The sequence below is a fragment of the Pelodiscus sinensis genome, chromosome 4 (genome assembly GCF_049634645.1).
Source record: "Pelodiscus sinensis isolate JC-2024 chromosome 4, ASM4963464v1, whole genome shotgun sequence".
In the NCBI taxonomy this organism is placed as follows: Eukaryota; Metazoa; Chordata; order Testudines; family Trionychidae; genus Pelodiscus; species Pelodiscus sinensis.
The window spans coordinates 132,985,407-133,057,495 of NC_134714.1; the positions used below are offsets into that span (position 1 = coordinate 132,985,407).

The following is a 72,089-nucleotide window of genomic DNA, read 5'->3' on the forward strand; positions in this document are numbered from 1 at the left end:
GTGAGGAGTTTATCTCAAAGTGCCGGAAGAGGGCAAGGAGAGGGCAGCTTCTTGGAGGAGTTCCCCAGGGAGTGAGCAGCAATGGGCAGTGAGGACACTTAGCAGGCAACTGCTGCTTCTGGTGTCCATGGGCCGGGATCCAAAGCAGTGGGGGGGGGGGGGTATGGGGCCCCTCAACTCTTGGTAGCTACAAAAGGGGGTAGATATGAAACCTCGTTCCAGGTGACCAAGAAATGGCATCTGGGATCCTTCCACACCCAGAGCCAGGGGCTGGATGATTTATTCTTTGGTCAACTATTTTAATTCTCTATTATTTTTGCCTACTTGGAGTTTTGGTAAATGGAATTTTTGCACGGCAAACTGAAAATTAATTTTGGGTCCAATTCTATCCACGCCCCGTCACAGTGCCCTGAGGTATAAAGCTCCCTGAACACCTGCTCTTCAGAGTCTAGAACACTTTCCACTAGTCTAAAGAGCAAGAAATCATGGTGAACATGGTGATGTCGTGTGGAGTGTACATTTTTATTCTTATTATTTCTCTTCTAGAAAGAACACCTCACTCCTGAATGCCTCTTTCAATTTCAGCTCAGGGCAGACTCCTCAGGAGGATGCTCCTAAACAGTGCTGTCTCCTAAAAACTTTACATTTGTTCCTTCTTGTTTTGTAGTTGTCTCAATGTATAATACACACCATTGTGACAGGTGGCATCTTTCCACACTGGGTGCATGGACAACAGACCAGGTAGAAAGGCAGGGGAGATGGCTTAGGTGTCTCATTTCTCTCCCAACAGAGGACAGTGTGTGCTTGCAAAGCACATCACATGTGTTTGTGTATGTCATGTGAAGCCACACCTGACAGACCTGACACACACACAATATCTAGGCTATGTCTACACTCGCGGCTTCTTGCGCAAGTACAGCTGTTCTTGCGCAAGAATCTGCAGAGTGTCCACACTGCCCACCCGCTCTCACGCAAGTAAATTTACAGTACGATGTGGTAAGAGAGGGCTCCTTGTGCAAGAGCGATGCTCTTTTTTGACAGGTGTAAGCCCTCTTGCTCAAGAGCTCTTGTGCAAGAGGGCAGTGTGGACGCTCAGCACGGATTCCTTGCACAAGAAAGCCCAATGGCTAAAATGGCCACCAGGGCTTTCTTGCACAAGAAAGCATCCACACTGCCATGGGCGCTCTTGCACAAAAGCACAGCTCGCACGTGGCAGTGTGGATGTTTTCTTGTGCAAGAGTTCTCGCACAAGAACCCTTGCGCAAGATGTTCTTGTGCAAGAAGCCACGAGTGTAGACATAGCCCTAGTGTGTAGCTGAGATGATACTGATCTCCAAAGAGAGGAAGGTCTCATATAAAAATGTATCAGACTGGCCTTCAAAAGCCTGGTATAATATAACCATTACAGAGCTCAGGATATGTACTATCAACATGCTTCAATGCTGAAACCAAATTGTCCAAGTGAAACAATGTTAGTTTGCCTTTGGAGGCTAATAGAGCTCAAGCCAGCTCCATCAAAGCGAAACGCTGATAAATACGAAGTTTGGCTCTCCTATGTGTGGCCAAGGGGAGAGACTATCTTTACAACGGAACATCCAGTTAATGTCTTTGTTCAAACCCAGAGAAACTATCAGATTTTCAGAGAAATGCCAGTTCTGCATTCTCTCTCTGTGATCGGCTGCTGATATTGACATAAAAAAATTCCTATTTCCTGTTTTAAGTGACATTCTAAGCATTCAGGTCTTAATGTGCTACGTCTTAATATGCTTGATGCTGTGTACTCTGCTAAATGATTTGGCAGCAGAACTAGATTTAGATTTTTATGGTTATTATTTTGTTCGTAGTTCTGCAGTAGCTACTGTAACATAATAGAGTGAAAAAATGTCATGATTTGCTCTCGTTGAAATTCGGTTTGTTACCCTTGTTATGTGTGAGAGTAAAGCATGTGTGAGAGAAGTCTGAAGGCCATCACCAGTTGAGAAATGCTAATGGTAGGATTCAACCATGGACTAGGAGTTGCCAAAAAAGACTGCATGTCAATCTACCCTTTTGATAACCCCAGACCCTGTGGGAAAGGGCGAGTGTTTATCCATTGAGACAAGATATTTGTGATCAAAACCACCTTAGCAAGATAAACCACTGGAGATCATGGGAAGTTTAGGCAGGAGTACTGTAGAAAGGGATCTAGGGGTCAGAGTGCACCACAAGCTAAATGTGAGTCAACAGTGTGAGACTGTTGCAAAGAAGCCAAACATGATTCTGGGATGTATTAACAGTTTTGTGAGCAAGACACGAGAAGTCATTCGTCCGCTCTACTCTGTACTGTTTAGGCCTCAACTGGAGTATTATGTCCAGTTCTGGACATCACATTTCAAGAAAGATGTGGAGAAATTGGAGAGGAGCAACAAAAATAGTGAAAGGTCTAGAAAACATGACCTATAAGGAAAGACTGAAAGAACTGAGTTTAGTTTAAAAAAGAGACAACTGAGAGAAGATGTTACCTCAACTGTCAAATATCTAAAAGGGTGTCACAAGGCAGAGGGAGAAAAATTGTTCTCCTTGGCCTCTGAGTATAGGTCAAGAAACAATGGACATACATTTCAGCAAGGGAGGTTTAGTTCCTGCCTGTTAGGGTGATTAAACACTGGAATAAATTGCCTGGGGGGTTGTGGAATCTCCATCACTGGAGATATTTAAGAGCAGGTTGGACAGACACCTGTCAGGGATGATCTAGATGGTGCTTGGTCCTGCAGTGAGGTCAGGGGACTGGACTCGATGATCTCTCGAGATCCCTTCCAGTCCAAGAGTTCTATAATTCTGTGATTCTATAACATCCATCCATCAGAAAAACAACATGATAGAGCAAAACTTACTGATCCCAATGAAGGAAAACTACTATACAAAGGACCTGCTTGGCCATAATTTTGGAGGTATGTCCTGCCAAAGACTGGAGCATTGGTCCACACCGCTAGACCCCCTAGTTCTCGGTCTCTGATCAATCTAGTTGTCCCCAGACCACGGACTGGTAAATATAAAATTGATTGGTTGGACAGTGTGTGTGTGTATGTGTCTGTCTGTCTACGTGTGCATATGTTCCCTGCTTTGCCATGGTATTCTCAATAAACCCGATGCATTGCCTTTTCCCCTGTAAAATCCCATGTGCTTTCTATACACATAACAAAAATCTCTTTTGGAAGAATGACTACTTTTCAAATAAAGAACTTGGTTTCTCTTATTTCTATTTGAGCTCATCATTTGAGGTAGAGGGTTTTTCCCAGAAAAGCTCATGATTCTTTCTATATGTTAGTCCAGTGGTTCTCAAACTTTTTGGGCTCTGGAACCCTTTACATGCGTAAAAATGTATTCGGAGCCCCAGCGGTCCACTGATTGTATGTGTTGTACCTATCGATGTTTCCAGTTTGTCAACCTCACATAGCCCCTGAAGATATCTCTCAGAACTCTGGGGCTTCGCGGAGCACAGTTTGAAAAACACTGAGTTAGTCATAAGGAGCCATAGGACTCCTCATTTTTAAATACAATCAAGATTGCAATGTGTTCAGAAGCACTATGATGATGAGGCTCACAGACATTTCTGAACCCTTTAAGGAAGCAGGCATGTCTGGAGACTTGCAATCAGAGATGGACAAATGGAGGCAGAAAGAATTTAAGATCCACATTTTCATCCCTGGCTATAGGCACCCTGCATGAGTGACTGCTTTTGAAAAGGCCGCCTCCAGAGAGTTTGACTGACAACAACAGCTGCATATTGTCCAGACTTGCAGAGTTCCTTCCTTCAGACAATTCCTCCACGGTTCAAGGAATATCCACATTGACCATGGAAAGTAACAATAAAGTTGCAAACACAAAAGGTCATTTTTAAAACACTTTATATTGATGGTGCCGAGAAGGACAGGCGAGCCCAGGAGTGCAAAATCTATTTCCCTTTTCTGTGAGCATCAGCAAACACTGGAGCATCTTATCTGTTCTGTAATGTTCCCTACAGATGCGGAGATCCCCATGTCTGAGAATGGGGAGACTCCACTCCCATGGGTACCAAGCTATGGAAAGGGCTTTGAACTGCACAGGCTCAACACATCAGTGACATAACTCTCCCATTGCCCTAGCACAGTGTGATTGAAACCACCTCTCTCCTCCTTGTGCCTAGACACAAATGAGGTGACAATATGTAGAAGAAGCCTGCAGAGCACAGAAAGGGCTGCAGAGTAGCAGGACGGTGGGCAAACTGCCTTTGGTTGACCCACAGAAATCGCACACATCACCCTTGGAACTGCCCCCTGAAATCAACACGAGCAGAGAAAAGAGGGAGAGAGATTTGATGCCCCCCTTCTTTCCCAATAGAATCAGCTCCCTGTTTTGAGAGCATAGAATCATAGAATAATAGGACTGGAAGGGACCTCAAGAGGTCATCGAGTCCAGCCCCCCGCCCTCAAGGCAGGACCAAGCTCCGTCTACACCATCCCTGACAGATGTCTATCTAACCTGTTCTTAAATATCTCCAGAGAGGGAGATTCCACCACCTCCCTTGGCAATTTATTCCAATATTTGACCACCCTGACAGTTAGGAATTTTTTCCTAATGTCCAATCTAAACCTCCCCTGCTGCACGTTAAGCCCATTACTCCTTGTCCTGTCCTCAAAAACCAAGAGGAACAAACTTTCTCCTTCCTCCTTGTGACACCCTTTTAGATATTTGAAAACCGCTCTCATGTCCCCCCTTAATCTTCTTTTTTCCAAACTAAACAAGCCCAGTTCATGAAGCCTGGCTTCATAGGTCATGTTCTCTAAACCTTTAATCATTCTTGTCACTCTTCTCTGTACCCTTTCCAATTTCTCCACATCTTTCTTGAAATGTGGCGCCCAGAACTGGACACAGTACTCCAGCTGAGGCCTAACTAGTGCAGAGTAGAGCGGATCACAAAGACATTTACGCACGTCCCAAAGCAATAGCTAAATGCAGCCCTGATCTCACTGGGGACCTGCAGCCCAAGTTGGAATACAGACACATTTATAGTAACAACAGTATAATAAAGAACAATACGACCATGAGCTGTATCAAATGACATCACTATGGGCTGGGAACTGAATTCACCTGTTTCCACTGCCCATCGCTCAGTCAGCACTGAGATGAACAGTTTCAGGGACTGGTTAGGAGTTTGTTCACGGCTTTCCTTAGGGCGTCCTTCACCTCCCTGTTCCTCAGGCTGTAGATGAGGGGGTTCAACAGAGGAATCACCAGTGAGTAAAACACTGACGTGATATTGTCTGTGTCCATGGAGTAACTGGAGCTGGGTCGGAAATAGATGAAAAGGAGGGTGCCATATAATATGACCACTGTAGTCAAGTGGCAAGTGCAGGTGGAGAAGGTTTTGTACCGGCCCTCGGCAGAGCGGATCTGCAGGATGGTGGAGATGATACAGACATAGGAGAGGAGAATGATCACAAGGCTGATCACTACAGTGTAGCACATGGAAGCAATTAAGGCAATCTCGGTGGTGCGGGTGTCAGAGCAGGAGAGCACCAGCAGAGCCGAGATGTCACAATAGAAATAACTGATGCGGTTGGAGCGGCAAAATGACAGCTGGAATGTACAACTTGTGAGTATCAACGCATCCATTAACCCCACGGCACACACCCCAGCCACAAGCTGGTCACAGCGCTGCTGGGACATGGTGACCGAATAGAGCAGCGGGTTACAGATGGCCACATAACGGTCATACGCCATCACAGCCAGCAAGAGACACTCAATATCTGAAAGTAAGATAGAGAAAAACATTTGCACTGCACAGGCAGCATGAGAAATGCTTTTCCTTTCAGCAAAGAAATTCTGCAGCATCTTAGGGCCACTAACCGTGGAATAACAGAGATCACAGAAAGACAAAGTCCTGAGGAATAAGTACATGGGGGTGTGGAGTCGGGAATCAATGGTGATTAACAAGATCATCCCCCCATTCCCCATGACAGTGATAACATAAATCAGTAGGAACAACAGAAAGAGAGGGACCTGCAGGTCTGGACGATCTGTCAGTCCTGAGAGAATGAACTCAGTCACCACCGAGCGATTTCCTTCTTCCATCTCCTCTAAGGTAGATCAGGCAGCTACAGGAATGTAGCTCAGTCAACCTAACCCTTCGCTGTAATGTAATGAAGAAAAATGAAGATCAGTTTTTTTAGTGGACACTAGTAGCAGTGCAGGGAAGGGGATAGTCCACAGAGCCAAATGTTCACAGGTAGTCACTCTGGTTGTTCCCTACAATGCTAACACTGTACACGTAGAAGGACATGAAGGTTATTCGTGCCCCCCAAACAATTAACCCTGTTGAGGAATCCAAGCGGCAGACTGCTATTTGTGCCACTGTCGGGAAGAGAATCAGGGTGAACCCATTCGGGATTAAACTTAGTCACTGTGATAATTAAGCTCTTTGGTACCTAATAACTGGACGACCTTCCTCCTCCCACCCCCACCCCCCTGCATTAGCCTGTATGAAACCTCTGAGACATAAATAAAGGTGCCAGTTTCTGCGATTACCCAACAAATTTTTCATTTCTTTAGCTCAATGGGTAGAAGCTGGAACTTCAGTTCAGTGCCTGCCGATCACCATGGTGTCTGTGTGGGTGTCTGACTCGGATGCAGGACAACAGCACGTAACTGCGGAGAGCAAGGAGAGACAGGGTGGGTTTTCTCCATCGACAGAAACTGACACTTTGGTGTAATTGGGAAGTTTTATACTGAAATCTGTGATCTATGGGACGAGATCCCTGGATCCACTGGGAATACCTGAGCTCAGAGACACAACAACAAATTAACGAGCTCAGTGAATCTCAGCCATGGGACTGATACCCTGGGGATTAATTTGGCACCTTTTCCCCCCTTGTGTCAATAGGTGATGCAAGTTGCAGAGTCCAAGCTTGAGGGATCTTTCATTCTGCTCTTGTCACTGCAAGCTGGGTCCTGTGTAGAGCTGACCCAGAAGGGGTGTGTTTGTGGAGAAAAACATCTTTCAGCTGAAAACTTGATATTTCAGCTCAGAAACAAAACACACGGAGATGCCCCAGGTACCTCATCTCACCCTTCTCTGCCTTGGCTGGGCTCCCAGACTGGACTTCATCCCCTCTGATGAAGGATGGTCTGTCCTCCTGCAGAACTGCCCTGGGACACCACTAGAGTTCCTGTTCTCGCCAAACTGTAGCTGTGGGATTGGCTTTTTTGAAGGAAAGAATTCCATAAAAATCTGGTTGAACTGAAACTCCAATTTTCCACCTAAACATATTTCCAGCTAGATTGATCCTTGGATTTGGAAACAAAACACCTGTCTGCAGACATGTTTGGCCTGATTTCCACCCAGGCAGGGGCAAGGACTGGTGTAGGAGCCGTACACGATGGCATAGATTTGGGGGAGTGTGTCTCCTTGCATGCCCCCTGTAAGGGGGTGGACTTGGCCCAAAACCTGCCAGAGGCTTGTGGCTTTGCCACTCCCCACCCCAGCGGAAAAAGTAGGGGAGAGGTCCTCCAGGCAAGCTAGAGTGGCTGCTTCTGCTGCAGCCAATCAGAGCCCACCAAGCCTGTGTAAAGAAGCTGATGGGACAGGGTCTGGCAGTTCCTTTCTGAAGTTCAAGTCTGGCAGCACCAGGGAGGCACTGGGAAGGCAGCGGTACCTCGGACAGCTCCATGTGGGAGCTGGTTTGCAGACTCAGCTGAAGCCCAGGTCCGGTGGCTGAAGACCGGCCATGTTTGGCTACGGCAAATTGCAGAACCCTGGACAGGGTGCAGTGAGGACTTTATTTCAAACCCGATAAGTGGGAGCAGATTTTTCAGGAGGTGACCCAGGGAGTGAGCAGCAATGGACACTGAGGACACTAAGCAAGCAACTGCTACTTACAGCATCCCTGAGCTGGAATCCAGAGCAGTGGGTGGGGCTAGAGGCCCTCTCAACTCCTTGTGGTTGCAAAAGGGAGCAGGAAAAATGCCTGATCCCAGGCGACTGTAAAGAAAGGGCCTCTGGCATCTTTTCATTCCCCGTGCCGATGTGGGGAGAGGAGCTTGTGGGGACACCTGTCCTCAGCCAAAAGTGGTGAGACCTTTACACCCCCATTTGCACCTGCTCCTGCTGACCATCATCCCTTGATACAGTGACCAGACACAAAATCTAACCAGATGTGGGTGAAACTATCCACACAAAGGCTGTGTCTAAATTGGCATGATTGTCCGGAAATGCTTTTAACTGAAAAGTTTTCCGTTTTAAAGCATTTTCGGAACAGAGCGTCTAGATTGGCACGGACGCTTTTCCGCAAAAGCACTTTTTGCAGAAAAGCATCCGTGCTAATCTAGACACCCTTTTGTGCAAAAAAAGCTCCGATCGCCATTTTAGCCAGCGGGACTTTTTTGCTCAAAACAGTACTATGCTGTCTACAGTGGCCCTGTTGCGCAAATGATTTGCGAAAGAAGGCTTTTGTCCAAATGGGAGCAGCATAGTATTTCCGCAAGAACATTAACGATCTTACATGAGATCGTCAGTGTTCTTGCGGAAATTCAAGTGGCCAGTGTAGACAGCTGGCAAGTTTTTCCACAAAAGCAGATAAGTTTGCGGAAAAACTGGCCCGTCTAGACACAGCCATGGTGTCTGTAGTTTTTTGGCTGGCTGTGAAATGCGATATCCAGTTAATATCTTTGTTCAAGCCCAGGGAACCAGTTGGATTTGCAGAGGAATGCCAATCCTGCACTCTCTCTCCATGGTTGGCTGCTGAAATTGACATAAAAAAGCCCCTATTTCCTGGTTTGGGTGACAATCGAAGAATACAAGTCTTCGGCTACGTCTACACTATGACTTTTCTCAGAAAAAATATGCTAATGAGGGACACATTTGCATAAGTCGCGATCTCATTTCCATATTTTCTGCCGATCCATGTTTGCACTCGCAGTTTTTCCGCAAAAACAAGCAGTGTCGATGTTTTCTTTTTGCACAAAAGCCTCGTTTTCTGCAAGATATTTTAGCCCCCAAAAAGGGGGATTGTGAAAAAGAAAATGACCACGCTGCTTGTTTTTGCGGAAAAACCGCTAGTGCAAACATGGATCGGCAGAAAATATGGAAATGAGATCACAACTTATGCAAATGAGTCCCTCATTAGAATATTTACAGAGAAAACTCAAAGTATAAAGGTAGCCTTAATGTGCCAACTCTTATTATGTTTGATGGTGTATATTCTGGCAAACCATCTGGAAATAGAAATAGATTTAGATGTTTGTGGTTATTCTTTTGTTTATAGCTCTGGAGTAGCTACTGTAACATAATAGAGGGAGAGAATGTCATGATCTCCTCTTTAGAAATGTGGTTTGTAACCATTGTTATATGTATGAGGAAGGAACATGTAGGAGATAAGTGTGAAGACGTCCATCGGAGAAGAGATGCTAATGGGAGGATCCAACAGTGGACAGGGTAGCATTGCAGATGGCTGCATGTTTATCTGCCCTCCTTGGATAACCCAAGACCATGAGGGACAGGGCGAGCATTTATCAACTGGGACACAATATTTGTGATTGAACCAAGCATAGCTTGGCAGCAAAAAGAAGAGAAGGAGAAAAGGGAAAAACAGGAGATGGCAAATTTCCCTCAGAAAAACAGCATGGCAGTGCTAAATTCCCTGATCCCAATGAAGGAGCAACGTCTATGTAAAGAAGGTACAGATGTGGTCTCTTCACCTCAAAAAAGATATTTTGGCCTTGGAAAGGGTTCAGAAAAGGGCAACTAAAATGATTAGGGGTTTGGAACGGGTCCCATATGAGGAGAGGTTAAAGCGACTGGGACTCTTCAGTTTAGAAAAGAGGAGACTGAGGGGGGATATGATGGAGGTCTATAAAATCATGAGTGGTGTGGAGAGGGTGGATAAAGAAAAGTTATTTATTAGTTCCCATAATAGAAGAACTAGAGGACACCAAATGAAATTAATGGGTAGCAGGTTTAAAACTAATAAAATAAAGTTCTTCTTCACACAGTGTGTAGTCAGCCTGTGGAACTCCTTGCCAGAGGAGGCTGTGAAGGCTAGGACTAGAACAGAGTTTAAAGGGAAGCTAGATAATTTCATGAAGGTTAGGTCCATAAAAGGCTATTAGCCAGGGGATAGAATTGGTGTCCCTGGCCTCTGTTTGTCAGAGGCTGAAGAAGGATGGCAGGAGAAAAATTGCTTGATCATTGTCTTCGGTCCACCCCCTCTGGGGCACCTGGTGTTGGCCACTGTCGGCAGACAGGCTACTGGGATAGATGGACATTTGTTCTGACCCACTACGGCCGTTCTTATGTTCTTATGTCATAGTACATCCTGCCAAGGACTGGAGCATCGGTTTGCACAGATAGACGCTCCCTCTCCTCCATTGGTAAGCACATCTGGTTGGTCTTGGACCTGGAATGATGGGACAGTGTGTGTGTTTGTCTATCTATGTGTGCATATGATAACTGCTTTGCCATTGTATTCTCTATAACCCTGGCCGAGGGGTGTCGGGTAAGTTCTTTGCCTGGCCTTTTGGTAGCTCCCTGGTTCACTTCCTCTGGAGGCTGCAATGTCTGGTCCTCACAAAAATCTGAGGTTAGGAGCTCACTAGCCCAGTTCACAGTGCTATGAGTTCTTGTATTCAGCTTGTGGCCAGACTTCAGCCACTGGACCTGGGCCTCCCCCAGCTCTAGAGTTCACCTTACACACAGAGCTGTCTGTAGTGCTCCTGTTCTCCCTGTTAGTATATAGAACCGCCTGGGTCGAGCTCCTGTGAGGGACTGCCAGGCCCCAGCCCACCAGATTCTTTTATACTGGTCTGCTGGGCCCTGATTGGCTGACAGAGAGACAGGCAAGCTATCCAGCCTGGAGGACCTCTCTTCTGCTCCTCTCTTTAGGATGGGGTGTGGCAGTGCCTCCAGCATATTGTAAAGGGTATCAGGACCTAGTCCACCCCATAACAAACCTTCCCCCAAGATCCCATGTACTTCCCATAAGCAAAACATAATTGCTTTGTAGAAGAACAGCTACTTTTAATATACATAACTTGCTTACTGGTATTTCAACTCCAACTCATCATCTAAAGAAGTGGGTTTTGCCCATGTAAGCCCATGATAACTTAAAGAAATATGTGTTACTCTTGAAGGAGCCATAGGACTACGTCTTTTTAAATACACTCAAGTTTGTGAGGTGCTCACAGCTGCTATGTTGATGTGGGTCATAGAAAGATGCATCAACATTTTTAACCCTGTAATAAGAAAGGCAAGTCTAGTTACCCACGCTCAAAGATGGGTAAAGGGAGGCAGCAAGAATTTAAGAGCCACATTTTCATATCTCTCCACTGAAGACCTGAATTAGTGACTACTTCTGAATACACTGCATCTGGATAGTTTGACTGAGTAGAGGTAACGGCATGTTGTCGAGACTGGCAGATTTCCTTCTTTTAAAGCAATTTCTCCAATCTTCAAGGAATATCTTCCTGGAACATGGGAAGTGAAAATAAAATTGCAAACCCGCATTCTTCTGTTTAAAACAATTTGTACTGATGATGCCAAGAAGGACAGGGGAGGCCAGGAGTGCGGAATCTGTTTTCCTTTCCTGTGAGCATCATCAAACACTGGCACATCATGTAGGTTCTGTGATATTATCAAGAGATGCTAAGATCCCCATGTCTGCGAGTGGGGGAGAATCCACTCTCTTAGTCCATGTGTATCAAGCAATAGAAAGGGCTTTGAATTGCAAAGCTCTACTCATCCCTAACATAACTGTCCCATTGCCCTAACACAGTGTGATGGAAATCACTTCTCTCCTCCTCATGCCGGGACACAAAGCAGGGCACAATTGGTACAAGAACTCCTCAGAGCACAGAAACGGCTGCAGAGTAGCAGGATATTAGGTAAACTCCCTTCGGTTCACCCACAGAAAAAACACACGTCACCCTTGGAACTGCCCAATGCAATCAAAAGCACTGGAAAGAAGAGGAAGCTAGATTTGATGCTCCCCTTTCATCCCAATACAGAAAGTTCCCCTTTTTGAAAGCACATCACCTAGATTTTTTTTGTGCGCACACAATAGACAACTGCAGCCCTGATCTAAAGGGTGACCTGCAGCCTCTGTGGGAATACAGGCCCATGAATACTAACAAGACAATATTGAACAATACCACCATGGGCTCTGCAAAATGACACCATAGTAGGGAGGGAACTGAAGTCGTCTGTTTCCCCTGCCCATCACTCAAGCAGCACTGGGATAAGCACATTCAAGACTTTGTTAGCAGTTTATTCTTTGCTTTTCTCAGTGCGTCCTTCACCTCCCTGTTCCTCAGGCTGTAGATGAGGGGGTTCAACATGGGGATCACTGCCGTGTAAAACACGGAGGCAATTTTATCCATGTCCATGGAATAGATGGAGGTGGGTCGGAAATAGATATAGAGTTGGGTGCCATGAAACATGCCCACGGCACACAAGTGGGAAGCGCAGGTGGAGAAGGCTTTGTACCGGCCCTCGGCAGAGTGGATCCGCAGGATGGTGGAGAAAATACAGACGTAGGACAGGAGGATGGTCAGAGCGCTGCTCACTAAGATGTAGCATATGGATGCAAATATCAGAATCTCACTGGGGCGGGTGTCAGAGCAGGAGAGAACCAGCAGCGGGGGGGAGTCGCAGTAGAAAAGATTGAGGATGTTGGATCTGCAGAATGACAGCTGGAATATATAACATGTCAGTATCAGTGAATCCACCAATCCCACAGCAAACACCCCAGCCACCAGCTGGTTACAGCGCTCTCTGGATATTATGACCGGATAGAGCAGTGGGTTGCAGATGGCCACATAACGGTCATACGCCATCACAGCCAGCAAGAGACACTCAATGTCTACACAATGAAGAAAGAAATACATTTGCACAGCGCAGGCAGCGCGAGAAATGCTTTTCCTCTCCGCTAAGAAAATCTGCAGAATCTGAGGAACAATCACTGAGGAATAGCAGAGATCAGAGAAAGACAAAATCCGGAGGAAAAAGTACATGGGGGTGTGGAGTCGGGAGTCAATTGTGATTAACAAGATCATCCCCCCGTTCCCTACCAGGGTGACAACATAAATCAATAGAAACAACACAAACAGGGGGGCCTGCATCTCTGGATGGTCTGTCAGTCCTGAGAGAATGAACTCAGTCGCTTCCGAGCGATTTCCCTCTTCCATCTCCTCTGAGCCGAAAACAGGCAGGTCCAGGGATGTGGGCTGGTGGATGGATCTGGGAACGTGTCCTTTCACTGTTACAAAGTAAGTGATGGAACATGGAGGTCAGTTTCTCAACAGGTAGCAGTACGAGACCAGGAAAGGGCTTAGTTCATAGAGCCAGATGTTCACAACTGGACTTTGCTCTTGTTTGATCAATTTCACACACCGTACACATACAAGGACACACAGCTTAATCACCCCCCCCCCACACACACACACACACAAATATTCCTGTTCTCTATTCTGAGCAACAAACAGCAATTTGTAACTTTTTTGTGGGAGAATGAGGGTGAAACCATCTGTGTCTAACGAGATCATTGCTTAGCTCATGAAGAGCTGAGAGTAAACGAGTGTCAATCTCTCTGCCCTTTTTGGGCAAGCGGACCTCTGTGGATCGGCATGTCGGTTGGGGATGAAAGTTGCTCAGTGTGATAATTAACCTCTTTGGCATCTTATCATGGCATTTACATTAGTCTGTATGAAACCCTTGAGATGCAAAGGCAGGAAGGCACCAGCTTCTATGACTAACTAATCACCTATTTTTTTCCAAATTTCTTGTCCTTTAAACTCAATAGGCAGGACCGGGTACTTCTGTCAGAGACACTGTCCGTGTGCGTGTGTGACTGAAGCAGGACAACAGCACGTACCTGCTATCAGCAGAGAGAGACGTGGCGGCGTTTCTCCATTGATAGAAATGGACACTTTGGTGCAATTGGGAGGTTTTATTCTGAGGTCTGTGATCTACGGGAAAAGATCCCTAGAGCTACTTGGAATATCTGAGCTCAGAGACACAACAACAAATTAATGAGCTCAGTGAATCTCAGCCATGGGACTTATACCCCGGGGATTAATTTGGTGCGTTTTTTCCTCCTGTGTCAGTATATGATGCAATTTTTATCCAAGTAACAGAGTCCAAGCCTGAGGGTTATTTCTTTCTTCTCCTCTCACTATAACCTGGCTCCTGCATGGAGCTGTGCCAGAAAGTGTATATTTGTGGAGACCCACATCTTTTACCTGAAAACTTAATATTTCAGCTTGGAAACAAAAGACACAGAGATGGACCACGTACCACATTGCACCCTTCTCTGCCCTTGGCCCAGCTCTCAGGCTGGACTCCATCTCCTCTGTTGCATGATGCTCTGTCTTCCTGCAGATCTGACTCCGGACATCACTAGAGTTCCCATTTTTGCCAGTCTACGGCTGTGGGATGTGTTGTTGTGAAGGAAAAGAATTCTGTGAAAATCTAATTTCCCACTTAAAAAAATACTTTGGTCAGCCTGACTTCAATTTGCCAGGGGCAAGGACTAGTGACTGGACTTGATGACCCTTGAGGTCCCTTCCGGTTCTAGTGTTCTCTGATTCTATGACTCTATGATTCTTGGAGGAGTTGTCCAGGGAGTGAGCAGCAGTGGGCGTAAAGACACTTAGCAGGCAACTGCTGTGTCTGTTGTCCCTAGGCCGGGATCCAGATGTGTGGGTGGGGCTAGAGGCCCCCTCAGATTCTTGTAGTGACAGAAGGAAGCAGGAAAGAACCCTGGTGCTAGGCTACCAAGAAGAAATGGCTTCTGGAGCCCTTCCACACCTAGAGCCAGTGGGAGGAGACGAGCTTGTGGAGACCTGTCCTCAGCCAAAAGGGGGTGCTCTCCAGAGGAGGGGAGCCCTTTACACCCCCATTTGCTCCTGCTGATCATCCCTTGATACAGCGACCAAGCCACAAAACAAAGCTGGGGGGAGAATGGTAAAACTTTCCACAGACAGTGTTGGTCCTGTTGCCCAGGAATTTTGGCTATGAACTAAAGAGCTGGCCAGAAAACGAGTGCCAATCTCTCTATCCTCTTTGGGCAAGGGGAGTTCTGTGGTCCGCATGTCAGTTTGGGGTGAAACTTGCTCACTGTGATAATGAAGCTCTTTGACATCTGAGAATGGTATTTACATTAGTCTGTATGAAACCCCCGAGACGTAAAGACAGGAAGGCACCAGCTTCTGTGACTAATGAATGGCCTATTTTTCCCAAGCAAAATTCTCATCCTTTAACTCAATAGGCAGGAACTGGGACTTCTGTGAGAGACTCTCTGTGTCAGTGTGTGACTCTGATGAAGGACAACAGCACGTACCTGTGGAGAAGAGAAAGAGTGACATGCTGGTGTTTGTCCATTGATAGAAACTGACACTATGGTGCAATTGAGAGGTTTTATACTGAGATCTGTGATCTATGGGACAGGATCCCTGGAGTTAGTGGGAATTTGTGAGCTCAGAGAGAGACAACAACAAATTTTCGAGCTCAGTGAATCTCAGGCATGGGACTAATACCCTAGGTATTAATTTGGTGCCTTTTTATCTCCTGCAGCAATAAGTGATGCAATTTGTATCGGGGTTGCAAAGTCTAACATTCTGCTCTTGTTACTACAAATTGGCTCCTGTGTAGAGCTGACTCAGAAAGTGTGTGTGAGACCAACATTTTTCAGCTGAAAAATTAATATTTCAGCTCAGAAACAAAACACACAGAGATGGCCCACGTACCACATCCCCTCCCTTCTCTGCCATGGGCCCGGCTCCCAGGGTGAACTCCATCCCCTCTGATGCATGATGCTCTGTCCTTCTCCAGAACTGCCCCGGGACATCACTAGAGTTCCCATTCCCACCAAACTATGATAGTGGGATTTGCTTTTTTTTTTTATATAGGAAAACTAGATTTCCATGAAAATCTAGTTGAAATGAAAATCCAATTTCCCACTTTCAAAAAATATTCTAAGGCAGAAATTTTCATCCAGCCTGAGTGCCAGGTTCGGAAACCAAAGAACTAAAGGGTCCATCTCCACATGGGGTTGGCAGGAGTTGCACATAATGGTGGAGATTTGGGGGAGTGTGTTCCCTTGCTTGCTCCCTGTGATGGGATGGACTTGGCCCAAAACCTCTTCTTGAAGGCTTGTGGCCTGGACACACCTCCTCCTGGCCAAAGAGCAGATGTGTGGTCCTCCAGGGAAGCTAGAGAGGCTGTTTCTGCTTCAGCCAATCAGGGCCCAGTATAAAGAAACTGCTGGGCCAGGGCCTGGCAGTTCCTCTCTGGAGTTCAAGCGAGGCAGCCCCAGGGACGGACTGGGAATGCTGCGGTACCTTGGACTGCTCCAAATGGTCAGCTGAAGCCCAGGTCAGGTGGCAGAAGACCGGTTGTGTTGAGCTACGGTGAATTGCAGAACTCTGGACAGGGCGCAGTGAGGAATTTATCTCAAAGCTTGAAAAAAGGGCAAGGAAAGATCAGCTTCTTGGAGGAGATGCCCAAGTAGTGAGCAGCAGTGGGCAGTAAGGACACTTAGTGGGCAAGTGCTATGTCTATTGTCCCTGGGCCAGGATCCCATGGTGTGGGTCAGGCCGTAGGCTCCCTCAGCTCCTTGTAGCTACAGAAGTGGGTAGGAAAGAAGCCTGGTCCCATGCAACTGAGAAGAAAGGGCGTCTCGGATCCTTCCACACCCAGAGCCAGTGGGAAGAGAAGAGCTTGTGAGCAAGCCAAAAGGGGGAACTTCCGAGAGGTAAGCCCTTTACACTCCCATTTGCTCTTCCTGATCATCATCCCTTGATACAGTGACAAAGACACATGATGAAACTAGGGGTGAGTGAACCTTTCCACACACGGTGTTGGTCCATTTTTTTCCCCACAAACGTAGGCCATGAGGTAAAAAGCTGGCAGTGGCAAGGGAAAAGTGGCGGGATTGAAATGATCCATCCAACTCAGAATCACTCTTTTTTGTGGTTGACTTTTCAATTCACCAGAACTTTTGTCTGGTTTTGGTGTCCGTAAATGGATTTTTTCCCCCAGGGGAGCCTGACAAGTTAGTTCCACGTCCAGTTCTATCCATGTCCCCTTCACAGAGCTCTGAATCACAAAGTTCCCTGGACACCTGCTCTTCAGAGTCTTCCATGTGTTTTCCAGTAGACCAAAGAGGAGGGAATCATTGTGAACATGGTGATGTTGGGTAGGATGTGAGTTTTTTGTGTTTATTTCTCTTATAGAAGGAACACCCCAACCCTGAATACCATTTTGGTATTCAGTTCAATGCAGAATGCCAAAGAGGATTCCCTCAGGCAATGCACTCCCATAGAAACTTTACATTTTTTCCTTCTTGTTTTGTAGCTGTCTTAATCTATAATACAGGCCATTCTGATGTATGGCATTGTTCCTCACTGGCTGCATAGAGAGCACAGGCAGAGAGGACAGGGAGATGGCTGAGTTGCCCCATTTTTCTCCCAACACAGAGCCCTGCGCACTTGCAAAGCAAATCACATGGATTGCTGTATCTGTACATGAGCAAGAAACCTTTATAAACCTAACAGATCCTTAGTGCCTATTCCAAAGAGTACAATGTCATGTGATGCAATGCCTGCCAGACATGACAAACTCACTGCATCTAACTTATAGCTCGCCTTCAAAAAGCCTGGTGTGACGGAACCATCACACAGCTCTGGCCAGGTACTAATAACATTCTCAAACGTGAAAGCAAATCAACCAAACGAAAAAAGATGTTGGCTTGCCTTGGGAGGCTGGCAGGCCACAAGCCAGTTGGATCAAAGCTGAACGCTGCTAAATACAAAGCTGGAACCCGTCTGGCTCTCCCGTGTGTTGATAAGGTTCAAAGAGATATTAAATTCATATGTAGGTGTTTAAAGTTTAGACTCTATGAATTGTCTTTAAGTTGCTGCTGGCATTAATATCACTCCTAGCACCTGCTGTACCACTGGTGGGGAGGGTAAAGAGGGGACCTTCCTTGGCGCACGGCACTTCAAAAAGATCCTGAGCTCCCAGCTCCCAAATTATTTATAACAGGGAAAAAAAGGTAGCTGTGAATTGTAGCTGGACTGGTGCTAATGAGGCTAATTAAGTGGGCTGGAAGTGTCCCCGCCTTCGCTTTTTGATGTAATAATGCAGTTCTTAGGTATAGCGGACACTGGCTTAAAATGCAACATCCATCTGAGCCCAGGGAATCAGGCTCAGATTTGCAGAAGAATGCCAATTCTGCATTCTCTCTCTATGATTAGCTGCTGAAATTGAGGTAGAAAAATTCCTATTTCCTGGTTTTCCTGACATTCTAAGCATTAATGTGCTGCGTCTTAGTGTGTTTGGTGGTTTAGACTCTGCCAAACCACCTGGAAGTTGAAATCAATTGAGATGTTTATGGTTACTATTGTGTTTCTACTTCTGCAGTAGCTATTGTAACGGAACAGAGGGAAGGAATGTCATGATCAGCTCTTGTGAAATTCGGTTTGTAACCCTTGTTATGTGTGACAGGAGGGAACGTGTGGGACATAAGCGTGAAGGCCACCACGGGACCAGAGATGCTAATGGGAGGATCCAACCGTGGAGAAGGAGGCATCACAGATGACTGTGTGTCAATCTGCTCTCTTAGGATAACTCAGAACCCTGAGGGACAGGGCGAGCATTTATCAACTGGAAAACGATATCTGTGATGGAAACCAGCTTAGCCTGGCAGCACAAAAAAGAGAAGGGGAAAGGGAAACAACAGGAGATGCCAAATTGCCATCATAAAATCAGCATGCTAGTGCAAAACCCCCTGATACCAATGAAGGAACACTGCTATGTAAAGAATGTTTTTTGCCATAGTTTTGGGGGTACATCCTGCCAAAGACTGGAGCATCGGTCCACACCAATAGACTCCAGCTCCTTCAGACAGAAGCAATCTGGTTAGTCCTGGACAGGGAGTGGTGGGGCGCTGTGTGTGTGTCTGGCTATGTAGGTATATAACTGCTTTGCCATTGTATTCGCAATAAGCACAGCATATTACCTTTCCACCCTGTAACTGAGTCCACCTCTGTGTGGGCTCCCCTCTGTGCCTGAGGGGTGTTGCATAACTTCCTTGCCAGGATGTTCAGAACTTGGTTGCTCCCTGGCTCATTTCCCCCGGAGGCTGCCCTGTCTGGTTGTCACAAGGTTCTGCAGCTAGGATCTCATAAGCCCTGTCCATGGTGCAACGAGATCTTGTATTCAGCCACTCTTTCTAGTCTGGAGGTCCTCTTTTCTGCTCCTCTCACTAAGACGAGGTTTGGCAAGGCCTCCGGCCTCCTGTAAGGGACTTTGGCACCTAGTCCACCCCATAACCCGTCTCCTCCATATAAACAACCCATGTGCTTCCTATAAGCTTTGTAAAAAAATGGCTACTTCTCAAATACATAACTTGGTTTCTGGTATTTCTGTTCCAGATCATCATCTGAAGTAGTGGGGTTTGCCCATGAAAGTTCATGATAATTTAAAGAAATATGAATTACCCTTTAAGGAGCCATAAGACTACATCTTTTTTAAATATAGTCAAGTTTGTGAGGTGCTCAGAGTTGCTACATTGCTGAGGGTCATAGAAAGACGCATCCAGTAATAAGGCAGGCAGGTCTAGTTACTCACACTCGGAGATGAGCAAAGGGCGGCAGGAAGAATTTAAGATCCACATTTTCATAGCTGTCTACTGGCATCCTGAATGAGTGACTGCTTTTGAAAACACAACCTCTGGATAGTTTGCCTGAGTAGAGGTAATTGCATGTAGTCCAGACTGGCAGATTTCCTTCCTCCAAACAATTCCTTCATTCTTCAATGAATATCCTCATGGAACAAGAGAAGTGAAAATAAAGTGCAAAGCAACATTCTTGTATTTTAAATATTTTTAATTGATGGTGCAGAGAAGGACGGGGAGCCCGGGAGTGCAGAATCTATTTCCCTATCATATGAACAACAGCAAACATTGGACCATTTTATCAGTTCTGAAATGTTCCCGACAGATGCTTAGATCCCCGTGTCTGAGTGTGGAAAGACACCCCTCTCTTAGCCCATGGGTACCAAGAAATAGAAAGGGTTGTGAAATGCAAAGTCTCCACACATCAGTGACATAACTCTCCCATTACCATAGCACGGTATGATTGAAATCACCTCTCTCCTCCTCACATCAGGACACAAAGCAGGGTACAACTGGTACAATGACACCACAGAGCAGAGAAAGGGCTAGGGAGAAGCAGGAAGCTGCCAAAACTCCCTTTGGTTCACCCACAAAAATCACACACATCACTCTTGGAACTGCCCAATGCAATCAAAACCACTGGAAAGAAGAGGGAGCTAGATTTGATGCCCCCCACCTTCATTGTAATACAGCCAGCTCCCTGTTTTGAAAGCACATCACCTAGATTTTTATGCGCACACAGAGGCAGTAGCTGACCGCAGACGTGACCTCAGGGGGGTCCTGCAGCCCTTGATGGGATACAGAAACATAGGGGCTGTATCCAGACTGGCAAGTTTTTCCAGAAAATCAGCTGCTTTTCTGGAAAAACTTGCCAGCTGTCTACATTGGCCGCTTGAATTTCCGGAAAAGCACTGACGATCTCATGTAAGATTGTCAGTGCGTTTCCAAAAATACTATGCTGCTCCCGGTCAGGCAAAAGTCTTTTTCCGAAAGACTTTTGCACAAAAGGGCCAGTGTAGACAGCAGAGATTTGTTTTCCGCAAAAAAGCCCCGATCACGAAAATGGCAATCGGGACTTTTTTGTGGAAAAGCGCGTCTAGATTGGCCACAGACGCTTTTCTGCAAAAAGTGCTTTTGCGGAAAAGTGTCCTGCCAATCTAGACGCTCTTTTCCGAAAATGCTTTAAACGGAAACTTTTCCAATAAAAGCATTTCCGGAAAATCAGGCCAGTCTAGACGTAGCCATATAGTAAAAAGATAATAGTGAACAGTACCAACATGGGCTCCATAAAATGACATCATTGTAGGGTGGGAACTGAATTCATCTGTTTCCGCTGCCCATCACTCAAGCAGCACTGGGACAAACACAATCGAGACTTGTTTAGCAGTTTGTTCTTTGCTATCCTCAGGGCGTCCTTCACCTCCCTGTTCCTCAGGCTGTAGATGAGGGGGTTCAACATGGGGATCACTGTTGTGTAAAACAATGAGGGTATTTTATCCATACCAATGGAATATGTTGAGATGGGTTGGAAACAGATGTAGAGTTGGGTGCCATGAAACATGCCCACCGCGCACAAGTGGGAAGCGCAGGTGGAGAAGGCTTTGTACCGGCCCTCGGCAGAGCGGATGCGCAGGATGGTGGAGAAGATACAGACATAGGACACGAGAATGGTCACAATGCTGCTCACTATGATGTAGCATGTGGAAGCAAATATCAGAATTTCACAGGTGTGGGTGTCAGAGCAGGAGAGAAGCAGCAGTGGGGCGTAGTCACAGAAGAAATGTTGGATGATATTGGAGCTGCAGAACGACAGCCAGAATAGAGAACACGTCAGTATCAGTGAATCCACCAAACCCACAACACACACCCCAGCCACCAGCTGGTTACAGCGCTGTCTGGACATGATGACCGTATAGAGCAGTGGGTTACAGATGGCCACATAACGGTCATATGCCATCACAGCTAGCAAGAGACACTCAATATCTACACACTGAAGAAAGAAATACATTTGCACAGCGCAGGCAGTGCGAGCAATGCTTTTCCTCTCAGCTATGAAAATCTGCAGCATCTGAGGGACAATCACTGAGGAATAGCAGAGATCAGAGAAAGACAAAATTCGGAGGAAAAAGTACATGGGGGTGTGGAGTCGGGAGTCGATTGTGATTAAGAAAATCATCCCCCCATTACCCACTAGGGTGATAACGTAAATCAGTAGGAACAACACAAACAGGGGGCCCTGCAGCTCCGGATGGTCTGTCAATCCTGAGAGAATGAACTCAGTCGCTTCCGAGTGATTTCCCTCTTCCATCTCCTCTCAGCCAACAACAGGCAGGTCCAGGGATGTGGGCAGGTAGATGGAGCCGGGAACGTGCGCTTTCACTGTTATGAAGTAATGGATGAAAAATGAAGGTCAGTTTTTTTTATAGTTAGCAGTATGAGATCAGGGAAGGGCTTAGTTTGCAGAGCCAGATGTTCACAGCTGGACTTTACACTTGTTTGATCAATTTCACACACCGTACACATACAAAGACACCCAACTTAATCATCCCCCACACACAAACCCCTCCTGTTCCCTATTCTGAGGAGGAAACAGCAACTTGTAACTTTGTTGTGGGAGAATAGGGGTGAAACCATTTCTGTCTAATGACATCATGGCTTAGCTCCTGGGCTAACAGTAAGGGCTGATAGTAAATGTGTGTCAATCTCTCCACGCTCCTTGGGCAAGGGGAGCTCTGTGGCTTGGCATGTTGGTTTGGGGTGAAACTTGCTCTCTGTGATAATGAAGCTCTTTGGCATCTGATAACGTCATTTACATTATTGTGTATGAAACCCCTGAGACGCAAAGACAGGAAGGCACCAGCTCCTGTGACTAACTAATCCCCTATCTTTTCCAAGCTATTTTCTCATCCTTTAACTCAATAGGCAGGTGTTGGGACTTCTGTCAGAGACACTGTCCATGTGGGTGTGTGACTCTGACCCAGGACAACAGCACGTACCTGTGGACAACAGAGAGAGACGTGGCGGCGTTTCTCCATCGATAGAAACTGACACTTTGGTGCAATTGGGAGGTTTTATTCTGAGATCTGTGATCTATGGGACAAGATCCCTGGAGCTACTTGGAATATCTGAGCTCAGAGAGACACAACAACAAATTAATGAACTCAGTGAATCTCTGCCATGGGACTGATACCCCGGGGATTAATTTGGTGCCTTTTTTTCCTCCTGTGTCAATAAATGATGCAATTTCTATCAGAGTTACAGAGTCCAAGCCTGAGGGATATTTCTTTCTGCTCTTGTCACTATAAGCTGGGTGCTCTGTAGATCTGAGCCAGAAATGGTGTGTTTGTGGAGACCCATATATTTCACCTGAAAGCTTAATATTTCAGCTCAGAAACAAAACACACAGAGATGGCCCACATACCACATCCCACCCTTCTCTGCTATGGGCCCAGCTCTCAGGCTGGACTCCATCCCTTCTGGTGCATGATGATCTGTCTTCCTGCAGATCTGACCCCGGACATCACTAGAGTTCCCATTCTCACCAGACTATGGCTTTGGGATTTGTTGTTGTGAAGGAGCAGAATTCCATAGAAATCTAATTTCCCACTTAAAAAAATCTTTTAAAGAAAAAATTTCCAGCTGGTCTGAGCACCAGGTTGAAAAACAAAGAAACATAAAGGCCTGTCTCTACTTGTGGGTGGCCTGACTTCAATGTGCTTGGGGCAAGGACTGGTGCAGGAATGGCTCTTAATGGTGTAGATTTGAGGGAGCGTGTCCTCTTGGTTGCTCCCTGTGATGGGCTGCTCTTGGCCCAAATCTTCTGCTGGAGGTTTGTGTCCTGGACACACCTTCCCTGGGCCAAAGAGCAAATGTGGGGTTCTCCAAACAAGCTGGAGATGCTGCTTCTGCTTCAGCCAATCAGGGCCCAGAAAGCCTATGTAACAAAGCTGCTGGGTCATGGTCTGGCAGTTCCTCTCTGGAGCGCCAGCCAGAAAGCCCCAGGAGTCGAATGGGAAGGCTGCAGTACCGCGGACAGCTCCAAGTGGGCGCTGGTTTGCAAACTCAGCTGAAGCCCAGGTTCAGTGGCTGAAGACCAGCCATGTTGAGCTACTGTGAATTGCAGAATCCAGAACAGGGTGCAGTGATGACTTTATTTCAAATCCTGGAAAGAGGGCACGGGCAGGGAAGTTTCTTCTGATGATGAGGGGATGCCTCACATAGCGAATGCAGTGTGAATGGAATTGACTTAGAAGGTAAAATGTAAAAAGAACAAGTTAAAAATCACTAGAAAAGTTAGATGTCTTCACATCACCAGGGCCTGATGAAATGTGTCCTAGAATACTCAAGGAGGTGATAGAGAGGTATCTGAGCCTCTAGCTATCATCTTTGAAAAGTCATGTAAAACAGGAGAGATTCCAGAAGACCAGAAAAGGGCAAATCTAGAGCCCATCTATAAAAAGAGAAAAAAGAATAACCCACAAAACTACAGTCAATTTATCTTCTGTGCCAGGAAAAGATAATGGAGCAAGTAATTAAGGAATTGATCTGCAAACATCTGGAAGAAAATAAAGTGATAGGGAACAGCCAGCATGGATTTGTAAAGAATAAATCATGTCAACCCAATCTGAATGCTTTCCCTGATAGGAGAACAACTCTTGTGGCTAAGGGAGAGGCGGTGGATGTGGTATACCTAGACTTTGGTAAGGCATTTGATACTATCTTGCATGATCTTCTTATCAATGAACTAGGGAAATGCAACATGGATGTGGCTACTATACGGCGGGTGCATAACTGGCTAGATAACCATACTCAGAGGCTTTGTCTACACTGCCATTTTTGCCAGCAGAGCCTATGCAAATGAAGCACGGATTAGCATTTTCCATGCTTCATTTGCATAATGTTTTCAAGCTTGTTCTGCACTCACTCCGGGAGGAGCATAAGGATGTTGCGCAAAATGGTGGATTTGTGGAAAAAAAGCCCAGTCTACATGAAAAAAATGGCTTTAAAAATTATGCAAATGAAGCATGGCAAAATGCTAATCCACACTTCATTTGCATAGTCTCTGACGGCAAAGCCAGCAGTGTAGACTTAGCCAGAGAGTAGTTATTAATGGATCACAGTCCTAGTAGAAGGGCACAAGAAGTCGGGTTCCACAGGGGTCTGTTTTGGGGCCGGTTCTGTTCAATATCTTCATCAACAATTTAGATGATGGCATAGAGGGTTCTATTAAGTTCACAGATCATACCAAGCTGGGAGGGGTTGCAAGTGCTTTGGGGGATAGGGTCATAATTCAAACTGGGTCTGAGAAACGGGAGAAATGGTCTCGGGTAAATAGGATGAAGCTGAATAAGGACAAATGCAAAGTAATCGACTTAGGAAGGAACAATCTGAGTCTCACACACAGAATGGGAAGCGACTGTCTAGGAAGGAGTCCTGCAGAAAGAGATCTGGGGATCAGAGTGGACCACAAGTTAAATATAAGTCAACAGTGTGACACTATTGCAAATAAAGCCAACATAATTCTGGGTTTTATGAACAGGAGTGTTGTGAGCAGGAGACCAGAAATTATTCTTCCACTCTGCTCTCCTTCCTATAAGCAAACCAGAATTGCTTTGTAGAAGAATGGCTTCTTTTCAAATACATAACCTGGTTACTGATATTTCTACTCCAGCTCATCAACTGAAGAAGTGGGGTTTGCCCGTGAAAGCTCATGATAATTTAAAGAAATACGTGTTACTCTTTACGGAGCCAGAGGACAACATCTTTTTAAATATATTCAAGTTTGTGAGGTGCTCAGAATTGCTATGTTGATGAGGGTCATAGAAAGAGCCATCAACATTTTTTACTCTGTACTAAGACAGGCAAGTCTAGTTATTCATACTCAGGGATGGGCAAAGGGAGGCAGCAAGAATTTGAGAGCCACATTTTCATACCTGCCCGTTAGCGCTCTGAATTAGTGACTGCTTTCGTAAACGCTGCCTCTGGATAGTTTGACTGAGTAAAGGTAACTGCATGTAGTCCAGACTGGCAGATTTTCTTTCGTCAAACATGTCCCCCATTCTTCAAGGAATATCTCCATGGAACATGGGAAGTATAAATAAAGTAGCAAACCCACATTCTTCTGTTTAAAACAATTTGTATTGATGGTGCAGAGAAGGACAGGGGCACCCAAGAATTATGAATCTATTTCCCTTTCCTGTGAGCATCAGCAAAAACTGGCACATCAGATAGGTTCTGTAATATTATCAAGAGACGCTAAGATCCCCATATCTTGGAGTAGGGAGACTCCAGTCCCTTAGCTCCTGGGTGCCAAGCTATAGAAAAAGCTTTGAAATGCAAAGCTCTACTCATCACTGACATACATGTCCCATTATTCTAGCACAGTGTGATGGAAATCATCTCTCTCCTCCTCGTGCCTGGACACAAAGCAGGGGACAATAGGTAGAAGACGTCTGCAGAGCACAGAAAGGGATGCAGAGTAGAAGGATGCTGGATAAACTCCCTTTGGTTGACCCACAGAATTAATACGTGACACCCTTGGATCTGCCCAATGAAATCAACACTGCTGGAAAGAAAAGGGAGCTGTAAGTGTGGGATGGGATATTTTGGAAGGAAAACTAGATTTCCATGCAAATCTAGTTGAAATGAAAATCCAGTTTCCCACTTTAAAAAAAATCCTTTAAGGCCCACATTTCCAGCCTGAGCACCGGGTTTGGAAACAAAAGAACAAAAGGTCCCATCTCCACATGTGGTCGGCGTGACTTCCAATGTGCCAGGGGCAAGGACTGGTGCAGGAGCTGCACATAATGGTGGAGATTTGGGGGAGTGTGTTCCCTTGCTTGCTCCCTGTGATGGGGTGGACTTGGTCCAAAACTTCCTGCTGGTGGCTTCTGGCCTGGACACACCTTCTCCTGGCCAAAGAGCAGATGTGTGGTCCTCCAGGGAAGCTAGAGAGGCTGTTTCTGCTTCAGCCAATCAGGGGCCAGTATAAAGAAGCTGCTGGGCCAGGACCTGGCAGTTCCTTTCTGGAATTCAAGTGAGGCAGCCCCAGGGACTGACTGGGAAAGCAACGGTAACTCAGTCAGCTCCGAATTGGGGCTGGTTTGCAGACTCAGGTAAAGCCTAGGTCCTGTGGCTGAAGCCAGGTCATGCTGGGCTACAGTGAATTGCAGAACCCTGGACAGGGTGCAGTGAGGAATTTATCTCAAAGCCCAGAAAGAGGGCAAGAAGAGGGCAGCTTCTTGGAGGAGTTGCCTAGGGAGTGAGCAGCAGTGGGCAGTAGGGACACTTAGTGGGCAAGTGCTAGGTCTGGTGTCTCTGGGCTGGGATCCAGTGGTGTAGGTGGGGCCATAGGCCCCCTCAGCTCTTTTTAGCTACATAAGTGGGTAGGAAAGAAGTCTGCTCCCGGGCGACCAAGAAGTAAGTGTGTCTGGGATCCTTCCACACCTAGAGACCATGGGAGGAGAGGAGCCTGTGAACACCCATACTCGGCCAAAAGGGGGAACGTGCGAGAGGTGAGCCCTTTACACTCCCATTTGCTCCTCCTGACCATCATCCCTTGATACAGTGACCAAGACACAAAATGAAACTAGGGGTGAATGAAACTTTCCACACACAGTGTTGGTCCCTTTTTTCTTCCAGGAATTTATTCCATGAGCTAAAAAGCTGGCAGTGGAAAGGGGAAAATGGCAGGATTGAAATGATTCATCCAACCCAGAATCACTCATTTTTTTGGTTGACTTTTCAATTCACCAGAAATTTTCTCTGGTTTTGGTTTTGGTAAATGGATTTTTTTCCCCACAGCAACCTGAAAAGTTAATTCCAGGTTATGTCTAAATTTGCTCATTAGCTCGGACTAGGGATGCAAATGCAGGGGAGCAAAGTAGTTCATGAAGCGGGGATTTAAATATCCCGTGCTTCATTAACATGATCTCACCGGCACGCTAGTCCGAATCACAGCTGGTTCGGAACAGGAAGTATGCGCCGGGACACAGTAGTTCAGACCAAAGCCCTTGCTTTGGGCTAACGTTACTCCTCATCATGTTAGCCCAAAGGAAGGGCTTGGTCTGAATTACCGCATCCCGGTGCACACTTCCTGGCCCTAATGAGCTGTGATTTGGGCTAGTGCACCGGCAAGATCATGTTAATGAAGCGCTGGATATTTAAATCCCCGCTTCATTAACTACTTCGCTCCCCTGCATTTGCATCCCTAGTCTGAATTAATGAGCAAATTTAGACATACCCCCATGTCCAATTCTATCCATGTTCCCTTCACAGAGCTCTGAGTCACAAAGTTCCCTGAACACCTGCCCTTCAGAGTCTACAAAGTTTTTCCAGTAGACCAAAGAGGAAGGAATCACCGTTAGCATGGTGGTATTGGGTGGGATATGACTTTTTGAGGTTTATTTCTCTTATAGAAGGAACTTCCGAACCCTGAATGCCATTTTGGTTTTCAGTTCAATGTAGAATGCCAAAGATGCCCACAGGCAATGCGCTCACATAGATACGTTACATTTGTTCCTTCTTTTGTAGTTGTCTTAATCTATAATAGAGGCCCACCAGGCATAGACAGCCCACCAGGCAGACAGGAGATATCTGAGGTGTCCCATTTTTCTCCCAACACAGAGCCCTGAGCACTTGCAAAGCAAATCACATGTATTGCTATATCTGTACATGAGCAAGAAATACCTGAAGTACCACTGGTGGGAAGGGTAAAGAACGGCCCTTCCTCAGAGCCCGGCACTTCAAAAAGTTCCTGAGCTTCCAGCTCCCAAGTTATTTATAACAGGGAAAAAAAGGTAGCTGTCAATTGTAGGACTGGTGCTAATGAGGCTAATTAAATGAGCTAGAAGTGTCCCCACCTTCGCTTTTGGTGTAAAAATGCAGTTCTTAGACATAGCATACACTAGCTTAAAATACGACATCCAGTTTCTGTTTCTGTTGTTGCTAGTGCAAAACCCCCCGATCCCAATGAAGGAACACTGCTATGTAAAGAAGATTCTTTGCCATAGTTTTGGGGGTACATCCTGCCAAAGACTGGAGCATCGGTCCACACCAATAGACTCCTGCTCCTTCAGGCATAAGCAATCTGGTTAGTCCTGGACAGTGAGTGGTGGGACGGTGTGTGTGTGTCTGGCTATGTAGGTATATGATAACTGCTTTGCCATTGTATTCTCAATAAGCACGGCATATGGCCTTTCCCCCCTATAACTGAGTCCACCTCTTTGTGGGCTCACTCTGTGGCTGAGGGGTGTTGCGTAAGTTCTTTGCCAGGATGTTAGGAACTTGGTAGCTCCCTGGCTCACTTCCACCGGAGGCTGTCCAGTCTGCTCATCACAAGGTTCTGAGGCTAGGAGCTCACTAGCCCTGTCCATGGTGCTATGGGTTCTTGTATTCAAACACTCTCTCCAGCCTGGAGGTCCTCTTTTCTGCTCCTCTCACTAGGCCGGAGTATGACAATGCCTAGGCCTCGTGTAGGGGGCATTGGGACCTAGTCCACCCCATATCCCCTCTCCCCCATATAAACATCTCATGTACTTCCTATAAGCTTTGTAGAAAAATGGCTACTTCTCAAATACATATCTAGGTTTCTGGTATTTCTACTCCAGCTCCTCATCTGAACTAGTAGGGATTGCCCATGAAAGCACATGATAATTTAAAGAAATATGTGTTACCCTTTAAGGAGCCGCAGGACGACTTGTTTTTAAATATATTCAAGTTTGTGAGATGCTCAGAGTTGCTATGTTGATGAGGGTCTTAGGAAGACGCATCCACATTTATGCACCTAGTAATAAGATGAGCAAAGGGCGGCAACAAGAATTTAAGATCCACATTTTCATACCTGTCCATTGGCGTCCTGAATGAGTGACTGCTTTTGAAAACAATACCTCTGGATAGTTTGACTTAGTAGCGGTAACTGTTTATTGTACAGACTGGCAGATTTCCTTCCTCCAAAGAATTCCTCCATTCTTCAAAGCATATCCCCATGAAAGAAGTAAAAATAAAGTGCCGAAGCAACGTTCTTACATTTTAAATAATTGTAATTGATGGTGCAGAGAACAACGGGGAGCTTGGGAGGGCTGAATCTATTTCTCTTTCATATGACCAGCATTCATTGGACCATCTTATCAGTTCTGTAATGTTTCCTACAGATGCTTAGATCACCATGTCTGAGTGTGGAAAGACACCCCTCTCTTAGTCCATGGGTACCAAGAAACAGAAAGGGTTATGAAATGCACAGTCTCCACACATCAGTGACATACCTCTCCCATTGTCCTACCACCTCCTGCTCCTCACATCAGGACACAAATCAGGGGACAATTGGTACAAGAACTCCATAGAGCACAGAAAAGGATACAGAGTAGCAGGAAGCTGTCAAAACTCCCTTTGGTTCCCCCAAAGAAATCACACACATCACCCTTGGAACTGCCCAATGGAATCAAAAGCACTGGAAAGAAGAGGGAGCTAGATTTCATGCCCCCACCTTCATCCCAATGCAGCCAGTTCCCCATTTTGAAAGCACATCACCTATATTTGGATGCGCACACAGAGGCAGTAGCCAAACGCAACTCTCATCTCAGTGGAGACCTGCATCCCTTGTTGTAATACAGATACATGTATAGTAACAAGATAATAATGAACAATACCACCATGGGCTTTGCAAAATGGCATCATTGTATGGTGGGAACTGAATTCACCTCTTCGCACTGCCCATCACTCAAACAGCACTGGGATGAACACATTCAAGACTTTGTCAGCAATTTATTCTTTGCTTTCCTCACGGCGTCCTTCACCTCCCTGTTCCTCAGGCTGTAGATGAGGGGGTTCAACATGGGGATCACTACCGTATAAAATACAGAGGGAATTTTATCCATTTCCACGGAATAGCTGGAGATGGGTCGGAAACAGATGTAGAGTTGGGTGCCATGAAACATGCCCACCGCGCACAAGTGGGAAGCGCAGGTGGAGAAGGCTTTGTACCGGCCCTCGGCAGAGCGGATCCGCAGGATGGTGGAGAAGATACAGATATAGGACACGAGAATGGTCACAAGACTGATCACTATGCTGCAGCACGTGGAAACAAATATCAGAATCTCACTGGTGCGGGTGTCAGAGCAGGAGAGAACCAGCAGTGGGGAGCAGTCACAGAAGAAGTGTTGGATGATGTTGGAGCTGCAGAACGACAGCTGGAATATAGAACACGTCAGTGTCACTGAATCCACCAATCCCACAGCACACACCCCAGCCACCAGCAGGTTACAGCGCTGTCTGGACATGATGACCGTATAGAGCAGTGGGTTACAGATGGCCACATAACGGTCGTACGCCATCACAGCCAGCAAGAGAGACTCAATATCTACACAATGAAGAAAGAAATACATTTGCACAGCGCAGGCAGTACGAGAAATGCTTTTCCTCTTGGCTAAGAAAATATGAAGCATCTCAGGGACAATCACTGAGGAATAGCAGAGATCAGAGAAAGACAAATTTCGGAGGAAAAAGTACATGGGGGTGTGGAGTCGGGAGTCAGTTGTGATTAACAAAATCATCCCCCCATTTCCCACCAGGGTGATAACGTAAATCAGAAGGAACAACGCAAACAGGGGGGCCTGCAGCTTCGGATGATCTGTCAGTCCTGAGAGTATGAATTCAGTCGTTTCCGAGTGATTTCCCTCTTCCATCTCCTCTGAGCTGAGAACAGGCAGGTCCATCTATGTGGTCAGATGGATGGATACGGAAATGTGTCCTTTCCCTGTTATGAAGTTAGTGATAAAAATGGAGGTCAGTTTTTTAATAGATAGCAGTACGAGATCAGGGAAGGGCTTAGTTCACAGAGCCAGATGTTCACAGCTGGACTTTGCGTTTCTTTGATCAATTTCATACACCATACACATACAGGAACACACACAAACCTTCCTGTTCTCTATTCTGAGCAGCAAATAGCGACTTGTAACTTTGTTGTGGGAGAATGAGGGTAAAAGCATCTGTGTCTAACAAGATCATTGCTGAGCTCATGAAGGGCTGAGAGTAAACCAGTGTCAAACTCTTTGCCGTTTTTTGAGGAAAGGGAGCTCTGTGGCTCAGCGTGTCAGTTGCTCTGTTCGATAATAAAGCTCTTTGGCATCTGATAACGGCATTTACATTAGTCTGTATTAAACGCATGATATGTAAAGACAGGAAGGCATCGGTTTCTGTGACTATCTAATGGCCTATTAATTCAAAGCAAATTTCTCATCCTTTAACTCAATAGGCAGGAGCTAGGACTTCTGTCAGAGACACTGTCCGTGTGCGTGTGTGACAGACCCAGGACAACAACACATACCTGCGAACAGCACAGAGAGACGTGGCAGCGTTTCTCCATCGATAGAAACCGACAATTTGGTGTAATTGGGAGCTTTTATTCTGAGATCTGTGATCTATGGGACAAGATCCCTAGAGCTAGTTGGAATACCTGAGTTCAGAGAGACACAAAAACAAATTAATGAGCTCAGTGAATTTCAGCCATGGGACTAATACCCTGTGGATTAATTAGGTGCCATTTTTCCTCCTGCATCAATAAATGATGCAATTTCTATGAGAGTTACAGAGTCCAAGCCTGAGGGATATTTCTTTCTGCTCTTGTCACTGCCCACTGGCTCCTGTGTAGAGCTGACTCAGAAAGAGTGTGTTTGTTGAGACCAACATTTTTCAGCTGAAAACTTAACATTTCAACTCAGAAACAAAACACACGGAGGCTCCCAGCGAAACCAGTGATTTCAGCTCTCAGGGTATGTCTGCACTAGCCACCCTAGTTTGAACTAGGGTGGCTAGTGTAGACCTACCCTCAGAGAGTGTTACTAAATGTTCACAGTCTTGCTGGAGGGCATAACAAGTGGGATACTGCAGAGGTCTGTTTTGGGACCAGTTCTGTTCGATATCTTCCACAACCATTTAGATATTGGCATAGAGAGTGCTCTAATTAAGTGTGCAGATGATACCAAGCTTAGAGAAGTTGCTACTCCTTTGGAGGATTAAAGACCAGTAAGTCTAACTTCAGTACTGGGCAAATTAGTTGAAACATAGTAAGAATAAAATTGTCAGACACGTAGAAGAACATAATTTCTTGGGCAAAAGTCAGCATGGTTTCTGTAAAGGGAATTCATGTCTAACTAATCTATGAGAGTTCTTTGAAGGGATCAACAAACATGTGGACAAAAGGGGGTCTAGTAGATATAGGGTGCTTAGGTTTCCAGGAAGCCTTTGACAAGTACCCTCACCAAAGGCTAAATGGTAAATTTTCTGGGAAGGGAGAGGGGTAACTATTGGTGTTCCGCAAGGGTCAGTCCTAGGACCAATGCCATTCAACTTGTTCATAAATGATCTGGAGAAAGGGGTAAACAGTGAGGTGGCAAAGTTTGCAGATGATACTAACCGGAAGTTAAGACGGAAGCAAACTGTGAAGAACTTCAAAAATATCTCACCAAACTAAGTGACTGGACAACAAAATGGCAAATGAAATTTAATGTGGTTAAATGTAACGTAATTGACATTGGAAAAAATAACCCCGACTATACATATAATATGATGGGGGCTAATTTAGCTACAACTAATCAGGAAAGAGATCTTGGAGTCATCGTGGATAGTTCTCTGAAGAGGTCCATGCAGTGTGCAGCAGCACTCAAAAAAGCAAACAGGATGTTAAGAATCATTAAAAAAGGGATAGAGAATAAGACGGAGAATATCTTTTTGCCCTTATATAAATCCATGGTACGCTCACATCTTGAAAACTGTGTACAGATGTGGTCTCCTCACTCAAAAAATGTTTTGGCATTCGAAAACATTCAGAGAATGGCAACTAAAATGATTTGGGGTTTCGAACGGGCCCCATATGAAGAGAAATTAACAATACTAAGACTTTTCATCTTGGAAAAGAGGAGACTAAGGGGGGATATCATAGAGGTCTATAAAATCATGAGTGGTGTGAAAAAAGTGATTAAGGAAATATTTTTTATTTGTTCCCATAACATCAGAACTATTGGCCACCAATCGATACTAATAGGCAGCAGCTTTAAAACAAAGAAAAGGAAGTTCTTCACACAGCGCATAGTCAATCTGTGGAACTCTTGGTCGGAGGAGGATGTGAAGGCTAGGACTTCCTGCTGGAGGCTTGTGGCCTGGACACACCTTCTCCTGGCCAAAGAGCAGATGTGGGGTCCTCCAGGGAAGCTAGAAAGGCTGTTTCTGCTTCAGCCAATCAGGGCCCAGTATAAAGAAACTGCTGGGCCAGGGCCTGGTGGTTCCTCTCTGGAGTTAAAGCGAGGCAGCCCCACGGATGGACTGTGAACGCTGTGGTTCCTTCGACAGCTCCAAATATGGGCTGGTTTGCAGACTCAGCAGAAGCCCAGGTCCGGTGGCTGAAGACCGGCCGTGTTGGGCTAGGGTGTACTACAGAATCCTGGACAGGGTGCAGTCAGGAGTTTATCTCATATCCCAGAAAGAGGGCAAGGAGAGGGCAGCTTCTTGGAGGAGATGACCAGGGAGTGAGCAGCAGTGAGCAGTAAATACACTTAGTAGGCAAGTGCTAGGTCTGGTGCCCCTGGGCCAGGATCCAGTGGTGTGGGTGGGGCCATAGGCTCCCTCGGCTCCTTGTAGCTACAGGAGTGGGTAGGAAAGAAGCCTGTTCCCAGGCAACCAAGAAGAAAGGACGTCTGGGATCCTTCCACACCCAGAGCCAGTGGGAGGAGAAGAGTTTGTGGAGACCTCTCCTCAGCCAAAAGGGGGAACTTGCAAGATATGAGCAATTTACACCCCCATTTGCTCCTGCTGTTCATCATCCCTTGACACAGTGACGAAGACACAAAATGAAACCAGGGGTGGGTGAACCTTTCCACACATAGTGCTGGTCCATTTTTTTCCCCACAAATGTAGGCCATGAGCTAAAAAGCTGGCATTGGAAAAGGGAAAAGTGGTGGGACTGAAATGATTCATCCAACTCAGAATCACTCTTTTTTTTTTTTTGGTTGACTTTTCAATTCACCAGACCTTTCATCTGGTTTTGTTGTCGGTAAATGGATATTTTTCCCCCAGAGGAACCTGACAAGTTAGTTCCAGGTTCAGTTCTATCCATGTCCCCTTCACAGAGCTCTGAGTCACAAAGTTCCCTGAACACCTGCTCTTCAGAGTCTACCATGTTTTTCCAGTAGACCAAAGAGGAAGGAATCACCATGAACACGGTGATGTTGGGTGGGATGTGACTTTTGTGTGTTTATTTCGCTTCTAGAAGGAACACCCCAACCCTAAATGCCATTTTGGTATTCAATTCAATGCAGAATGTCAAAGAGGATGCCCTCAGGCAATGTGCTCCCATAGGGTATGTCTACACTAGCCTCCTAGTTCCAACTTGGCAAGCTAATGTAGGCATTTGAAATTGCAAATCAAGCCTGGGATATAAATATCCTGCTCTTGATTTGCATCTTCCTGGAAGGTCACCATTTTTTAAATTTACAAGTCCGGACTAACTACCTGCGGCTACATGCAACAGGGACCCGGTATTTAGAATTAAAGACCTAATTCGAACTACCTGTTATTCCTCTTGTAAATTTCAAAAATGACAACCGGCAAGGAAGATGCAAATCAAGCGTGGGCTATTTAATTCCCAGGCTTGATTTGCAACTTTGAAAGCCTACATTAGTCTCCCTAGTTCGAACTAGGGGGCTAGTGTGGACATACCCATATAAACTTTACATTTTTCCCTTTTTGTTTTGTAGCTGTCTTAATCTGTCATACAGGTCATTCTGATGTACGGTATTGTTCCACACTGGCTGCATAGAGAGCCCAGCAGGCAGAGGGGCGAGAGAGATGGCCAAAGTGACCTATTTTTCTCCCAACACAGAGCCCTGCGCACTTGCAAAGCTCATCACATGGATTGCTATATCTGTACATTAGCAAGAAATACCCTTAGTGCCTACTACAAAGAGTCCAATGTCATGTGATGCAATGCCTACCAGACCTGACAAACTCACTGAATCTAATGTATAGCTCGCCTTCAAAAACCCTGGTGTGATGGAACCATCACACAGCTCTGGCCAGGTACCAATAACATGCTCATACGTGAAAGCAAATCGACCAACCAAAAAAAGACATTGGTTTTTCTTGGGAGGCTGACAGGCCACAAGCCAGTTGGATCAAAGCTGAACGCTGCTAAATACAAAGCTGGAACCCGTCTGGCTCTCCCGTGTGTTGTTAAGGTTCGAATAGATATTAGATTTATATAGATGTGTTTAAAGTTTAGACTCTATGAATTGTGGTTAAGTTGCTGCCAGCATTAATATCACTCCTAGCACCTGCAGTACCACTAGTAGGGAGGATAAAGAGGGGACCTACCTTGGATCCCAGCACTTCAAAAAGGTCCTGAGCTCCCAGCTCCCAAATTATTTATAACAGGGAAAAAAAGGTAGCTGTCAATTGTAGGACAGGTGCTATTGAGGCTAATTAAGTGGCTGGAAGTGTCCCCACCTTCGCTTTTGATGTAACAATGCAGTTTGTGTTTTGATGAAGCCCAAGGAATCAGGGTCAGATTTGCAGAGTTTTGCCAATTCTGCATTCTCTCTCTATGATCAGCTGCCAAAAATGATGTCGAAAAATTCCTATTTCCTGGTTTTCATGACATTCTAAGCATTAATGTGCTGCGTCTTAATATGTTTGATGGTGTATACTCTGCCAAACCATCTGGAAGTTGAAATCGATTGAGATGTTTATGGTTACTATTGTGCTTCTACTTCTGCAGTAGCTATTGTAACGTAACAGAGGGAAGGAATGTCATGATCAGCTCTTGTGAAATTCAGTTTCTAACCCTTCTTATGTGTGAGAGGATGGAACGTGTGGGACATAAGCATGAAGAACACCACTGGACCAGAAATGCTAATGGGAGGTCCAACGGTGGAGAAGGAGATGTTACAGATGACTGTGTGTCAATCTGCTCTCTTTGGATAACCCAGGACCCTGAGGGACAGGGCGAGCATTTAACAAATGGGACACGATATTTGTGATGGAAACCAGCTTAACTGGCAGCACAGAGAAGAGAAGGAGAAAGGGAAACAACAGGAGATACCAAACTGCCAATCGGAAAATCAGCATGCTAGTGCAAAACTTCCCGATCCCAATGAAGGAATACTGCTATATAAAGAAGGTTCTTTGCCATAGTTTTGGAGGTACATCCTGCCAAAGACTGGAGCATCGGTCCACACCAATAGACTCCAGCTCCTTCAGACATAAGCAATCTGGTTAGCCCTGGACAGTGAGTGGTGGGACAGTGTGTGTCTGGCTATGTATGTATATGATAACTGCTTTGCCATTGTATTCGCAATAAGCACAGAGTATTACCTTTCCCCCCGTAACTGAGTCTGCCCCTGTGTGGGCTCGCCTCCATGGCTGAGGGGTGTTCCGTAAGTTCTTTGCCAGGATGTTCGGTATTTGGTAGCTCCCGGGCTCACTTCCCCCGGAGGCTGCTCTGTCTGCTCATCACAAGGTTCTGAGGCCAGGATCTCATGAGCTCTGTCCATGGTGCAATGAGTTCTTGTATTCAGACACTCTCTCCAGCCTGGACGTCCTCTTTTCTCCTCCTCCTCTCACTAGGCTGGGGTATGACAAGGCCTCCGGCCTCCTGTAGGGGGCGTTGGGACCTAGTCCACCCCATAACCCCTCTCCCCAATATAAACAACCCATGTGCTTCCTATAAGCTTTGTAGAAAAATGGCTACTTCTCAAATACATAACTTAGTTTCTGGTATGTCTACTCCAGCTCCTCATCTGAACTAGTAGGGATTGCCCATGAAAGCTCATGATAATTTAAAGAAATATGTGTTACCCTTTAAGGAGCCGCAGGACGACTTGTTTTTAAATACATTCAAGTTTGTGAGATGCTCAGAGTTACTAAACTGATGAGGGTCATAAAAAGATGCATCCACATTTATGCACCCAATAATAAGGCAGGCAAGTCTAATTATTCACGCTCAGAGATGAGCAAAGGGCAGCAGCAAGAATTTAAGATCCACATTTTCATACCTGTCCATTGGCGTCCTGAATGAGTGACTGCTTTTGAAAACACAACCTCTGGATAGTTTGACTGAGTAGCGGTAACTGCATATTGTACAGACTGGCAGATTTCCTTCCTCCAAACAATTCCTCCATTCTTCAAAGCATATCCCCATGAAAGAAGGAAAGTAAAAATAAAGTGCCAAAGCAACGTTCTTATATTTTGAATAATTTTAATTGATGGTGCAGAGAAGGACGGGGAGCCTAGGAGGGCAGAATCTATTTCTCTCTCATATGAATAACAGCATTCATTGGACCATCTTATCGGTTCTGTAATGTTCCCTACAGATGCTTAGATCCCCATGTCTGCGTGTAGGGAGACACCACTCTCTTTGCCCATGGGTAACAAGAAACAGAAAAGGTTGTGAAATGCACACACTCCACACATTAGTGACATAATTCTCCCATTATCCTACCACGATGTGATGGAAATTACCTCTCTCCTCCTCACATCAGCAGGGCACAGTTGGTACAAGAACTCCATAGAGCATAGAAAAGGATACAGAGTAGCAGGAAGCTGTCAAAACTCCCTTTGGTTCCCGCACAGAAATCACACTCATCACCCTTGGAACTGCCCAATGGAATCAAAAGCACTGGAAAGAAGAGGGAGCTATATTCCATGACCCGCACCTTCGTCCCAGTGCAGCCAGTTCCCTATTTTGAAAGCACATCACCTACATTTTATGTGCACACAGAGGCAGTAGCCGAATGCAACTCTCATCTCAGTGGAAACCTGCAGTCCTTGTTGGAAGACAGACACGTGTATATTAACAAGATAATAATGAACAATACCACCATGGGCTCCGCAAAATGGCATCACTGTACGATGGGAACGGAATTCACCTCTTTCCACTGCTCATCCCAGTGCTTTTTGAGAGATGGGCAGTGGAAGGAGGTGAATTCAGTTCCCATCATACAATGATGCACTGGGATGAGTACAATCAAGACTTGGTTAGCAGTTTATTCTTTGCTTTCCTCAGGGCGTCCTTCACCTCCCTGTTCCTCAGGCTGTAGATGAGGGGGTTCAACATGGGGATCACTACCGTGTAAAATACGGAAGGTATTTTATCCATTTCCACAGAATAGGTGGAGAAGGGTCGGAAACAGATGTAGAGTTGGGTGCCATGAAACATGCCCACCGCGCACAAGTGGGAAGCGCAGGTGGAGAAGGCTTTGTACCGGCCCTCGGCAGAGCGGATCCGCAGGATGGTGGAAAAGATACAGACATAGGAGACAAGAATGGTCACAAGGCTAATCACTATGCTGCAGCATATGGAAACAAATATCAGAATCTCACTGGTGTGGGTGTCAGAGCAGGAGAGAACCAGCAGCGGGGAGCAGTCACAGAAGTAGTGTGGGATGATGTTGGAGCTGCAGAACGACAGCCGGAATATAGAACACGTCAGGGTCACTGAATCCACCAATCCCACAGCGCACACCCCAGCCACCAGCAGGATACAGCGCTGTCTGGACATGATGACCGTATAGAGCAGTGGGTTACAGATGGCCACATAACGGTCATAGGCCATCACAGCCAGCAAGAGAGACTCAATATCTACACACTGAAGAAAGAAATACATTTGCACAGCGCAGGCAGTGCGAGAAATGCTTTTCCTCTCGGCTAAGAAATTCTGCAGCATCTCAGGGACAATCACTGAGGAATAGCAGAGATCAGAGAAAGACAAATTTCGGAGGAAAAAGTACATGGGGGTGTGGAGTCGGGGGTCAGTTGTGATTAACAAAATCATCCCCCCATTTGCCACCATGGTGAGAACATAAATCAGAAGGAACAACACAAACAGGGGGACCTGCATCTCCGGTTGATCTGTCAGTCCTGAGAGAATGAACTCAGTCGCTTCCGAGCGATTTCCCTCTTCCATCTCCTCTGAGCTGAGAACAGGCAGGTCCATCTATGTGGTCAGGTGGATGGAGGTGGGAAAGTGTCCTTTCACTGTTATGAAGTAAGTGATGATCAATTTCACCCACCGTACACATACAGGAACACACAGCTTAATCATCCCTCTGACACAAACCCTCCTGTTCTCTATTCTGAGCAGCAAATAGCGACTCGTAACTTTGTTGTGGGAGAATGAGGGTGAAACCATCTGGCTAAGTCTAGACTAGTATGTTTTTCTGGAAATGCTTTTAACGGAAAAGTTTTCCGTTAAAAGCATTTTCGGAAAAGAGCATCTAGATTGGCACTTTTTGCAGAAAAGCGTCCATGGCCACTATAGATACACTTTTGTGCAAAAAAAGCCCCGATTGCCATTTTCACAATTAGAGCTTTTTTGAGCAAAACAAATCCCAGCTACCTACACTGGGAGCTTTGCACAAAGTTTTGCGCAACAGGGACCTTTGCCCGAAAGGGAGCAGCATAGTATTTCTGCAAAAAGCACTGTTTTCTTACAGTAGGAAGTCAGTGCTTTTGCAGAAATTCAAGCGGCCAGTGTAGACAGCTGGCAAGTTTTTCCGAAAAAGCGGCTGATTTTCCAGAAAAACTGGCCAGTCTAGACAAGCCCCTGGGTCTAACAAAATCATTGCTTAGCTCATGAATGGCTGAGAGTAAACGAGTGTTAATCTCTTTGTTGATTTTTGGGCAAAGGGAGCTCTGTGGCTCGGCATGTCAGTTGCTCGGTGTGATAATTAAGCTCTTTGGCATCTGATAACGGCATTTACATTAGTCTGTATGGGTATGTCTACACTACCCTGCTAGTTTGAACTAGCGGGGGTAATGTAGTCATCCGCAGTTGCAAATGAAGCCCGGGATTTGAATTTCCCGGGCTTCATTTGCATGAAGCTGGCTGGCGCCATTTTTAAATGCTGGCTAGTACGAACCCCGTGCCGCGTGGCTACACGCGGCATGGAGTAGCTAGTTCGGATTAGGCTTCCTAATCCGAACTAGCTGTACTCCTCGTTCCGATCTAGCTACACCGTGCTGCGTTTAGCCGCGTTGCACGGGGTCCAAACTAGCCGGCATTTAAAAATGGCACCGGCCGGCTTCATGCAAATGAAGCCCGGGAAATTCAAATCCTGGGCTTCATTTGCAACTGCGGATGACTACATTACCCCGCTAGTTCGAACTAGCGGGGTAGTGTAGACATATGAAACCCCTCATATGTAAAGACAGGAAGGTTCCGGCTTCTGTGACTATCTAATGGCCTATTCATTCCAAGCAAATTTCTCATCCTTTAACTCAATAGGCAAGAGCTGGGACTTCTGTCAGAGACACTGTCCGTGTGGGTGTGTGACTCTGACCCAGGACAACAGCACGTACCTGCGAACAACAGGGAGATGTGGCAGCATTTCTTCATCAATAGAAACCGGCAATTTGGTGTAATTGGGAGGTTTTATTCTGAGATGTGTGATCTATGGGACAAGATCCCTAGAGCTAGTTGGAATACCTGAGTTCAGAGAGACACAACAACAAAGTAGTGAGCTCAGTGAATTTCAGCCATGGGACTAATACCCTGTGGATTAATTTGGTGCCTTTTTTCCTCCTGCATCAATAAATGATGCAATTTCTATCAGAGTTACAGAGTCCAAGCCTGAGGGATATTTCTTTCTGCTCTTGTCACTGTCAACTGGCTCCTGTGTAGAGCTGGCTCAGAAAGAGTGTGTTTGTTGAGACCAACATTTTTCAGCTTAAAACTTAACATTTCAACCCAGGAACAAAACACATGGAGGCTCCCAGCGAAATCAGTGATTTCAGCTCCTAGGGTATGTCTACACTAGCCACCCCAGTTCGAATCAGGGTGGTTAGTGTAGACCTACCCTCCGAGAGTAGTAGTAGGGCATAACAAGTGGGATACTGCAGAGGTCTGTTTTGGGACCAGTTCTGTTCGATATCTTCCACAACCATTTAGATATTGGCATAGAGAGTGCGCTCATTAAGTGTGCAGGTGATACCAAGCTTAGAGAGGTTGCTACTCCATTGGAGGATTAAAGGCCAGTAAGTCTAACTTCAGTACTGGGCAAATTAGTTGAAACATAGTAAGAATAAAATTGTCAGACACATAGAAGAACATCATTTGTTGGGCAAAAATCAGCATGGATTCTGTAAAGGGAATTCATGTCTTACTAATCTATTAGGGTATGTCTACACTACCCTGCTAGTTTGAACTAGCGGGGTAATGTAGGCATACCGCAATTGCAAATGAAGCCCGGGATTTGAATTTCCCGGGCTTCATTTGCATAAACGGGGCGCCGCCATTTTTAAATCCCCGCCTGTTCGAACCCCGTGCCGCGCAGCTACATGCGGCACAAACTAGGTAGTTCGAACTAGGCTTCCTAGTTCAAACTACCATTACTCCTCATTCCATGAGGAGTTCTACCTAGTTTGAACTACCTAGTTCGTGCCGCGTGTAGCCACGTGGCACGGGGTTCGAACGAGCGGGGATTTAAAAATGGCGGCGCCCCGCTTATGCAAATGAAGCCCGGGAAATTCAAATCCCGGGCTTCATTTGCAATTGCGGTATGCCTACATTACCCCGCTAGTTCGAACTACCGGGGTAGTGTAGACATACCCTCAGAGTTCTTTGAAGGGATCAACAAACATGTGGACAAAAGGGGGTCCAATAGATATAGGGTACTTAGATTTCCAGAAAGCCTCTGACAAGTACCGTCACCAAAGGCTCTTGTGTAAATTAGGTTGTCAAGGGATAAGGGGGAAGATCATTTCATGGATTGAGAACTAGTTAAAAAAGAGGAAACAAAGGGTAGGAATAAATGGTAAATTTTCTGGGAAGGAAGAGGGGTAACTATTGATGTTCCACAAGAGTCAGTCCTAGGACCAATTCCATTCCATTCCATTCATAAACGATCTAGCGAAACGGGTGATCAGTGAGGTGCCAAGTTTGCGGAAGGTACAGAGTGAAGCTTACACTCAGAGCTGTCCATGGTGCTGCTGTTCTCCCCATCAGTATGTAGAGGTACCTGGGTTGAGCTCCTATGAGGAACTGCCAGGCCCTAGCCCTCAGGGTGCTGGGTTATACAAAGAGGGCAGATTGACATGCACTCATCTGTGACGCCTCCTTTTTCACAATTGGATCCTCCCATTAGCATCTCTGTTCCAGTGGTGGCCTTCACACTTCTCTCTCACACGTTACTTCCTCTCACACATAACAAAGGTAACAAACCAAATTTCACAAGAGGAGCTCACGACATTTTTCCTCTGTTACATTACAAAAGGTACTGCAGAATTACAAACAAAATGGTAACCCTAAACATCTAAATCTATTTCTACTTCCAGACGGTTTGGCAGAGTATACACCATCAAACACAGTAAGACATAGCACATTAATGCTTAGAATGTCACCAAAAACAGGACCTAGGAATCTTTCTATTCAATTTCACCAGCCAATCACAAAGAGAGAGTGCAGGATTGGTGTTCCTCTGCAAATCCAACCCTGGTTCCCTGGACTTGAATAAAGACATTAACAGGATATCGCCTTTTAAGCCAGTGTCTGCTATGTCTTACAACTGAATTGTTACATGAAAATTGAAGGAAGGGACACTTCCAGCCCACTTAATTAGCCTCACTAGCACCAGTCCTACAACTGACACATCTTTTTTTCTGTTCCATATAACTTGGGAGCTGGGAGCTCAGGGCCGTTTTGAATTGCCGGGCTCCAAAGAAGGTCCCCTCTTTGCCCTTCCCACCAGAGGAACTGCAGATACGATAAGTGATATTAATTCCGGCAGCAACTGAACCAGAATTCACAGAGTCTAAACTTTAAACACATTCATAGAAATCTAATATCTCTTTGAAGCTCAGCAACACACGGGAGAACCAGACGGGTTCCAGCTTTGTATTTCACAGCGTTCAGCTTTGATCCAACTGGCTCGTGGCCTGCCAGCCTCCCAAGGCAAACCAATATTTGAGCATGTTATTAGTACCTGGCGAGAACTCTGTGATGGTTCCACCACACCTGGCTTTTAGAAGGCCAGCTATACATTAGATGCAGTGAGTGTGTCACATATGGCAATTTTGCTTCACCTGACACTGGATGTTTTGCCAGTCGGCTCTAGGGGGCTCTTAGATTATAAAGGCATTCATAGCTCATGTACTAATTTAGCAATACATGTGATCTGCTTTTCCAGTTCCTAGTGCGCTGTGTTAGGATAAAACCGGGGCACCTCAGCCATCTCCCTCTCCTGTCTGCCTGGTGTGCTGTCTGTACACCCAAGGTGGAAAGATGCTGTACCTCAGAATGGCCAGAAGTATAGATGAAGACAACTACAAAAGAAGAAGGAACAAATAAAAAGTTCCTATGAGAATGCATTGCTTGTGGCCATCCTCTTGTGCAGTCTGCCTTGAACTGAATGCCAAGAATTCAGGGTTGGTTTGTTCCTTCTAGAAGAGAAATAAACAGAAAAAGTCACATCCCACCCAACATCACCATGTTAACGGTGATTCCCCCCTCTTTGGACTACTGGAAAAATATTCGAGGCTCTGAAGGGCAGGTGTTCAAGAAACTTTATATCTCGGGGCTCTGTGAAGGTGACATGGCTAAAATTGGACCCTCATCTAAATGTTCAGGTTGTTATGTAGGGAAACATGGATTTACAGAAATCAAATCCCGACAAAAATTCTGGTGAATTGAAAAAGTCAAGCAAAACAAACAGGTGATTCTGGGTTGGTCAATTACACACTTCCTGCTCCCCCACCCTGGCTAGCTCTTTAGTTCATGGCTAAAATCCTGGATGAAAAACAAGGGACCAACACTGTCTGTGGAAAATTTTAGCCCCCTCTTCCCCTCGTTTCATTTTGTGTATAGGCCACTGTATAAAGGGATGATGTTCAGCAGAAGCAGGAGCAAATGGGGATGTAAAGGGCTCACCTCTCTGGAGTGGCCCTTTTTGGCCGAGGACAGGTCTCCACAAGTTCCTCTCCTCATACTGGCTCTGGGTGTGGAAGGGTCTGAGATGTCCTATATTCTTGGTAGCCTAGAACCAGACTTCTTTAGTACACAATTTTGTAGCTACAAGGAGTTGAGGGGTCCTATGGCCCCACCCACACTACTGGATCCTGGCCCAGGGGCAGCAGACACAGCAGTTGCCTGCTAAGTGTCTTTACTACCCACTGCTGCTCACTTCCTGAACAATTCCTCCAGGAATCACAGTCTTATAGAATCATAGAACTCTAGAACTGGAAGGGACCTCAAAGCGTCATTGAGTCCAGTCCTCTGCCCTCATGGCAGGACCAAGCACTATCCAGACCATCCTTGACAGGTGTCTGTCTAACCTGCTCTTAAACATCTCCATTGAGGAAGATTCCACAACTTCCCTAGGCAATTTATTCTAGTTTTTAACCAACCTGACAGGCAGGAAGTTTTTCTGAATGTCCAACTTAAACCTGCCTTGATGCAGTTTAAGACCATTACTTCTTCTCCGGTCCTCAGAAGCCAAGGTGAACAATTTTTCTCCCTCCTCTTTGAGACACCCTTTTAGATACTTGAAAACTGCTCCCATGTACCCTCTCAGTCTTCTCCTTTCTAAACTAAACATGCCCAATTCTTTAAATCTTCCCTCATAGCTCGTGTTTTCTAGCCCTTTTGTCATTTTGTTGCTCTTCTCTGGACCTTTTCCAGTTTCTCCACATCTTTCTTGAAATACGATGCCCAGAACTGGACACAATACTCTAATTGATGCCTAATCAGTGCAGAGTAGAACAGAAGAATGACTTCTTGTGTCCTGCTCATAACACTCCTGTTCGTGCAACCCAGAATCATATTTGCTTTGTTTGCATCAGTGTCCCACTGCTGACTCGTTTTTAGCTTGGGGTCCACTCTGACCCCCAGATACCTTTCTGAAGGACTCCTTCCTAGACAGTCACTTCCCATTTTGTGTGTGTGGAGAACCTAAGTGGAAAACTTTGCATTTGTATTAATTCAAACTGATCTGGACAAACTGGAGAAATGGTCAGGGGTAAATAGGATAAAGTTGAATAATATTCCTATCCTCCAAAGCACTCACAACCCCTCCCAGCTTGGTATCATCTGGAAACTGAACAACAGTAACCTCTATGCCATCATCTAAATTGTTGATGAAGATATTAAACAGAACCGACCCTAAAATAGACCCCTGCAGAACCCACTTGTTATGCCATTCCAGCAGGACTGTGAACCATTAATAACTACTCTCTGGCTACATCTACACTGCTGGCTTTACCAGCAGAGCCTATGCAAATGAAGCACTCATTAGTATTTCATCACACTTCATTTGCATAATTTTTAAAGCTGTTTTTGCATGTGGACAGGGAGTTTTTTGGTTAAAAACCCCTGTTTTGTGCAAGATCCTTATGTCTCTCCCGGAGTAAGAACAAACTTGTCTTGAATAAATTATGCAAATGAAGAATGGCAAAATGATAATCAGTGCTTCATTTGCAAAGCTGGCAGTGTAGACAAAGCCTCTGAGAATGGTTATCTAGCCAGTTATGTACCCATCATATAGTAGCCCCATCCAGGTTGCATTTCCCTTGTTTAATGATAAGAAGATCATGCAAAACCTTGCAAGATCATGCAAGACATATCAAATGCCTTACCAAATCGATGTATGCCATGTAAAAGAAGCAGTGAGAGATAAAAAGACATCTTTTAAAAAGTGGAAGTCAAATCCTAGTGAGGTAAATAGAAAGGCACATAAACACTGCCAAATTAAGTGTAAAAATGTAATAAGAAAAGCCAAAAAGAAGTCTGAAAAACAGCTAGCCATGAACACAAAAGGTAATAATAAAATGTTTTTAAGTATATCAGAAGCAGGAAGCCTGCTAAACAGCCAGTGGGGCCCCTGGAAGATCGAAATACCAAAGGAACACTTAAAGACGATAAAGTCATTGTGGAGAAACTAAATGAATTCTTTGCTTCAGTCTTCACGGCTGAGGATGTTGGAGAGATTCCCAAATTTGACCCGCACTTTGTAGGTGACAAATCTGAGGAATTGGCACAGATTGAAGTGTCATTAGAGGAGGTTTTGGAATTAATTGATAAACTTAACAGTAACAAGTCACTGGGACCAGATGGCATTCACCCAAGAGTTCCAAAAGAACTCAAATGTAAAATTGCAGAACTATTAAATATGGTTTGTAACCTATCCTGTAAATCAGCTTCTGTATCCAATGACTGGGAGATAGCTAATATAACACCAATATTTAAAAAGAGCACTAGAAGCGATCCTGGCAATTATAGACCAGTTAGTTTAACATCAGTACTGGGCAAATTAGTTGAAACAATAATAAAGAAAAAAATTGTCAGGCACATAGAAGAACATAATTTGTTTGGCAAAGGTCAACACAGTTCCTATAAAAGGAAATCATGTCTTACTACTCTATTAGAGTTCTTTAAAGGGGTCAACAAACATGTGGACAAGGGGGATCCAGTAGATATAGTGTACTTAGATTTCCAAAAAGCTTTGACAAGGTCCCTCACCAAAGGCTCTTACATAAATTAAGTTGTCATGGGATAAGAGGGAAGATCCTTTCATGAACTGAGAACTGGTTAAAAGACAGGAAACAAAGGGTAAGAATAAATGGTAAATTTTCAGAATGAAGAGGGGTAACTAGTGGTATTCCCCAAGGGTGTGTCTAGACTGCAGGCTTCTTTCGAAAGAGGCTCTTTCGAAAGCATCTTTCGAAAGAGCCTCTTTCGAAAGATCGCGTCTAGACTGCAGGCGGATCTTTCGATAGAGGAAATCCGCTTTTTCGAAAGAGAGCACCCAGCGTGTCTGGATGCTCTCTTTCGAAGACGGCCTCTTTACATTGAAGAACGCCTTCCTTCGAAAGAGGAACTTTCGAAGGAAGGCGTTCTTCCTCGTGAAACGAGGTTTACCGCCATCGAAAGAAAAGCCGCGTTCTTTCGAAATAATTTCGAAAGAACGCGGCTTGAGTCTGGATGCAGGGGAAGTTCTTTCGAAAAAAGGGTACTTTTTTCGAAAGAACCCCTGAGTGTGGACACGGCCCAAGGGTCAGTCCTAGGACCAATCCTATTCAACATATTCATAAATGATCTGGAGAAAGGGGTAAACAGTGAGGTGGCAAAGTTTGCAGATGATACTAAACTGCTCAAGGTGGTTAAGACTGAAGCAAACTGTGAAGAACTTCAAAAAGATCTCACCAAACTAAGTGACTGGACAACAAAATGGCAAATGAAGTTTAATGTGGTTAAATGTAAAGTAATTCACATTGGAAAAAATAATGCCAACTATAGATATAATATGAGAGGGGCTAATTTAGCTACAACTAATCAGGAAAGAGATCTTGGAGTCATCGTGGATAGTTCTCTGAAGACGTCCATGCAGTGTGCAGCAGCAGTCAAAAAAGCAAACAGGATGTTAGGAATCATTAAAAAATGGATAGAGAATAAGACGGAGAATATCTTATTGCCCTTATGTAAATCCATGGTACACCCACATCTTGAATAGTGTGTACAGATGTAGTCTCCTTACTAAAAAAGATTTTTTGGCATTCGAAAAGGTTCAGAGAATGGCAACTAAAATGATTAGGGGTTTTGAATGGACCCCATACAAAGAGAGATTAAAAAGACTCTGTGTGTGTGTGAGATTGGAGGGATGATAGGAGTTACTATAGAGAATGTTCTGGGTGTCTGGCTGATGAGTCTTGCCCACATGCTCAGGGTTTAGCTGATCGCCATATTTGGGGTCGGGAAGGAATTTTCCTCCAGGGTAGATTGGCAGAGGCCCTGGAGGTTTTTTGCCTTCCTCTGTAGCGTGGGGTACAGATCACAGCTGGAGGATTCTCTGCATCTTGGGGTCTTCAAAGTATTTGAAGGCTTCAATATCTGAGATATAGGTGATAGGATTATTCTAGGAGGGGTGGGTGAGATTCTGTGGCCTGCACTGTGCAGGGGGTCGGACTAGATGATCATAATGGTCCCTTCTGACCTTAAAGTCTATGAGTCTATGAGACTCAGACTTTTCATCTTGGAAAAGAGGAGACTAAAGGGGGATATGATAGAGGTCTATAAAATCCTGAGTGGTGTGGAAAAAGTGAATAAGGAACCATTTTTACCTATTCCCATAATTTAAGAACTATTGGCCACCAAATGAAACTAATGGGCAGCAGCTTTAAAACATATAAAAGGAAGTTCTTCTTCACACAGCGCATAGTCAATCTGTGGAACTCCTTGCCAGAGGAGGTTGTAAAGGCTAGGACTATAACAGGGTTTAAAAGAGAACATAAATTCATTGAGGGTAGGTCCATAAATGGCTATTAGCCAGTATGGGTAAGGCATGGTGTCCCTAGCCTGTTTGTCAGAGGATGGAGATGGATGGCAGGAGACAGATCACTTCATCATTACCTGTTGGATTCACTCCCTCTGGGGCACCTGGCATTGGCCGCTGTCGGCAGACAGGTTACTGGGCTGGATAGACCTTTGGTCTGACCCGCTATGGCCGTTCTTATGTTCTTCTGTTCTCATACCACATCCAGCACCTCACCCTTGGTCACAACAGTTCTTCTCCTATCAAGGAAAGCTATCAGATTGGTTTGACATGATTTGTTTTTTACAAATCCATGCTGGCTGTTCCCTATCACCTTATTTTCTTCCAGATGTTTGCAGATTAATTCCTTAATTACTTGCTCCATTATCTTTCCCTGGCACAGAATTTAAACTGACTGGTCTATAGTTTTCTTGGTTGTTCTTTCCCTTTTTACAGATGAGCACTAGATTTGGCCTTTTTTGATCTTCTGGAATCTCTCCCGATTTACATGATTTTTCAAAGATGTCAGCTAAAAGCTCAGATACCTCCTCTATCACATCTAGGACACATTTAATCAGGCCCTGGTGACTTGCAGGCATCTAACTTTTCTAGTGATTTTTAACTTGTTCTTTTTTATTTTATCTTTTACACCAACCCCATTCCCACTAGCATTCACTATGTGAGACATCCCTTCATCATCATCAGAAGATGCCCTCTCCTTGCTTTCTTTCCGGGATCTGAAATAAAGTCCTCACTGCACCCTGTCCAGGATTCTGCAATTCACAGTAGCTCAACACAGCTGGTTTTCAGCCACCAGACTTGAGCATCAGCTGAGTTTGGAAACCAGCTCCCACTCGGAGCTGTCCAAGGTACCGGAACCTTCCCAGTCCATCCCTGGGTCTCTCTGGCTTGAGCTCCAGAGAGGAAGTGCCAGGCTGTGGTCCAGTGGCTTCTTTACTTAGGCTTCCTGGGCCCTGATTGGCTGAAAAAGAAGCAGCATCTTCAGCATCCTTGGAGGACCCCACATCTGCTCTTTGGCCCAGGGAAGAAGTGTCCAGGACACTAGCCTACAGCAGAAGGTTCTGGGTGTCTGGCTGGTGAGTCTTGCCCACATGATCAGGGTTTAGCTGATCGCCATATTTGGGGTTGGAAAGAAATTTTCCTCCAGGGTAGATTTGCAGAGACCCTGGAGGTTTTTCGCCTTCCTCTGTAGCATGGGGCACAGATCACAGCTGGAGGATTCTCTGCATCTTGGGGTCTTCAAAGTATTTGAAGGCTTCAATATCTGAGATATAGGTGAGAGGATTATTCTAGGAGGGGTGGGTGAGATTCTGTGTCCTGCACTGTGCAGGGGGTCGGACTAGATGATCATAATGGTCCCTTCTGACCTTAAAGTCTATGAGTCTATGAGTCAAGTCCAGGCTGTAACAGGGGCATGTAAAAGGACACACTCCCCCAAATCTCTACAATCATGCACAGCCCCTGCTCAAGTACTTGCCCCTGGCAAACTGAAGTCAGGCCGACCACATCTGGAGATGGGTCTTTTCTGTTCCTTTGTTTCTAAACCCGCTGTTCAGGCTGTTTGGAAATTTATTCTTTACAAGATTTTTTTAAGTAGGAAATTGAATTTTCACTCAATTTCCATGGAATTGTTTTCCTTCACAACAATAAATCCCACAGCCATAGTCTGGCAAGAACAGGAACCCTAGTGATGTCCCAGGGCAGTTCCACAGGAGGACAGACCATCATGCATCAGAAGGGATGGAGTCCAGCTGGGGAGCCGGGCCCATGGCAGAGTAGGGTGGGATGTGGTACCTGGGGCATCTCTGCGTGTTTTGTTTCTGAGCTGAAATATTAAGTTGTCAGCTGAAAGATGTGGGTCTCCACAAACACACCCTTTCTGGGTCAGCTCTACACAGGGCCCGCCTTGCAGTGACAAGCAGACAATGAAATATCCCTCAGGCTTGGACTCTGGAACTCTGATAGAAATTGCATCATTTACTGACAGGGGGGAAAGAAGGTGCCAAATGAACCCCCAGGGTATCAGTCCCATGGCGGAGATTCACTGAGCTCATTAATTTGTTGTTTTGTCTCTCTGAGCTCAGGTGTTCCAAGTAGCTCCAGGGATCTTGTCCCATAGATCAGAGATCTCAGTATAAAACTTCCCAATTGCACCAAAGTGTCAGTTTCTATTGATGGAGAAATGCCGCCACGTCTCTCTCTGCTGTTTGCAGGTACGTGCTGTTGTCCTGTATCAGAGTCACATACCCACACAGACAGTGTATCCTAGAGAAGTCCCAGCTCCTGCCTACTGAGTTAAAGGATGAAAAATTTGCTTGGAAAAAATAGGCCATTCGTTAGTTAAAGAAGCCAGTGCCTTCCTGTCTTTACGTCTCAGGGGTTTTATACTGAGTAATGTAAATACCGTTCTCAGATGCCAAAGAGATTCATTATCACAATGAACAAGTTACAGCCCAAATCTATATGCCGAGCCACCGAGCTCCTCTTACCCACTGAGGGTCATTTACTCTCAGCCCTTCTTGAGCTAAGCAATGATCTCATTAAACGGAGATGATTTTCACCCTGATTCACCCACACCAAAGTAACAAGTTGTTGTTTGCTGCTTAGTATAGCGAACAGGAGTGTTTGTGTGAGGAGTATGAATAACCTGTGTGTCCGTCTGTGTGTGCAGTATGTGAAACTGACCAAAGAAATAGAATGAACAGCTGTAAACTAATGGCCCGGTGGTCTAAGCCCTTTCCTCATCTAGTACTGCTACCTGTTGAGAAACTGACCTCCACTTTTCATCACTTACTTCATTACAGCAAAGGGACAGGTTCCCTGAGCCATCCACCTGCACACAACCCTGTAGCTGCTGGATCTTTGCTCAGAGAAGATGGAAGAGGGAAATCACTCGGAAGCTACTGAGTTCATTCTCTCAGGATTGACAGACCGTCCCGAGTTGCAAGCCCCTCTCTTTGGAGTGTTCCTACTGATTTATGTGATCTCCCTGGCGGGAAATGGAGGGATGATCTTCTTAATCACAGTTGACTCCAGACTAAACACCCCCATGTACTTTTTCCTCAGGAGTCTGTCTTTCTGTGATCTCTGCTGTTCCACAGTGATTGCCCCTAAAATGCTGCAAATTTTCTTAGCTGAGGAGAAAACTATTTCTCGCACTGCCTGTGCTGTGCAATTGTATCTCTTTCTTTTTTGTGTAGATATTGAGTGTCTCTTGCTGGCTGTGATGGCGTATGACCGTTATGTGGCCATCTGTAACCCGCTGCATTATACAGTTACCATGTCCAGACAGCGTTGTAACTTGCTGGTGGCTGGGGTGTGCGCTGTGGGATTGGCGGATTCACTAATACTGACATATTTTACATTCCGGCTGTCATTCTGCCGCTCCAACATCATCAGGCATTTCTACTGTGACACCCCCCCACTGGTGGCGCTCTCCTGCTCTGACACCCGCACAAAAGAGATTGTGATGTTTGCTTCCACATGCTACATTATAGTCAGCAGTGCTGTGGCCATCCTCCTGTCCTACGTCTGCATCTTCTCCACCATCCTGCGGATCCGCTCTGCCGAGGGCCGGTGCAAAGCCTTCTCCACCTGCGCTTCCCACTTGTGCGCAGTGGTTATGTTTCATGGCCCCCAAATCTTCATGTACTTACGTCCCCCCTCCAGCTATTCCATGGACACCGACAAAATAGCCTCACTGTTTTACTCTCTGGTGATCCCCATGATGAACCCCCTCATCTACAGCCTGAGGAACAGGGAGGTGAAGGACGCCCTGAGGAAAGTAATCAATAAACTCCTAACTCAGTCTTGAATCTGTTCATCACAGAGCAGGTTGACCCATGGGCAGGGGAAACAGGACAATTGAGTTTGCAGTGCATAGTGATGTCATTTCACACAGCCCATGGTGGTATTCTTGGTTATTATGTTGTTATTGTACATGTGTCTGCACTACAACATGGGCTGCAGGTCCCCATTGAGGTCAGGTCTTCTTTCAAATATTGCCTTAGTGTGCACATAACAATCTAGGTGATGTGCTTTGAAAACTGGAAGCTGACTGCATTGAGAAAGAAGAGGGGCATCAAATCTAGCTCCCTCTTCTTTCCAGCCGTGTTGATTTCATCGGGCAGTTGCAAGGATAAAGTGTGTGATTTCTGTGAGTGAACCAAAGGGAGTTTTCGCTGCTTCCTGCTACTCTGTATCCCTTTCTGTGCTCTGTGGAGTTCTTGTACCAATTGTGCCCTGCTTTGAGTCCAGGCACGAGGAGGAGAGACATGATTTCCATCACACCGTGCTAGGGCAGTGGGACAGTTATGTCAGTGATGAGTTCAGCTTTGCATTTCAAAGCCCTTTCAATTGCTTGTCACCCATGGGCTGAGGGATTGGAGTCTCCCCATTACCAGACATGGGGATCTTGATAAAATTACAGAAACTATATGATGTGCCAGGAGTTTGCTTCAGTCCTGGGCTCTCCTGTCCTTCTCGGCATCACCAGTAAAATGTGTTCAAAGAAGAATGTGGGTTTGCAATTTTATTGTCACTTCCCATGGTCCATGAAGATATTCCTTAAATTATGGAGGAATTGTTTGAACGAAGGAAATCTGCCAGTCTCGACAATATGCAGTTACCCCTACTCCAGTCAAACTATCCAGAGGCAGTGTTTCCAAAAGCAGTCACTAATTCAGAGTGCTAATTGGCAGGTATAAAAATGTGGCTCTTAAATTCTTGCTGCCCCCTTACCCATCTCTGAGAGCAAGTAGCTAGACCAATCTGTCTTATTAAAGGGTGAAAAATGTTGATGGATTTTTCTATGACCCTCATCAACGTAGCAACCGTGAGTACCTCACAAACTTGACTATATTTAAAATGATATAGTCCTGTGGCTTCTTAAAGAGTAACACATCTCTCTTTAAATTATCATGAGCTTTCACAGGTAAAACCAACTTCTTGAGATTATGAGCTGGGGTAGAAATACCAGAAACCAAGTTAGGTATTTGAAAAGTAGCCGTTCTTCTACAAATCAATTGTGTTTTGCTTCTAGGAAGTACATGGGATCTTTGGGGGCTCTAGGGTTGGTTATGGGGTGGACTAGGCCCTGACATCCTGTACAGTTGGCCAGACACATTGCCACACCCCATCCTAGTGAGAAGACTAGAAGAGAGGTCCTCCAGGATGGAGGCATCAGCGAATCAGGGCCCAGCAGACCAGTCTAAAAGGTACTCCTGGGCTACAGCCTGTCAGCCTGTCACAGGAGCTCGACCCAGGCACCTCTATAAACTAATGGGGAGAAAAGCAGCACTGCGGACAGCTCCACGTGTAAGCTGAATTCTAGAGCTGGGGGAGGCCCAGGTCCAGTGGCTGAAGTCTGGCCACAAGCTGAATACAAGAACTCATAGCACTGCGGACAGAGCTACTGAGATCGTGGCCTCAGGTCCTTGTGATGACCAGACAGGGCAGACTCCTGAGCCGGGGAGCTACCGAACGGTCAGGCAAAGAACTTACCGCACATCTCTCAGCCACAGGGAGCACCCACACATGGTGGACTGTGTTATAGGGGGTTTATTGAGAATACAATGGCAAAGCAGTTATCATATGCAGGCATAGACAGACAAACACACACTGTCCCACCAGTCCATGTCGAGGAGCAACCAGGTTCCATACGAACCGGGGGGGGGGGGGGGGGTTCTATCGGTGCGGGCTGATGCTCCAGTCTTTGGCAGGATGTAACCCAAAATTATGGCAAAGCACCTTCTTTCCATAGCAGTTTTCCATCACTGGGGTCAGGAAGTTTTGCACTGTCATGCTATTTTTCTGAGGGAAGTTGTAGTCACCTGCTGTTTCCCTTGCTTCTTCTCTTTTTTGTGCTGCCAGGCTAAGCTGATTGAAATCACAAATATCTTGTCCCAGTTGTTAAATGCTCGCCCTGTCCCTCGGTGTCCTGGAATATCTAAATAGCGCAGATTGACATGCACTCATCTGCGACGCTGCTTTCTCCACAGTTGGATCCTCCCATTAGCATCTCTGGTCCGGTGATGTTCTTCACCCTTCTCTCCCACACATTGTGTCCTCTCACACATAACAAACGTAGCAAACCAAATTTCACAAGAGCACATCACGACATTTTCCCTCTCTGTTATGTTACAATAGCTACTGTAGAACTACAAACACAATGGCAACCCTTAACATGTAAATCTATTTCTACTTTCAGATGCTCTGGCAGAGTATACAGCATCAAACATATTGGCTACGTCTACATTGGCATGATTTTCTGGAAATGCTTTAAACGGAAAACTTTTCCGTTAAAAGCATTTTCGGAAAATCGCATCTAGATCGGCAGGACGCTTTTCCGGAAAAGCACTTTTTGCGGAAAAGCGTCCGTGGCCAATCTAGACGCAGTTTTGCACAAAAAAGCCCCGACCGCCATTTTAGCCATTGGGGCTATTTTGCACAAAACAGTACTGTGCTGTTTACACTGGCCCTCTTGCGCAAATGAGTTGCACAAAAGGGCTTTTGCCCGAACAGAAGCAACACAGTATTTCCGCAAGAACACAGATGATCTTACATGAGATCGTCAGTGTTCTTGCGGAAATTCAAGCAGCCAGTGTAGACATCTGGCAAGTTTTTCCTCAAAATCAGATGATTTTGCGGAAAAATGTGCCTGTCTAGACACAGCCATTGAGGGTATGTCTACACTACCCCCCTAGTTCGAACTAGGGGGGTAATGTAGTCATTTGGAGTTGTAAATGAAGCCCAGGATTTGAATTTCCCAGGCTTCATTTGCATGATGCCGGCCGGCACCATTTTTAAATGCCGGCTAGTTCGGACCCCGTGCCGCGCGGCTATACGCGGCACGGACTAGCTACTTCGGATTAGGCACCCCGAGGTGTACAGCTAGTTTGGAATAGGAAGCCTAATCCGAACTAGCTAGTCTGTGCTGCATGTAGCCGCGCGGCACGGGGTCCTAACCAGCCGGCATTTAAAAATGGCGCTGGCCGGCATCATGCAAATGAAGCCTGGGAAATTCAAATCCCGGGCTTCATTTGCAACTCTGAATGACTACATTACCCCCCTAGTTCGAACTGGGGGGTAGTGTAGACATACCCAAAGAGAGGAGAGGAGAGGACAAACCATGGGCAAGAGCAGACAAAGAGCCACATATAAAGGAATCCAATGCATCAGGGAGGGCAGACAAATAAAAAATGGAACGAGGTGTACCATTAGTTCAAATTAGAGATCCTAATTCAAACTACCTACTCCGTGCCATGTGTAGCCGCGGGCACGTAATTCGGACTAAGGGACATTTAAAAACGGTGGCACCCGGGAAGATGCAAATGAAGCCCAGGATATTTAAATCCTGGGCTTCATTTGCAGCTTCAAATGCCTACATTAGCCTCCCTAGTTCGAACTAGGGGGCTAGTGAAGACATATCCCTATTGTTCCAACTAATTTGCCCAGTGCTGACAATAGATTTACTGACCTGTCATCCTCCAAAGAACCTAAGCAACCTCTCCCAGCTTGGAATCATCTGCAAATGTAATGAGCGCACTCTGTATACCAATATCTAAATGGTTGTGGAGGATATCGAACAGAACTGGTCCCAAAACAAACCCCTGTAGAACCCCACTTGTTATGCCCTTCCAGCATGACTGTGAACAGTTAGTAACTACTCTCTGAGAAGGGTTATCCAGCCAGTTATGCACCCGCCTTATAGTAGCCCCATCCAGGTTGCATTGCCGTTGTTTACTGATAAGAAGGTCATCTGAGACTATGTGAAATGCTTTACTAAAGACTAGGTATACCAGGTCCACCATTTCTCCCTTTGTGAGTCAATTGAAGAAAGCTGTCAGCTTGGTTTGATATTTGTTCTGTACAAATCCGTGCTCACAGTCACCTATCACCTTATTATATCCCAGCTATTTCGAGAGGAATTCCTTACTCCATTATCTTTCCCTGGCACAGAAGTTAAACTCACTGGCCTGTCTTTTCCTGGGTTGTTCCTTTTTTATAGATGGGCACTATAGTTGCCCTTTTCCAGACTTCTGGAATCTGTCCCGTCTTCCATGACTTTTCAAACATAATAGCTAACGGCTCAGATACCTCCTCTATCAGTTTCTTGAGTATTTTAGGATGCATTTCATCAGGCCCTGGCGACTTGAGGACGTCTAACTTTTCTAAGTAATTTTTAACATTTTCTTTTTAAATTTTATCTTGTGAACTTGCACCATTCCCACTAGAATTCACTATGGGAGGCATCTTTCATCAGCATCAGAAGATGCCCTGTCCTTGGCCTCTGACAGGGCTTTAAAATAAAGTCCTCACCATACCCTGTCCAGAGTTCTAGAAATCGCTATAGCCCAGCAAGTCAAGTTCTCAGCCATGGGACTTGGGCTTCAGGCTGAAACCAGAAGGAAATCGGAGCTGTCTTAGGTACCGCTGCCTTCCAAGTCCATCCCTGGGGCTAACTGGTGTGAGCTCCAGAGAGGAATTGCCAAGTCCTGGTTCAGCAGCCTCTTCACACCACCATATTAGGCCTTTATTTGTGGCATAAGAAGCAGCATCTCAAGCTTCTCTGGAGGACCTCTTCACTCTTTCCTATCGGGAAGAGTGTGGCAAGGCCATAGATATCCAGTAGGGGGCTTCGAGCTAGTTCCACCCCATCACCGATGGGAGGAAAAGGCTCACGTTACCTCAAATCTCCACCATCGTGCACAGCCTGAGTACCAGTCCTCGTTCCCGACAAACTGGAAGTCAGGCTGATCACATCTGGAGACAGGCCTTTTTGTTCTTTGGTTTACAATCCTGGCACACAGGCCGGCTGTACATTTTTTCTATTTAAGAATTTTTTTAAGGCCGAAGTTGGATTTTCATTTCAATTAGATTTCCATGAAATTCTATCCTATCACAACAGCAAATTCCTCAGTCACAGTATGGTAAGAACTCTAGTGATGTCCCAAGGCAGTATGGCAGGAGAACAGACCATCATGCATCAGAGGGATGGGTTCCAGCCTGGGAGCCTGGCCCAGGGCAGAGAAGGGTGGGATGTGGTAGCTGGCGTAACCCCGTGTGTTGTGTTTCTGAGTTGAAATGTTAAGTTTTCAGCTGAAAGGTGTTGGTCGCCCCAAACACCCTCTCTGGGTCAGCTCTACACAGGACCCAGCTTGACGTGACAAGAGCAGAATGAAATATCCCTCACCCTTAGACTCTGCAACTCATACAAATTGCATCACTTACTGCCGCAGGTAGAAAAAAGGCACCAAATTAATCCCCAGGGTATCAGTCCCATGGCTGGGATTCACTGAGCTCATTAATTTGTTGTTGTGTCTCTCTGCACTCAGGTATTCCCAGTGGCTCCAGGGATCTTGTCCCATAGATCACAGATCTCAGAATAAAACCTCCCAATTGCACTGAAGTGTCAGTTTCAATTGATGGAGAAACGCCGCCACTTCTCTCTTTGGTGCCAGCAGGTACGTGCTGTTGTCCTGAGTCAGAGTCACACACCCACATGGACAGTGTCTCTGACTGAAGTCCCCACTCCTGCCTATTGAGTTAAAGGATGAGAAATTTGCTTGGAAAAAATAGGTGATCACTTAGTCGCAGAAGCCGGTGTCATCCTGTATTTACATCTCAGGGTTTTATACAGAGTATAATAAATGTTATCAGATGCCAAAGAGCTTCATTATCAAAATGAGCAAGTTTAACCCCAAATTGACACGACGAGCCACAAGAGCTTCCCTTACCAAAGGAGGGCTACCTATAAAAAACTGATCTCCATTTTTTATCACTTACTTCCTAACAGTGAAAGGACACGTTTCCCGATCCATCCACCTGCCCGCATCCCTGGACCTGCCTGTTCTCAGTTCAGAGGAGATGGAAAAGGGAAATCACTCAGAGGCGACCGAGTTCATTCTCTCAGGACTGACAGATCGTCCAGAGTTGCAGGTCCCCCTGTTTGTGTTGTTCTTACTGATTTATGTTATCACCCTGGTAGGGAATGGGGGGATGATTCTGTTAATCACAATTGACTCCCAACTCCACACCCCCATGTACTTTTTCCTCCGAATTTTGTCTTTCTCTGATCTCTGCTATTCCTCAGTAATTGTTCCTGAAATAATGCAGATTTTCTTAGCTGAGAGGAAAAGCATTTCTCGCACTGCCTGCGCTGTGCAAATGTATTTCTTTGTTCATTGTGTAGATACTGAGTCTCTCTTGCTGGGTGTGATGGCGTACGACCGTTATGTGGCCATCTGTAACCCACTGCTCTATACGGTCATCATGTCCAGACAGCGCTGTAACCTCCTGGTGGCTGGGGTGTTTGCTGTGGGGTTGGTGGATTCATTGATACTGACGTGTTTTATGTTTCGACTGTCATTCTGCCGCTCCAACATCATCGATCATTTCTACTGTGACTTCCTGCCACTGCTGACCCTCTCCTGCTCTGACATCCGTACCGCTCAGATTGCTCTACTTGCTTCCATGTGCTACATTGTAGCGATCAGCCTTGTGACCATTCTCCTCTCCTATATCTGTATCATCTCCACCATTCTGCAGATCCGCTCTGCCGAGGGCCGGTACAAGGCCTTCTCCACCTGCGCTTCCCACTTCTGTGCGGTGGGCATGTTTCACGGCACACAACTCTCCTTGTGTTTCCTTCCCGTCTCCAGCAGTTCCATAGCCGTGGGTAAAACAGCCTCCGTATTTTACTCGGTAGTCATCCCCATGTTGAACCCCCTCATCTACAGCCTGAGGAACAGGGAGGTGAAGGACGCCCTAAGGAAAGCAAAGAATAAACTGGGAACCACATCTTGATTGTGCTCATCCCAGGGCTGGTTGAGTGACGGGCAGTGGAAGCAGATGAATTCAGTTCCCTCTCTACAATCATGTCATTTTGCAGAGCCCATGGTGGTATTGTTCATTATTATCTTGTTACTGTACATGTGTCTGTATTTCAACAAGGGCTGCAGGTCCCCCCTGAGATCAGGGCTGCATTCGGTTACTGCCTCTGTGTGGGAATAAAAATCTAGGTGATGTACTTTCAAAACGGGGCTCTGACTGTCCTAGGATGAGGGGGGACATCAAATCTAGCCCCTTTTCTTTCTAGCGCTTTTGATTCCATTGGGCAGTTCCAAGGGTGATGTGTCTGAAATGTATGGGTGAACCAAAGGGAGTTTTTGTATTTTCCTGCTACTCTTTATTCCTTTCTGTGCTCTGTAGAGTTCTTGTACCAACTGTGCCCTGCTTTGTGTCTTGGCATGAGGAGGAGAGGGGTGATTTCCATCGCACCGTGCTAGGGCAGTGAGACAGTTATGTCAGGGATGAGTAGAGCTTTGCAATTCAAAGTCTTTTCTATTGTTTGGTACTTAGGGCTGAGGGACCGGAGTCTCCCCACTCCCAGACATGGGGATATTAGCATCTCTTGATAAAATTACAGAACCTATATGATGTGCCAATGCTTGCTGATGCTCAAAGGAAAGGGAAATAAATTCTTCATTCCTGGGCCTGCCTGTCCTTCTCTGCATCATCAATACAAATTGTTTTAAAAAGAAGAATGTTTCTTTGCAACTTTAATTTCTCTTCCCATGATCCATGAGGATATTCCTTGAAGAATGGAGGAATTGTTTGAAGGATAGAAATCCTCCAGTCTCGACAACATGAAGTTTCCAATACTCAATCAAACTATCCAGAGGCAGCGTTTTTAAAAGCCGTCTCTCATTCCGAGCGCTAATGGGCCGATATGAAAATGTGGCTTTTAAATTCTTGCTGCGTCCGTTCGTCAATCTCTGAGTGTGAGTAACGAGACTTGCCTGTCTTATTACATGGTGAAAAATGTTGATGGATCTTTCTTTCACCTTCATGAAAGTAGCAACTGTGAACACCCCACAAACTTGAATATATATCTAAAAAGCTTTACTCCTGTGGCTCCTTAAAGAGCAACGCATATTTCTTTAAATTATCATGAGCTTTCACAGGTAAAAGCCACTTCTTGAGATGATGAGCTGGGGTAGCAATAAGAAACCAAGTTATGTATTGGAAAAGTAGCCGTTCTTCTACGAAGCAATTGTGTTTTGCGTCTAGGAGGTACATGGGATCTTTGGGGGGAAGGGTCATTTATGGGGTGGAGCACGTCCCGATGCACCGTACAGTTGGCTGGAGGCCTGGCCATACCCCTTCCTAGTGAGAGGCTCTCTCCTACGGGATGGAGAGAGTGGCTGCCTCCACATCAGCCAATCAGGGCCCAACAAAGAAGTTTAAAAAAAGCTGCGAGGCTAGGGCCTGGCAGTTCCTCATAGGAGCTCAGCCCAGGCAGATCTATGTAGTGAGGGGGAGAACGGCAGCACTGCGGACAGCTCCGAGAGGTAGATTGCAAAGAATTAAGAAGTGAAGGAATGGAGAAGACAGAGTCTGTCTGGGCAAAAATCACATTGGGGAAGAAAACTATTAGATCCTCCCCTAGGATAGTGTTTGGGGTGTGCTATAGAGCACCGGGATCTAATCTGGATACAGATAGATACCTCTTTAATGTTTTTAAAGAAGTAAATACTAATGAAAACTGTGTAATCATGGGAGATTTCAACTTTCCAGACACAGACTGGAGAACAAGTACTGGTAATAATAATAGGGCTCAGATTTTCCTAGATGTGATAGCTGATGAATTCCTTCATCAAGTAGTTGTTGAACCAACAAGGGGGAAAGCCATTTTAGATTTGGTTTTGGTGAGTAGGGAGGACCTCATAGAAGAAATGGTTGTAGGGGACAACCTTGGCTCAAGCGATCATGAGCTAATTCAGTTCAAACTAAATGGAAGGATAAACAAAAATAAATCTGAGACGAGGGTTTTTGATTTCCAAAAGGCTAACTTTAGTAAATTAAGGAAATTAGCTAGGGAAGTGGATTGGACTAAAGAATTTATGGATCTAAAGGTGGAGGAGGCCTGGGGTTATTTTAAGTTAAAGTTGCAGAAGCTATCAGAAGCCTGTATCCCAAGAAAGATGAAAAAATGTATAGGCAGGTGATGTAGACCAAATTGGATAAGCAAGCATCTCAGGGAGGTGATTAAGAAAAAGCAGAATGCATATAAGGAGTGGAAGATGGGAGGGATCAGCAAAGAAAGCTACCTTATTGAGGTTAGAGCATGTAGGGATAAAGTGAGAAAGGCTAAAAGTCATGTAGAGTTGGACCTTGCAAAGGGAATTAAAACCAATAGTGAAAGGTTTTATAGCCATATAAATAAGAAAAAAACAAAGAAAGAGGTAGTGGGACCGCTAATCACTGATGATGGAGTGGAGGTTAAGGATAATCTAGGCATGGCCCAATATCTAAACAAATACTTTGCTTCAGTCTTTCATGAGGCTAATGAAGAGCTAGGGATAATGGCAACAGAACAAATGGGAATAAGGATATGGAGGTAGATATTACCAAATCCGAGGTAGAAGTCAAACTCGAACATCTTAATGGAAGTAAATCAGGGTGCCCAGATCATCTTCATCCAAGAATATTAAAGGAACTGGCACATGAAATTGCAAGTCCATTAGCAAAAAATTTTAATAAATCTCTAAACTCAGGGGTTGTACCATTTGACTGGAGAATTGCTAATATAGTTCCTATTTTTAAGAAAATGGAAAAAAGTGACCTGAGTAACTACAGGCCTGTTAGTTTGACATCTGCAGTATGCAAGGTCTTGGAAAAAATTTTGATGGAGAAAGTAGTTAGGGACACTGAGGTTAATGACAATTGGACAAATTACAACACGGTTTTACAAAAGGTAGATCGTGCCAAACCAACCTGATCTCCTTCTTTGAGAAAGTAACAGATTTTTTAGATAAAGAAAATGCAGTGGATCTAATCTATCTCGATTTCAGTAAGGCCTTTGATACAGTACCACATGGGGAACTATTGGTTAAATTGGAAAGAATGGGGATCAATATGAAAATTGAGAGGTGGATAAGGAACTGGTTAAAGGGGAGACTACAGCGAGTCATACTGAAAGGTGAACTGTCAGGCTGGAGAGAGGTTACTAGTGGAGTTCCTCAGGGATCAGTTCTGGGACCATTATTATTTAATCTTTTTATTACTGACCTTGGCGCTAAAAGTGGGAGTGTCCTAATAAAGTTTGCAGATGACACAAAGTTGGGAGGTATTGCCAAATTCAGAAAAGTATCGGGATATCATACAGGAAGATCTGGATGATCTTGTAAATTGGAGTAATATCAATAGGATGAAATTTAATAGTGAGAAGTGTAAGGTTATGTATTTAGGGATTAATAACAAGAATTTTAGTTATAAGCTGGGGACACTTCAGTTGGACGTAACGGAAGAGGAGAAGGACCTCGGACTCCTGGTTGATCACAGGATGACTATGAGCCGCCATTGTGACATGGCCATGAAAAAGGCTAATACGGTTTTGGGATGCATTAGGCGAGGTATTTCCAGTAGACATAAGGAGGTGTTAGTGCCATTATATAAGGCAATGGTGAGACCTCATTTGGAATACTGTGTGCAGTTCTGGTCTCCCATGTTTAAGAAGGAGCAGGAGTTTAAACTGGAACAGGTACAAAGAAGGGCCACTAGGATGATCCGAGGAATGGAAAACCTGTCTTATGAAAGGAGACACAAGGAACTTGGCTTGTTTACCTTAACCAAAAGAAGGCTGAGGAGAGATATGAATGCTCTCTTTAAATATATTAGAGGGATAAATGCCAGGGAGGGAGAGGAACTATTTAAGCTCAGTACTAATGTGGACACAAGAACAAATGGATATAAGTTGGCTATTAGGAAGTTTAAACTCGAAATTAGGCGAAGGTTTCTAACCATCAGAGGAGAGAAGTTCTGGAACAGCCTTCCAAGGGAAGTAGCAGGGGCAAAAGACCTATCTGGCTTCAAGATTAAGCTAGATGGTCTTATGAAGGGGATGGTTGATGGGATAACATGATCTTGGCAATTAATTGACCTTTCACGATCAATAGTAAATAGGCCAATGGTGGGAAGATAGGAGTTACTATAGAGAACTTTTTTCTGGATGTCTGGTTGGTGAGTCTTGCCCACATGCTCAGGGTTCAGCTGATCACCATATTTGGGGTTGGGAAGGAATTTTCCTCCAGGGTAGATTGGTAGAGGCCCTGGAGGTTTTTCACCTTCTTCTGTAGCATGGGCACGGGTCACTTGCTGGAGGATTCTCTGAATCTTTGGGTCTTTAAACCATCGTTTGAGGCCTTCAGTATCTGAGATATAGGTGAGAGGATTATTCTAGAAGTGGGTGGGTGAGATTCTGTGGCCAGTGTTGTGCAGGGGGTCAGACTAGATTATCATAATGGTTCCTTCTGACCTTAAAGTCTATGAGTCTATGAGTGTAAGCTGAACTCTAGAGCTGGGGGAGGCCCATGTCCAGTGGCTGACATCTGGCCACGAGCTGAATATAAGAACTCATAGCACCGCCGACAGAGCTAGTAAGATCCTGACCTCAGAACCTTGTGATGACCAGACAAAGCAGCCTCCAGGGGAAGTGAGCCAGGGAGCTACCAAGTGCCAAACGGCAAGGCAAAAGACTTACCCGACACCCTAAGTCACTGAGGGCACTCGCAAAGGGTGGACTCTGTTACAGGGAGAAAAGGCAATATACCATGTTTATTGCAAATACAATGAGAAAACACTTATCATAGAGATACATAGACAGGCAGTCACACACACTGTTCCACTGTTAGCTGCGGTTCTTTCCATCAAAACCTCTCGGTAACTTTTACTCTCTGGTAGTGTCAGGAAATAATCCAGGGAAGACACAGTCATCCGACCAATAGAAGGATGGTACAAACAGGACAACACAAGAATTCTTTCACTTAAAGCTAAACTTTACTTAGTCTCAAGCAATTACACACGTTCGCAACAGGTTAGTAAAACACCTCCACCCGTGAGAACTATCGAACTCGAGTGTGGTTCTCGAGTGACACCAAGCAGGCTTCTGCTGGCCAATCCTCTGTCTGCCGGTCTCCTGATTTTAAGAGGAATAAGGGACCTTTCGGAAAAGGCTTTATTTTCCGAAAGATCCCTGTCTAGACTGGTGCTTTTTTCCGGCAAAACCCCGAGCCGGAAAAAAGCGGCAGCCATGTTCATGCAAATGGAGCGGGGAAAATGTAAATCCCCGATGCATTTGCAATTCTGACTTGTCTCATCTGCATCCCTTTTCCGGAAAAGAGGTGCAGTGTAGACACAGCCACAGCGTGTAGTCAACCTGTGGAACTCCTTGCCAGAGGAGGCTGTGAAGGCTAGGACTATAACAGAGTTTAAAGAGAAGCTCGATAATTTCATGGAGGTTAGGTCCATAAAAGGCTATTAGCCAGGGGATAGAAATGGTGTCCCTGGCCTCTGTTTGTCAGAAGCTGGAGAGGGATGGCAGGAGACAAATCGCTTGATCATTGTCTTCAGTCCACCCCCTCCGGGGCACCTGATGCTGGCCACTGTGGGCAGACAGGCTACTGGGCTGGATCGACCATTGGTCTGACCCATACGGCCATTCTTATGTTCTTATGTTATGCCTGGGACCAGGGTTCTTTCCTGCTTCCTTTTGGTGCTCCAAGGAGCCAAGGTTGCCTCTAGCCCCTCCCACACGAGTGGATCCCAACCCAGGGACACCAGACATAGAAGTTCCCTGCTAAGTGTTTTTATTGCCCACTGCTGCTCACTCCCTGGGCAACTCCTCCAAGACTCACAGTCTTATAGAATCACAGAACACTCGAACTGGAAGAGACCTGGAGGGTCATCAAGTCCAGACCCCTGCCCTCGCGGCAGGACCAAGCCCCATCAATTTCATCCCGGATGAATGCCTTTGTCCAGCAGCCTCTTTACACCCACTTATTGAACCCTAATTGATGGCAGCAGAAATAGCATCTCTTGCTTGTCTGAAGGACGTCTTTACTCTTTCCTGATCGGAAGGGTGTGGCAAGGCCAGAGGTGTCCAGTAGGGGGATTCAAGCTAGGTCCACCCTATCACCGGGGAAGCAAGAGCTCACGCTCCCTCAATGCTCCACCATCATGCACAGTCCGAGCACCAGTCCTTGCCCCTGGCAAAGTGGAAGTCAGGCCAACCACATCTGGAGACGGGCCTTTTTTGTACTTTTATTTCCTAACCTGGCGCACAAGCCAGCTCAAAAGTTTTTCTTTATGAGATTTTTTTAACGTGCGAAGTTGGATTTTCATTTCAATTAGATTTCCATGGAATTCTTTCCCATCACAACAGCAAATCCCACAGTCAGAGTTTGGAAAGACTGGGAACTCTAGTGAAGTCCCAGGGCAGTATGGCAGGAGAGCAGACCATCATGCATTAAAGGGATGGATTCCAGCCTGGGAGCCTGTACCATGGCAGAGAAGATAGGATGTGGTGCCTGGGGTAACCCCCTGTCTGCTTCTAGACTGGCATGATTTTCTGCAAATGCTTTTAACGGAAAAGTTTTTCCGTTAAAAGCATTTGCGGAAAAGAGCGTCTAGATTGGCACGGATGCTTTTACAAAAAAGCATCCATGGCCAATATAGACGTGATTTTCTGCACGAAAGCCCCAATTGCCATTTTCGTCATCGGGGCTTTTTTGCGGAAAACAGTTCTTCCCTGTGTACACCGGCCTTCTTGCGGAAAAGCATTTGTACAAGAGGGTTTTTTCCAGAGTGGGAGCGTCAGTGTATTTGTGCAAGAACACTGACAATCATACATTAGATCGTCACTGTTCTTGTGCAAATTCAAGAGGCCAGTGTAGACAGCTGGCAAGTTTTTCCGCAAAAGCAGTTGCTTTTGTGCAAAAACTTGCCAGTCTAGACGCAGCCACATGTGTTTTGTTTTTGAGTTGATGCAACCCTGATACAAATTGCATCACGTACTGCCGCAGGAGGAAAAAAGGCACCAAATTAATCCCCAGGGTATCAGTCCCATGGCTGGGATTCATTGAGCTCATTAATTTGTTGTTGTGTCTCTCTGAGCTCAGATATTCCCAGTGGCTCCATTAATCTTCTCCCATAGATCACATATTTCAGAATAAAACCTCCTAATTGTACCAAAGGGTCAGTTTCTATCAATGGAGAAACGCGCCACGTCTCTCTTTGCTGTCCGCAGGTACTTGCTGTTGTCCTGCGTCAGAGTCACACACCCACATGGACAGTGTCTCTGACAGAAGTCCCAGCTCCTGCCTATTGAGCTAAAGGATGACAAATTTGCTTGCAAAAAATAGGTGATTAGTTGGTCATAGAAGCCGATGCCTTCCTTTCTTTACATCTCAGGGTTTTATACAGAGTAATGTAAATGCCGTTATCAGATTCCAAAGAGCTTGATTATCACAAGGAGCAAGTTTCACCCGAAATCGACATGCCGAGCCACAGACCTCCCATTGCCCAGGGAGGGTGGAGAGATTCACACGCGTTTACTCTCAGCCCTTCATGAGCTAAGCAATGATCTCGTTAGACACAGATGGTTTCACCCTCATTCTCCCGCAACAAAGTTACAAGTCGCTGTTTGCTGCTCAGACTAGAGAAGAGGAGCATTTCTGTGTGGGGGGGATGATTAAGCTGTGTCCTTGTATGTGTACGGTGTGTGAAATTGATGAACAAGTGCAAAGTCCAGCTGTGAACATCTGGCTCTATGAACTAAGTCCTTCCGTCATCTCGTACTGCTACCTATTAAAAACTGACCTCCATTCTTCATCACTTACTTCATAACACTGAAAAGACACGTTTCCGTATCCATCCACCTGCCCACATCCCTGGACCTACCTGGTCTCAGTTCAGAGGAGATGGAAGAAGGAAATCACTCAGAGGTGACTTACTTCATTCTCTCAGGACTAACAGACCGTCCGGAGCTGCAGGCCCCCCTGTTTGTGTTGTTCCTACTGATTTATGTTGTCACCCTGGTAGGAAACGGGGGGATGATCTTCTTAATCACTATTGACTCCCGACTCCACACCCCCATGTACTTTTTCCTCCGAATTTTGTCTTTCTCTGATCTCTGCTATTCCTCAGTGATTGTCCCTGAGATGTTGCAGATTTTCTTAGCTGAGAGGAAAAGCATTTCTCGCACTGCCTGCTCTGTGCAAATGTATTTCTTTGTTCATTGTGTAGATATGGAGTGTCTCTTGCTGGCTGTGATGGCGTACGACCGTTACGTGGCCATCTGTAACCCACTGCTCTATTCGGTCATCATGTCCAGACAGCGCTGTAACCAGCTGGTGGCTGGGGTGTTTGCTGTGGGGTTGGTGGATTCACTGATACTGACGTGTTTTACGTTTCGACTGTCATTCTGCGACTCAAACATCATCAATTATTTCTCCTGCGACTCCCTGCCACTGCTGGCCCTCTCCTGCTCTGACACCCATACCACTGAGATTGTGATACTTGCTTCCATGTGCTACACTGTAGTGATCAGCCTTGTGACCATTCTCCTCTCCTATGTCTGCATCATCTCCACCATCCTGCGGATCCGCTCTGCCGAGGGCCGGTACAAAGTCTTCTCCACCTGCGCCTCCCACTTGTGTGCGGTGGGCATGTTTCACGGCACGCAAGTCTACTTGTGTTTCCTTCCCATCTCCAGCAGTTCCGTAGACATGGGTAAAACAGCCTCTGTGTTTTACACAGTAGCCATCCCCATGTTAAACCCCCTCGTCTACAGCCTGAGGAACAGGGAGGTGAAGGACGCCCTAAGGAAAGCAAAGAATAAACTGGTAACCAAGTCTTGATTGTGCTCATCCCAGTGCTGGCTGAGTGATGGGCAGTGGAAGCAGATGAATTCAGTTCCCACCCTACAATGATGTCTTTTTGCAGAGCCCATGGTGGTATTGTTCATTATTATCTTGTTACTATACATGTGTCTGTATTCCAACAGAGGGTGCAGGTCTTACCTGAGATCAGGGCTGCATTCAGCTACTGCCTCTGTATGCAAATTAAAACCTAGGTGATGTGCTTTCAAAACGGGGATCTGACTCTCCTTGAATGAGGGGGCATCAAATTTAGACCCCTCTTCTTTCTAGCGCTTTTGATTCCATTGAGCAGTTCCAAGGGTGACATGTCTGAATTGTATGGGTGAAGCAAAGGGAGTTTTTACATCTTCCTGCTACTCTTTATCCGTTTCTGTGTTCTGTGGAGTTCTTGTAACAATTGTGCCCTGCTTTGTGTCTTGGCATGAGGAGGAGAGAGGTAATTTCCATCACACTATGTTAGGGCAATGGGACAGTTATGTCAGGGATGAGTAGAGCTTTGCATTTCAAAACCGTTTCTATTGCTTGGTACCCATGGGCTAAGGGACTGGAGTCTTCCCACTCCCAGACATGGGGATCTTAGCGTCTCTTGATAAAATTACAGAACCTATATGATGTGCCAGTGTTTGCTGATGCTCAAAGGAAAGGGAAATACATTCTTCACTCCTGGGCCCACCTCACCTTCTCTGCATCATCAATAAAAATTGTTTTAAAGTGAAGAATGTTTGTTTGCAACTTTATTTTCACTTCCCATGTTCCATTGGGATATTCCTTGAAGAATGGAGGAATTGTTTGAACGAAGGAAATCCTCCAGTCTCGACAACATGCAGTTCCCTCACTAGTCAAACTCTCTAAAAGCTGCATTTTTAAAAGCCGTCACGCATTCAGAGCGCTAATGGGCCGATATGAAAATGTGGCTTTTAAATTCTTGCTGCCTCCCTTTGTCCATATCTGGGTGTGCGTAGCTAGACGTGCCTGTCTCATCACAGGGTGGAAAATGTTGATGGATCTTTCTTTGACCTTCATCAATGTAGCAACTGCGAATACCTCACAAACTTCAATATATTTAAGAAGCTTTAGTCCTTGGCTCCTTAAAGGATAATACATATTTCTTTAAATTATCATGAGCTTTCACAGGCAAAACCCAGTTCTAGAGATGATCAGAAATATCAGAAACCAAGTTATGTATCTGAAAAGTAGCCGTTCTTGTACAAAGCAACTGTTTTTTGCTTCTAGGAAGTACATGGGATATTTGGGGGAGGAGTCGGTTATGGGGAGGACTAGGTCCGGAAGCTCCTTTCAGTTGGCCGGAGGCCTGGCCACACCACATCCTAGTGAGAGGAGCAGAAGAGAGGTCCTCCGGGCAGGAGAGAGTGGTGGTCTCCTCATCAGCTAATCAGGGCCCAGCAGAGCAGATTAAAAGAACATGGTGGCCTAGGGCTCAGCAGTTCCTCATAGGAGCTTGGCCCAGGCAGATCTACATACTGAGGGGGAGAAAAGCAGCACCATGGACAGCTCCACATGTAACCTGAACTCTATAGCTTGGGGAGGCCCAGGTCCAGTGGCTGACAATGGTCACAAGCTGAATATAAGAACTGTGAGATCCTGGCCTCAGAACCTTGTGATGACCAGACAGGGCAGTCTTCAGGGGAAGTGACCCAGGGAGCTACCAAGTACAAAACAGCCAGGCAAAGGACTTACCTCACACCCTAAGCCACAGAGGGCGCTTGCAAATGGGTGGAATCCGTTACAGGGAAAAAAGCAATAGGCCAGGTTGACTGTAAATACAATGGGAAAGCACTTATCATGGACATACCTAGACAGACAAACACACACCCTATTCCACTGTTACCTGGGGTTCTTTCAGCCCAACCTCTCAGTAACTTTTACTCTCCATGAGGTGGTATCAGGAAATAATTCAGGGGAGACACGGGCGTCCAACCGATAGATAGATGGTAAAAACAGGACAACAGAAAAATTCTGTCACTTACAGCTAAACTTTACTTAGTCTCAAGCAGTTACACATGTCCGCAACAGTTTACTAAAACATCTCCACTCTCGAGAATTACCGAACTTCAGAGTGGTTCTCGAGTGACACCAGGCTGGCTTCTGATGGCCAATCTTCTGTCTGCCGGTGGGGATGAAGATGCGTTCAGATGTGAAAAGACCTCAAGGAGTCTTCGTGGCATCCCTCCAAGTATTCCCCAAAATTGTCCCACTACCTCAAACTTTGCTTCCCTATTTATCCAGTAGTAGTACAATAATATGTCACCCAAAATCTTATTAGGCAAGCACCTTTTAAAGCTGAGGCAAGAAATTTTCTTCTGATCATCACTTTCCCCAGATGAGTTTTTTTCTTTTTCAGAGACTTCATGCATGGGGACCCAGACAGATCTATGTCTTAGGGCATCTAGACAAACTTCCTGTTTCTCTAAATGTTCAGCTCGGCGATTTCACTAGACATTTGGGCCTCAGGAATACAAGGGGTGAAGTTACCCTCTCTGTGGCACCCAGACTCCCCTTCGTCTCCCTCCCTGACATGGTCATGCTGTCTAGACCACTTTGGGTTGCTAAAGTTCAAACAGTAAGTTATGGTGGTTCAGGCACATTACTGGATTTGCCAAAATCTCCCCATACACCCCCAGTTCATTTCCAAGACCAGCCAAATTGATTATGAACGGGGCAATGGGGGGGGTCTATCGGTGCAGACCAATGCTCCAGTCTTTGGCAGGAGGTACCCCCAAAATTATGGAAACGTATCTTCTTTCCATAGCTGTTTTCCTTCATTAGGATCAGGGAGTTTTGCAGTGTCATGTTCCTTTTCTGAGGGAAGTTTGTTGTCACCTGTGGTTTCCCTTGCTCCTTCTCTTCTTTGTGCTACCAGGCTAAACTGATTAAAATAAAAAAGATCTTGTCCAAGTAGTTAAATCCTCGCCCTGAACCTCAGTGTCCTGGATTATCCAAATAGGGCAGATTGACACGCAGTCATCTGCAACGCTGTCTTCCTCACAGTTGAATCATCCCATTAGCATCTCTGGTCCAGTGATGATCTTCACACTTCTCTCCCACACGTTGTTTCCTCTCACACATGACAAAGGTAACAAACCGAATTTCACTAGAGCAGATCATGACATTTTCCCTCTCTGTTACGTTATAATAGCTACTGCAGAACTACAAACACAATGGGAACCCTAAACATGTAAATCTATATCTACTTCCAGACTGTTTGGCCATCAAACATATTTAGAGGGAGCACATTAAGACTTGAATACCTAGAACGTCACCAGAAACAGGAAATAGGGATTTTTCTACTTCAATTTCAGCAGTCGATCACAGAGAGAGAGTGTGGGACTGACATTCATCTGCAAACCCGACCC

At 45.6% G+C, this 72,089-nt stretch overlaps 3 protein-coding genes across 3 annotated transcripts; 1 reads left to right on the plus strand and 2 right to left on the minus strand.

Moving 5' to 3' along the window:
* Nucleotides 1–30,430: 30,430 nt before the first annotated feature.
* Nucleotides 30,431–31,369, minus strand: LOC102452386 (olfactory receptor 5G9-like). Its single transcript, XM_006122740.2, has one exon. It carries the CDS (start codon nucleotides 31,367–31,369, stop codon nucleotides 30,431–30,433), a length of 939 nt encoding a protein of 312 aa, XP_006122802.2.
* Nucleotides 31,370–38,700: 7,331 nt separating this feature from the next.
* On the minus strand, nucleotides 38,701–39,639 carry LOC102452636 (olfactory receptor-like protein COR4). The gene has a single exon (XM_006122741.2). It carries the CDS (start codon nucleotides 39,637–39,639, stop codon nucleotides 38,701–38,703), a length of 939 nt encoding a protein of 312 aa, XP_006122803.2.
* Nucleotides 39,640–51,869: 12,230 nt separating this feature from the next.
* On the plus strand, nucleotides 51,870–52,808 carry LOC112545729 (olfactory receptor 8U9-like). The gene has a single exon (XM_025184472.2). It carries the CDS (start codon nucleotides 51,870–51,872, stop codon nucleotides 52,806–52,808), a length of 939 nt encoding a protein of 312 aa, XP_025040257.1.
* Nucleotides 52,809–72,089: the final 19,281 nt, after the last annotated feature.

What these genes read in the sequence shown, in the direction of transcription:
- LOC102452386 (XM_006122740.2), bottom strand. Translation starts at nt 31,369, where the DNA reads ATGGAAGAGGGAAATCACTCGGAAACGACTGAATTCATACTCTCAGGA.
- LOC102452636 (XM_006122741.2), bottom strand. Translation starts at nt 39,639, where the DNA reads ATGGAAGAGGGAAATCGCTCGGAAGCGACTGAGTTCATTCTCTCAGGA.
- LOC112545729 (XM_025184472.2), top strand. Translation starts at nt 51,870, where the DNA reads ATGGAAGAGGGAAATCACTCGGAAGCTACTGAGTTCATTCTCTCAGGA.